We start from the raw sequence: 61,253 nt of genomic DNA, 5'->3' as shown, positions 1-61,253 counted from the left end.
TAAGATATAGATTTGATATGATATACATATTATTTGGATATAAACTTTTTGGCATTTATCTATTAAGATGAAGTGTGTGTAGAATTAAAATCTATCGTCTTCTTATACAAAGCTTGGTTTCTAAAATTAGTAACTCATGGGATCGTGACACGTGTCAAGTCTATCGATCAGATTTTGACACATGTAAAATAAAAATTATAAAAATATGTGATGATTTAATTTAAGATTTATATTATTTATATTAATTTCCTTTCCAATTGGAATTATGTAATAGAAATTGTTTTTCAAGTTCACAATTTTTTAAAAAGTGAAAGTAATAAGACTTATAGTTAGCTTAATGTCTTCATTGAGACATTTTGTAGGCGGTGGTGGTAAAGATCATACTTTCAGAGAAAAATATGATTGGGTGTAAATATACATTTTTAGTAATAACATAGATCTGATACGTTTGTAAATAGATGTAATAAGATGATTATTTAACCAATAGTTTGCGTGTAAAATATTTTTTGAAGAAGTTGTAGAACTATATTTTAAGGAGATTGCGAGACTACATTTTTGAAATTTGGAAATAAATATAATGATGAATATTTGACAAAAAGTTTTGGTGATTGATAATTTAAATTATTTGTAATAAGTGTTGCAATAAATTTAAAATATAGAAATGTAAATCACTATATAAAAAAACAAATATATAATTAACTTATTTGATGACTAAAAAATATCTATTTACTTTCTAAAGATAGTTTCTACTTATAAATTTTTTTGAATATATATTGTTTTGTTAAATTTAATTTTATATAAAAAATTAAAATCCGCACATCGTGCGGGTCTTTATCTAGTATATATATATATATATGTTTTATAAAATCATGTTATACAGTTTAATAAAGTATTGAAGTCGTTTAAAAAAAAAATCATGTTATGTTTCGTAATTTAATCATACAAGAGAATATAATTAATCACAACCAAAATATTCTACTTCTGCTTTTTTTTTCCAAATATATATTCGACGCTATACAAAAGATTAATTTTAATTACCAAAAGAATTGAATTAAAGCTGGAATATTTTTTTTGTAAAAAGAATTGAATAACTTTACTAATGCACACAGCACATTAAAAACTATTTTCGAAATATTGAAAGAAAAAATAAATTAACTTAATTTTCATTTGGATATTAAATCAATTATGAAAACGCCGAGGATTCGACGAAGGCAACAGAACCGCGTCAAGCGATGCCTCTCAAATCAATCGTGTTCTTAACGTGAGCCCATTATTTCTCAAACACGATCGAGAATAACCATCACAACAACAACAACAACAAAAAAAAAAACAGAGAGTAAAAAAAAAAACCAGACATTATGTTGTGTTCCAGATCTCAAAGAGTGTTTATACTTGTGTCTTTGTGTTTACTCTCTTCGTTTCTTTTGGTCGTCACTGGAACAACTTCGAATACTGGTAAGACCGACACATATTTTAAAAAGTTGTTTCTCCATTTTTATAAAAATTAATGATTTTTCAATTTGGGTTTTGATTGATTTCAGGGGTTGGTAACGAAGAAGTAGGAGGTGTAGAAGAATGGAGAACAAGTGTAATAGAAAGAGTAATTGCAGAGGAAAGTGGAGAAAACTCATCTCTGATTTTGGCTGCAAAGAGAACCAAAAGAAAAGATCCTAATGATAATTTCAAATTCTACACTGGTGGATGGAATATAAGCAATTCCCATTATTTGACTGTGAGTCTTTATTTCTGTGGTCCAAAAATGTTTTTTTTGTTGTGTGAAATCTCTCTCCTTCCAAGTTGGATATGCTTCATTTGACTTGGGTTCTTCTTAGATTTTCTGAATTTTGATTAAAGTTTTGATCTTTACTATTAAGAATTCAGGCTAAGTGGAGTTTGATTGTTTTAACTTTTGAGGTGTAATTGTGCTCATGATGAAATAATCAATGGAAAAGGATTCACAACTAGATTGGGGCTTGGTTTATTTGACTTGGGTTCTTCTTAGATTCCTAAATTTTGATTAAAGTTTTGATCTTTACCATCAAAAGTTTGACTAAGTGGAGTTTGACTGTTTTAACTTTTAAGGTGTAGTTATGCTCATGATGAATTAATCAATGGATTAGGATTCACAACTAGTTGTGGCTTGGTTTACTTGAATTGGGTTCTTCTTAGATTCCTAAATTTTTGTTAAAGTTTTGATCTTTACCATCAACAGTCTGACTAAGTGGAATTTGACTGTTTTAACTTTTATTGAATCAGTTTTGTGCTTATATGGATAATTTTTCATCTTTATTATGAGTCTGAAGGTTATTGTGAAATGCTATGAACTTTTGACCTAAACAATCTCTCCCATTCTTTGCTTCTGGTGCAGTCTGTTGGTTATACAGCGGTGCCTTTCATTATAATAGCAGTAGTCTGGTTTGTGTTCTTTGGGCTATCCTTGTCTCTGATTTGCCTTTGTTATTGCTGCTGTGCCCGTCAACCTTACGGCTATTCCCGGGTTGCTTATGCTCTATCCCTTATCCTCCTCATATCGTTCACAATTGCAGCAATGTAATTGCCACTCTTTCTTTTACTGTATCTTCTATTGTCATCCTTGTTTCTTGCGGGATATTTATGTGACTGCGGTATCTTGTGTTTGATATTCCAGTATAGGATGTATTTTCCTTTACACGGGTCAAGGAAAATTTCATGCTAGCACAACGGATACTTTGGAATATGTGGTGAGTCAAGCAAATCTCACGTCAGAAAACCTCAGGAATGTGTCAGATTATCTCAATGCAGCTAAGAAAGTGGATGTGCAATCCAGCATTCTGCCACAGGATGTTCTCTCGAGCATCGACAACATACAGGGAAAGATTAACTCGTCCGCCACAACTCTTTCCGTGAAAACAATGGAGAACCAAGACAAGATTCAAAATGTCTTGGACAGCATGTAAAATTTCGGTACCATATCGTTATCTTTCATCTGTTTTCACCTTCTTGCTTATTATTTTTGTCTCTAATTGTTGCAGGAGACTTGCGCTCGTCATCATCGCTGCTGTGATGCTTTTCCTTGCATTTATTGGATTTCGTAAGTCGTCTAGTTATATGCATAAGCAAATTCTTAGGGATTATCATTGATTATATCTTGCAGAACTTAACTTGCCAATTATTCTCATTGTGATTTCATACAGTTCTCTCTATCTTTGGACTGCAGTGCCTTGTATATACGTAAGTGAACTCATTCTTATGTTCTGTTTTATATTGGTTCCACTCTATGCTGAAAAGTTTGTTGTGATTATCAATTTGTAGGTTGGTGATCCTTGGTTGGATTCTCGTCACGGTTACCTTCGTCTTGTGTGGTGGATTTCTGCTTCTACACAAGTGAGTTCCGTTCTCTCGCTACTATTTGTCTAGTCAATGTATTGAAAGCTTTCTCAAAAGAATTTCTTCTACTTTGTCAGCGTTGTAGGGGATACGTGTGTTGCGATGGACCAGTGGGTCCAAAACCCAACAGCCCACACGGCTCTAGATGATATTCTACCATGTGTAGATAATGCAACCGCGAGAGAAACATTGGATCGGACTAAGCTTGTGACATACAAGTTGGTCAATCTTCTTGACAATGCCATTAGCAACATGACCAACAGGAACTTCCCGCCTCAACTCCGCCCTCTTTATTACAACCAGTCAGGTCCACTAATGCCCCTGCTCTGTAACCCCTTCAATGCTGATCTCTCTGACCACCAGTGCCAGCCTGGTGAGGTTCATCTGAACAATGCAACAGAGGTAAACTGAGGATTCAATAATAAAATTTCTGAATTCAGAATCACAACTAGAAGTTGAAATCAAAAGAATCAAGAATAAACCCAATTTGTTTTTATGCAGGTGTGGAAGAACTTCACTTGCCAAATCGTAACACCGGGAACATGCAGCACACAGGGACGGTTGACACCAAAGCTTTACAGCCAGATGGCTGCAGCAGTTAATGTAAGCTATGGACTGTACAAGTACGGTCCGTTCTTGGCAGACCTGCAAGGGTGTGACTTTGTGAGGTCTACATTCACTGATATAGAGAGGGATCATTGTCCGGGACTGAAGAGATACACACAGTGGATCTATGTGGGTCTTGTGGTAGTGTCTGCTTCTGTAATGTCATCTTTGGTGTTTTGGGTTATATATGCGCGGGAGAGGAGGCACCGAGTTTACACAAAAGACTACAATGCTATGCACTCTGAAGATCCACGAAGCAAGGGCCAGTGAGATATTATGTTCCTTTGGAGGTTTACCATGTACATTATGTTTGGGAATTTGGTTGTTTTCTGTGTAGTGAATGATGGGAAGAATCTTTGATTGTTTTTACATGTTGAGAAGTACTTTGAAATGAGATGTGTATTACTTTGTGGAACTACAAGATTCTTAATATTTTGTGGGACTTTGACATTTACTATATCGGTTTACTCACAAATTCTATTGATAATGTTTGTTATTCTCCTCTCCAACCAACGCTACACCGACGACATGATGTAACGTTGTTGGGTACAGAAGCAGATGTTGAATATAGTAGAATCAATTATTTTCCCTTGACATTTGAAAAAAAATGTAGGTCTTTAGTTATGCTATTTTTTTTTAATCACGGATTAATTCTTTATATATAAAAGTATGTCATCTAATCGATAGATAATTCTCTATTACTAGAGATTTACGAACATGTCATTTATGTAAGTGATGCAGCGTGATATTTAGAAATATTCCAAATATCTATTGTTATTATCTTTTAATTAATTGTTATTATTATTCTAGAATATTTTATAGATTTTAGGCTTTCTTTATGTTTTATTATAAATAAGCCGCTAATGCCTTCTTTTGTAGACAGTTAATTGATTAATAAAATTAAGAGCTTTTAGCTTCTAAGAGAAGAGTATTCTCTAATCCTTGTTTTCGGTAGATCTCGAGAGATCTCAACGATTATAAGAAGACGTAGGATTCGGTATTCGCGGAGAATCAACGAATTCCTCACGTTTTCTCGTTTTTGGTATTCTGAGGAATCAACAGATCCGAGAAACCCTAGTTATCCGGTATTCCGAGGAATTAACGGATCTCTAGTTTTATCCTTAAAGCTTCCGCTACTTCAGTTGGTATCAGAGCTGCGTCTCTTTGATTTCTCAATCGAAGAACGATTCTGGTGATCATGTTGAGTGGTAACTTTTATCCTTTTGTAGAAGAAAGTTTGTTTGAAGATGGTTACAGGGAAATCTACGGTGATCCTATCTATGATATCTATGAAGATGATGTCTTGGTTATTGATCATGTAGATTTTGTGTTCAACAATGGTGCGTTCGAGAAAATCTGTGCAGAATTCGTGCAAGCTGAAATCTGTGCAGGATTAAAGAATGATCAGATATGTGCACAATTCGTGCATAATCATAGATGTGCAAAATTCGTGCATAATCATAGATGTGCAAAATTCGTGCATAATCATAGCTGTGCAAAAATCGGGCGTGATAAGATCAATGCGAAAATCGTGCAGAAAGTGATTGGTGCAAATTTTGGGTATGATCTGTTTCATGAAGATTTTTGGAAAAAAAGATTTCGTGCAAATTTCGGGTCAGATCCAGTTCGTGCAAAAATCGGGCAGAATCAAAAGATGGAGATAAAGCTGAATTTTCGAAGATTTTCTATGCTGAAAACCCTGTTGAAGATTCGAGGGCGAATCTTTCTTGGCCGGGGGGAGCTGATGCAGCGCAGAAACAAGATTCGAGGACGAATCTTTTCTTGGCCGGCGAGACCTGATGCAGCGTGATATTTGGAAATATTCCAAATATCTATTGTTATTATCTTTTAATTAATTATTATTATTATTCTAGAATATTCTATAGATTTTAGGGTTTCCTTATGTTTTATTATAAAGAAGCCGCTAATGCCTCCTTTTGTAGACAGTTAATTGATTAATAAAATTAAGAGCTTTTAGCTTCTCAGAGAAGAGTATTCTCTAATCCTTGTTTTCGGTAGATCTCGAGAGATCTCAACGATTATAAGAAGACGTAGGATTCGGTATTCGCGGAGAATCAACGAATTCCTCACATTCTCTCGTTTTTGGTATTCTGAGGAATCAACAGATCCGAGAAACCCTAGTTATCCGGTATTCCGAGGAATCAACGGATCTCTAGTTTTATCCTTAAAGCTTCCGCTACTTCAGTAAACCTCCATGGCGGATCTAAACAAATATTTTAGATGGAAATATTTTTATTCTTCCAATATTATTTAGAGAATTTTACTCTGTGGGACACAATTTTCAAACTCATTTTCCCTCTAGAGCAGTTTAGGGGTAGTGGACAGTTTTTTAAGTTTTTTTACCAAAAACCCCTGAAACTGACATTAACCATAGTTACATATCTATGGTTATCTATTAAAAATATTAATTTTTACAGTCCTAGAAAACGTATCCCGTAACCATGACCTAGAAAACTCTATTCCGGCGAGTAAAAGAAACGGCGGTGAAAAATCTTCACTTCTCCACTTCCGTAAACAAACTTCAGGTCCTGTAAATTCTAAAATTCAGCTCCAGTTCGTCAAGAGTATCCGATAATTCTAAACCCAGTTCGTCGACCGTGACATAAATTGAAACTCAATTCCGTCGAGAAAAGAACGGCGGTCATCTTCTCCGTTTCTCCACTTCTCCATTTCTCAAAAGTATCAATGACAGGTAATCGATATCTTATTTTCTTTGATCTCACTTTATATTCTATAGTTTCATCAATACTTGTCAACTTATTTGCAGGTGCGGCGGAAGAAGCGGCAATTGCCTGGGATTTGAGACTCCCTCCAAGGCTTTTTGCCACTGACCGTTACCCCGACGCTCGTCTGAATATTTACTCCAAACCCGATATACTCACAGTCATATGTGATGTTCTTGAAGGTACCAAAGAAATGGAAACCATATTGGACTCGTGTTTTGGTTCTCTATTTAGTTTAAGGGTAAGTGAATGCCCAATTTCTTGCAAATTAGTTCATGCTCTGTTATGTAGACAACTGCTATCAAAACAAAAATACGAAATGTGGACGGTTTTTGGTGGACAGCCATTAAGATTCTCTTTAGTTGAGTTTGGTTCTGTAACTGGGTTGCCTTGTGGTGAATTCCCCGAGGAGTATGATCCAGATTTCTTCCCTAAACGTGTGAATGGGGTGAACGATTACTGGGATGTGTTGATTGGTAAAGATAAGAATGCTACATTAGCTGATGTATCCGTTAAGTTCCAGGCATTGAAAGGGATTGAAGACCCTTTGAAACTGCCACTAGCTGTTCTGCTTATTGTTGATGGAGTCCTTATAGCCAATAATCAGACTCATCGGCCAACATATAAGTATGTGAATATGTTGGAAAACATTGACTCCTTCCTTTCTTTCCCATGGGGGAGAGAATCTTTCTTGAAGACTATACAGGTAATGAGGCCTGGAAGAAACAAACCGTCAATGGCAGAATCGAAGAGAAAAAGGTCACGCGCAGCGTCCAAGATTCAAGATCCCATCCAACTCTTTACAAATCAGATGCAACAGCAAACTATAGCTATCTATGGCTTTCCTTTGGGCCTGCAACTTCTTGCTTATAGGAACATATCTGGTCTACTTGACAAGATTCCTGGTTCTTCAGATGATATAACCTTCTTGGAATGGCATTCAATTGGTATTCCCAAAAACAATCTTTCCCTAAATGAAGTTCATCTCCTTGAACGTGATCCTGATGTAAGTTATTTTAAACATTTATATAGTTTTTAACTTTCATGTGTTCTCATTATTGTTTTTGTCTGTTCAGTTGGTTGTTACTCCTCTGCTTTTTGTTGACCACAACGAAGAAGGATGGGGAGATTGGGATGATGAAGTGAGAGACAAGAATGTGCTGTATTTGATTGAGCAGATAAGGAAATGTCATGAATTCACCAAAAAAGAGTGGCTTGGTGGCTATGCTGATCTACAGCTCATTTCTGTCAATGAAAAGGAACCTGTTGTTGAACACAAGAAACATATAGTCAATAGGAAAAGGAAACATACACCAACTCCTTCTTCAAAGGGAACTCAATCAAAATCGAAAGTCGTTACTTCAAGGCGAGGCAGGAAGCGTAAGTTTGATTTGGTTGATGATGATGAGGCAGATGATATAAAACTGTGGGTGAATTCGTAGTTGGATGCTGTAAGACATGAATTTGCGGAGAGTGTTAAGAAGTTAAGAGCTCAGAATGTGAATCTTCTGAAAAAGATTAAGGCCCTGAGATCTCTGAAGATGCCAAAATTTCAATATCACAAATTCTCTCGCTCTAGACAGTCAACTTGTCCTCCATCCAGAAAAGTACATAAAGCAGCTAAACACCCCATTCTGTCTGAATCTCCTGTGAAGGCTGCTGTAGATTCTCAAAACATCCGAACTCCCCCTTCAAGTCCATTAACTTCAATGCATGAGGAAGACAATGCAGTGTCAGGAGAACCTGCTATGCTTGTTGATGATATGACATGGCGTCGAATAACTTCTCAACAGGTCAATTCTTGTTGATGGTGTCAGGACAACCTGCTACTCTTGTTGCTTCCAAACATCGCATTTGACTTACTTTTCCTAACGTATTACACTTATCACATTTTTATCATACAGGCAGGGAATTCCGGGAATACTAACATGGATTCAGTTACTTCCCCTCAGAACTATCTGGTAATGGGATTTTAGAATCTTTTACTCTATTGTTTCCTAAATGGATCATGTCTTCTTAGATTATTAATCTTTTCAGAAAGAATCTCCATCAAAGTATTTATCTGCTGATAGCACAGAGGCTCCACAGTCTGATCAATCCTGAGTCTAAACTTAGAGACGAGGTAAGATTTTTAGAATATTTGTCTGTACATAAAAATATTTAACTATTTTTATACCTAGCCTCTGCCTTCTCCTCAACTTGCTGCTGTTTATGATACTGCAAAGAAACCCTCTTCTATTGATGGATCTGAGGTTCTTTTCCACTAAGGGGTTTATCAATCGTTTGAGTTTCCCATAAATGTATTTTACTCATCTGGTTAATCTTTTACCACTTTCAATCTGATCCAGGAGATCAACATTGGAGACTTGGCCTTCGCGCATAACGTTGACACATTGGTTCAATCAATTTGCAAGTCTATAAGTCCTACTATTGCTGCTGCAGATGTGGATTCCCTACCATCACAAGAAGAGTTTCTTGCTGTTGATGATTCAAAGGTAACCTTTTACCATACTCCAATTTTTAAGATTTGTTTCAAACATCATTCCATAAATTCCAATACTAAACCAATTTAATGACGATTCAGATAATCCCTCAAGATGATCAACCTGATGCAAACATTTCTGATGATATTGTATCAAATTCTGATAAACTTCAAAACTCTGAGGTATTTTAAACGAGGCTGTCCACGTGAATAGTTGTATTTTTTATGGTTTGTCAATTAAGTCGATACTTAACTTTGTAACTTCCTTTGCTCCAGTTACATTAATTTATAAATTCTAAACCTTACAAAATAATTAACATCACTCTATAAAAGCAAATGTTAAACAATTTAATTACGTTGCAGATAACCCCCCAAGATGATCTACCCGATGGAATCAAGTCTGATGGTATTGAAACAAATTTTGTTTTGGTAAAACACTCGGAGGTAATTTTAATCTACGATGTCCACATGGCTAACTGTTATTTTAATTATTCCTTGTTCATCCGATCCGTATCCATGTGGATACCTGGTTTTAATAATCTTCTAACAACCTGTCACCAGATTGAAACCACCTCTATCTATCCTCCCAAAATTGACCCTCCTGTTCTCCAAGACTCTCTCAACTTCTCCATTCAAGGCCCAGTTTCTCCAGTGACCAAGGTATTTTTATCTTGTATTTTCACATAAAACTTTATGCCCATTTTGTTTATCTTACCACTTGTTTCTTCATCATGTAGATGGCCGCAGATACTCAACAAGAAAAAGATGATGATATTGAAAATGATGATGATGAGGTATAATACCCTGGTGATCGTTTGACTGTAGTTTTAATTTATGGTTTTCTCATTATATTTTCTTATAAAATCTCAGGATTCTGCTGTCAAAAGTGGAGATGTTGTTGATGTCAGTGATTCATCTCCTGCAAGAGAACGGAAGCCAACTACTTTGTCAAACAAAGAGGCCAAACTTGTTGAGTTGGTTCTAAATCTTCCCAGAAACTCACCTACAAAACAGTATGACCTGTTACCTCGTTTGGACAAAACATTTTTCAAAGTGTTCATGGACATCCTTCGAAAGGCACCACATACGTAATGACATTCCTTTTCCTTTTACTTTGGTTTCCTTTTCCACTATCTAACATTATGTTCTAATTTCAGGCAACACCTAACACGCTGTGATATTGTGATAACCAACAAATTCCTAGTCCAGCTTGCCCAGCTAACATTATGTTCTAATTTCAGGCAACCAACCATGGTAAGACATGTCCCATACTTAATTACATTTTATTTCCCCAATGTTTAATATGGTTATTCCACTTGCGCATTTCTATCATTTTGCAGCACATGGAGGTTCTAGGAACTTTCCTAGATGAAAGGCACATATTGACACTCTCTCAAGAACGCGCTGTAATTATCAAACCGTGGCTAGGCAACTACCTACAAGGGAAGTACCCTTCTTTCCTAGCTGTAAAACAAAAGTTGCGCGTTCAATGAAATCAACAGTTCAAGCGGGCTATTCCTGGATCTCCATCAGAATGGTTTGAAGAAATAGATCTTATCTTCATGCCAATGATTTGGAAAAACAAGCATTGGGTAGGACTGGCAATCAACTTAGGCACATGGTGTGTCGACATACTTGATCCAAACTACCCTCTAAACGATGATGACAAAGTCAATGAGTACATGGCACCTATTGTGATCCAACTCCCGTATATAATTAACAAATTTTGCAAGCCACGTCTGTCTCAGGTACATGGCTTGGATCCTTTCCGTTGGACAAGAATGAAAGAGATCTATGTCAACAAGAGGAGTGGGGACTGTGGACCTGTGTCAATGAAGTTCATTGAAATATATGTCAATGGTGGAGATGCAGAGAAAATGGCTCTTATAACAAATGAAATTGTTGATGATTTCAGGGGTCAATATGCTATAGATCTGTTTCAAGAACTTGTGGCACCTCTTTACAAATAGGTAGCTCAACTACTAATCTATTTAATTTGTTGTAGACATTGTTGCTTCTTATCTCCTTTCCTTTTCCTTTCAAACTTATTTCTCGGCTAGCTCTATTTGTTTGATGTAAAATGTACATTATCATCTACTATTAATCTAGCTCCCCTATCTTTTTTATGTTATATTTTCTTATATATTATTACAATATATGGCATGTGGATTTGTTTACATGGACACATTCCATTTCAGTAATATTCCACATGGGTGAACAAGAGTAAAACCACATACTGCTCAATTGATGTTAAATCACCTTATGTTTCCTAAACCCTAAATTTATCTGCAGAACTATGGACTGGGGAATTTTTGTCTTAGTTTTACACTTTGTCGTCTGATTTACTTGTGTGGATAGTACATAATGGATTAATCATTTAATATGCTGTCCACAATGAACAACTTATTAAAACGCTGCCGTTTTAAATTTGGGAAATATCCTTATAAATCTAGGGTCTCCGACTTCATCTCCTTAATCGCTTTCTGTTGGCAAATATCAGTTCTTTCAGTAAGTGCTTCAAATTAAACCCAAATCTCCAAAAATCTATATTTAAAGGATTGTTCTGTGTTTTTTTTTCTAAATGTCTTCTTACATTCTTTTACCTTTGGTTACAGACATAGTTCGTCGGATTGGTATTTCTGGTTTTCGTCATCTCGGTCCATTCATCGCGGCTGGCCCTGAATGGTCAGCCATCGTATTTTCTGCTGAAGTATTAAAGGAGGTTTGTCTTGATGAGTTTGTTTTTGTCGCCTCTTTATGCATTGAAGGCTCACCGTACCGCCCATTTTTGCTTAGATGTCTACATTCTAACAACAACACTGCCAAATACATTGAAGGGTTACGACTAGCTGCACTTGTTGGCCCTTCTGTTCAATCTCTTGATATGCTTGGTGAAGCTGCGATTCACAACATACATTCCTATTTTGCTTTTGGCATTTTCTATGCTTTATGCGGAAATCCTTGTGAAGGAAGTATGATACTCAAAAAGTATTTGGAGAAGTTTTCAACTTTCCAAGAAGCTGTTAATTGCGCTGACCAGGTGATGGCTCAGATATCAGACATGGGTCCAACAGGAAAGCATCTTTACCGAGGGTACAGGGGCTTAAACGTTATACCAGATTGTGGTTTAGTCCATTATGGGGCTTTGGATGTTTGCCCATCTTGCTTTGTTCTATTTTATGTCTTTCAAATCCATGACTTGTGTTAGCTTTTGTTCCTATGGATAATCCTTTGTTTCATGATCTATTTTATATCTTAATGTGCCTTTTAAAATGACTGTTTTTACTAGGCCTGGGCAAAAAACCCGGACCCGATACCCGAACCGATACCCGAACCGAAAAAACCGGGTTGGAACGGGTTAGGGTATTAGAAAATTACCTCATTGGGTAGAGTATTGGTTTACCCGTGGGTATCGGTTTGGGTCGGGTATTACCCGTTACCCATTTCGGGTACCCATAAACCCGAAACAATAAACATATATTTATATATATATATATATATATATATATATATATATATATATAGATAATTAGATATACTCTTATATGTATATACCCTAGATTTTAATTTTTAAGTTTCGTCGCTTGAGTTTCCTTCTCCCCTACTGCCCTAGTATCTCGGCTTCCTTGATTAAAATCTCTTCTTGAGTCACATTATCAAAATTCAAAACTGGAAACCCTCGTTGCTACACTCTCAGCGACCTTACCGTCACCGAATATTCAGATCAACTCAACACCAACAGCTCTATCGCGAAATCATTCAGAGGTTAGTTCTTGGGTTCTTGCAATTGTAATTCTGGGTCTCGAGTTTTTCTTTTGCAATTCTAGTGCCGATTTTATTTTGCAATTGATAGTTGTAGCAATAGATCTGTCGTGAAATGGTTTCGAATTTTCGATTTTAGTTCTTGTTGATTGCAGCTTTTATTCCGTATCATTCTAGTTCTTGTTGTTAAAGGCTAGATGATTCTTGTTCCGATTTAATTTAGTCAATGTCATGAAAGATAGTAAGATACAGTCAAATGTTTGTGCTTTTTGAAAGATTCATCGATGTCTTTGTGTAGATGTTTAAGTCTTGAATTTTTCTGGTGTCTTTGTCTCTTTGTTTCTCTCTTCTCAATGAAATGTCTGAACTCTGAATCTTTAGACTATGATAGCTTTTCTTATTACATGCCATAAGCTATGATAGTTTTTCTTATTGCAAGACATAAGCTTTCATGTTCTGTAAAAAAACCTATGTAAATCATATAAATTTGATATTATGCAATAAAAAATGTTTCAGAATACATGTAATTTATGAAGAATGCAGCTAGTATTTTTAATTTTTATCTGATGTGAGTCAATTTTGTTGATTTGAGTCAAGTTTTGTCAAGTTTTTGTTGTTAATTTTGTCAAGTTTGTTAATGTAGATGGCGTCAAATGAAACTCAAACTCCAGAAGATTTTGATGATGTTGATTTAAGTGAACATGATGAAGATGAGGTTCAAACTCCTACTTCTGGAAGAAAGGAGAAGCGTAAAAAGAGAGAAACTGGAGATAAAGGTGACGGAGGTAGTAGTTCTAAGAAGAAAAAGAAGACAACTAGTCGGTCCTATGTTTGGGATCACTTCACCAGACAGAAAAAGAATCAAGACAAGTGCAATTGTAATTACTGTGGGAAAGAGTTGGCTTGTCCTTCCAAGTCTGGCACCTCTACCTTGAAGAAGCATCTTGAATTGACCTGCAAAGCATTCAAGGTATGGGAAAGTACCAATAAAGAACATTCTCAAACTGTTTTAGGTCGTCGTAATGGTGCAGATGGTAGTAGTCTTACAGTGTATAAGGTCTCTGATTTAGTGATTAGAGAAGCTACTATTGAGATGTTGATTTTAGGTGAATTACCCTTATCTTTCATAGAGAGTGTGGCTTGGAGACATTTCTGTTCTAAAGCTCAACTGTGTAAACCAGTTTCTCGGAGAACAGCTGCAAGAGAAATTGTGTTGCTTTATGTTAAGAAGAAAGCAGCTATGAAGAAGATTCTTGGGAAGAACAAGCAGAGGTTGTCACTGACTACAAACATATGGGTTTCAAACAATACTGGAGAGAGTTATATGGTAATAACAGCTCATTTTATTGACTCTGATTGGCAGTTAAAGAAGATGATTATTGGATTCAAGCATGTGACTGATCATAAGGGTGCAACAATTTGCAAGGTTCTTCTGGAATATTTGGATGAGTGGGGTATAAGGAGGGTGTTCTGCATCACAGTGGATAACGCTACAGCTAATAGCTCTGCACTGACTAAATTCAAGAAAGCAATGAAGCTGATTGGAAATGATGCATTGGTACTGAATGGTGAATATATGCACTTAAGGTGTGCTGCTCACATCCTGAATTTAGTTGTAAAGGAAGGTATGCATGAAGTGAATAGTAGTGTGGTTGGTATTCGCAATGGGGTTCAGTATGTGAGGTCTTCAACAAACAGACTTAAATCATTTGATTTGCGTTGTGATGCTAAAAGGATAAAAAGAGGTAGCTTGCCTTTAGATGTGAAGACCAGATGGAACTCTACTTATCTCATGCTAGAGCAAGCTGTGCAGTTTAGGGTTGCTTTTGAGGAAATGGAGGCTGAGGATAAACCCTACAATGACTACTTTGAGGAAAAGGTGGATGGAACTAAAAGGATTGGACCACCTATGGCAGATGATTGGGATGCAGCTGCTTTTCAGGTTCAACTTATGTTACTTCTCATAAGCTCTACAGTGAGATAGTCAACATTGCTAGAAACTTAACTGCCTTAAACACAGAGAAAAAGTCTGATGAAAAGCTTAAGAAGAAAGCATTAGCAATGTTAGGAAAGGTGAAGAAATATTGGGATCCGTTTGGTGCTCAAGTTGAAATGAATAAGTTGGTGATGGTTGCTAGTGTTTTTGACCCTAGAAAGAAGATGAAATTTGCTGAGCTCTGTTTTGCTAAGATGTATGGTACAGGTAGTATAGAGGCTACTCTTCTTTCAGAATCAGTGATTCAAATCTTGAAGGATTTGTATGATGAGTATTGCAGAGCAAGTTTGTTGAATAAAAATGGAGGCAGTAATTCAATGGCATCTTCTCAGTCACAAGGAGCGTGTTCTCAGTCCCAAGAGCAAGTTGAAACAGTCGTGGGTAATGGTCTTATATTAGAGGATATAGAAAACTTATTTGATGATATTGTGAAAGAAACAGGTATTCATAAATCATCTAATGAGTTGGATTTATACTTGAATGAGGCTGTGGAGACTCCGCAAATTTTAAAAGGAATAGAGTATGATGTCTTGTCATGGTGGAAGCTCAACAGTGGGAAGTTTCCAGTTCTGTCTCTAATAGCTAAGGATATATTCGCTATGCAAGTGACTTCTGTGGCATCAGAATCTGCATTTAGCACTAGTGGTAGAGTGTTAGATCCATTCAGAAGCTGCTTAACACATTACATGATAGAAGTGTTGATGTGCACCGAGCAATGGTTAAAATCTGAGATTCATATCAATGAAAGAGGAGTGTCAACAATTAAAGAACTGCTTGCAGATCAAGTGGATGAAGATGAGCTTATGAGAGGTAATTTTTTTCCTAGAACTCTCTTTTAGTTTTTTTCTTACCAATTACAGTTTCAAAGTTTGATTATAATCTGTTTAACTTGTCAATGTGATGTAGAGTTTGAACCTGAATTCCACATCCATGGTTTTGAATGATTAAGGTAAGTAATTACATTGACTTTCATGGTTTTGACTTTTGAGTGATTAAGGTAAGTAACATTTGATTGTTTTTTCTTGTCAGGAGAGAAAGATTCAAAACAAAGTCATCACTCATCATTTATGCATCACCGGATCTTGTTCTATCTTGTTCTATGTTTTTCATTTTCGAATAATCGGATTTATGTGATTTTGGATTGGAATTTACTCTTATTTGATCATTTGAGACTTTGAGTATGTAAAGTGATTTTAAACTTCGGGTATTACCCAAACCGACCCGAACCCGACAGTACCCGAACCGGACCGGAACCGAAACCATAGGAATACCCGAATGGACCATAAATTCATTACCCATTCAACCCGAACCCGAACGGGTTTTACCCGAACCCGAACTGGTTACCCGAATGCCCACCCCTAGTTTTTACTCATACACGTCTTGCAATCCATTGTTTACTAACCACACGGCTGATATATTCCGATTTACCAGCGTCTTGTACTAAGTAAATGTTAAACAATTAATTACTACGAATGTTATTTCATTTTGTAGATTGTGGATTTGTATTCATGGACTCTTACAATGATATTCGATAAAGGCATTCGATAATCACTTGTACATTTTTATCTGCAGTTGCCTTTCAAATGAATGTTTTTATTGATACGCTGTTTTATAATCCATTGAGTACAGACCACACGGCTAACATCTTCCGATTTACCAGCTTTGGGTATTCAAAATAATGTTTGACAACTAATTACTACGAATTATATTATGTCAGTTACTGGTAGATTAGTATTCATGGACTCTTACAATGACATGAGATAATGTAACAAAATGCTTTATGGGCAAATTTGTTTTTTCTTTTTTAAGACAATATTAGAACTACTCATACTCATCTTACACCAAAACGACGTAGTTCAAATTTAGGAATAAATTCTTTTTTTTTTATTGTCAGAAAGGAATAAATTCTAAATCTAGGGATTTCATCATAACAAGAAATTGGTTTGAGAAAACTCTTTACAAGAAGCGGAAGAGCAGAATTTTCTTTTGTTCTCCTCCAACATAAAGGTCCAAACAAGAAAATGGTAGATCGATTTGGAGGTATCCCGAAACTCTGCCCCTGTGGCGAGGAAGTTGTGATGAAAACCTCAGCAACTCCAAGAAACTCTGGTCGCTTGTTTCATGCATGTCCTCTGGGATCCCCTGTAAGTAAATCAACTATCTTATATTATTTTTGCTACATTTATATCAGAAATAATTTCCGATTACACAGGAGAATAGGAACCATTTGTTCAAATGGACGGATACATGTATGGTAGAAGAGATTGAGGAGTTGATTAAGAAAGTGGATAACATTGAGGGTGCTACACTCACATTGCAAAAAGGGTTAAATATTTGTGATTCCGACATAAACACTTTGTCAGAGAGACGCGGGCCTGTGATTCTGTTCTTCAGAAAGATATTGAAGACTTGAAAACGCAACTTAGATGTATGAAAAACATTGTTGTTTTCGCTGTGTTCATTGTTTTATTTTTTTCCTTTTTAATTTTTTAGGACTTGGAAAACTATTTTCATAGTAGTTGTTGTGTGATGATATATGTAATGTTGCATTTTAATTGACAGATTCTATTCCCAATCTATAAAGGATCATCCATTATAGTTGTAGTTTCCACCGTTTCCTCGGTTAACTATAATTACTCTATTCAACCCAACTTCACTTTTTCAGTCCCATTTCTTGAAAAAAAAAAATAAAAGCTAAATAGCTTTCGTTTACGCCATCAATTCAATTAAATATATTTAAACTTTCTAATTGTCAACTCAGCCATAATTATAAAAACATTAATTTATGTACCTATAACCTATTCCTACGCTTTAGGCCACATACATCTCGTTAGCCAATACTGACACCTTTTACATTGAATTATCTGTTGTGTAATGCTTGAAGAGTGACACTCCACATCAATACCTTTTGCTACGTCTGATGCTCGTTTGTGGACGAGATACTTTTAACCTATTATTCCTATGGGCAGGCTATAATTTTTTCAACCATGCTTCCAAACCAATCAAAACGACATTTTCTCGGGGCTTTTACATATTTTATTACTATTATATGGATAATAACCCATGGCCATAAACTAGAATTCTTTGCTTAAATTTGACCAAAATATTTACAAACTTTATAAAGGTTTGACATTGCACAATAACGTTTATATGGATAACAATAGATGGACGAAAGAAAATATCTCATTCCATATTTAATTTGCCGGACATTGAACTTTAAGAAATATATGGATAACATTAAATGGACACAAACAAAGTTCCTAAATGTTATACATTCCCCTGCAACTTAAAGGTATTAGGTAACTAAAAACAACATCCCGCTTACATCTTGGATTATAACCAAATAACTTATCAAAAAACATTGCTCATACTTTCATGAACTCTACACCAACATCCCGCTTACATCCTCCATAACTTAATCGACACACCTGTTGAATCTGTGCCCAACTCTCTTGCACCTAGGGCACCTTGGCCTCCCGACCCTTCCGGGCTGAAAAGGTGGCTGCACCACGCACACATTCATGTCATCCACCATGCGTTTATCATGTGTGACATTCCAACGGCATCTCATCTGAAAGTACCCTATCGTCGACTCATAACACAGTGCTTTGTGCTTCTCTACAAACTATGCATACGGATTATTCGCAGCAAGATACTTTTGGTAGAAAGTGTAGTACTTTGAATGTGGCATTGACCACCACATGAAATGATGGTCCATATCGATGCGAACGGATGCTAAGGTTTTCTTCGACAGAACAACATCCTTCCTCTCTCTCCCAGCGAGCAACAAGTTCTTCAACGCATCAACACCATCTTCACCAACCTTACTTACAATGATCTCCATTAACGGCTGAGGAATGTGAAATTCCATCCTTGGAATCTCCTACAAAATTAAAACAGATTCTTAAACTATCATTCTTACATAAGCATCGTTCTAAAAACACATTACAACAACCTCAATGACATTTGAACCCTCGCTCTCCTCATAGCTTTGGAGTACACCTCCCATCGTTAAGCTTTCTTGTAAATCGCCCATTTTAACAAGAAATGCAAATTTCTGATATTTGGATTAGGTTGTGTTTCGGTTTATATCCTATTTATAGACTTTATTAAACCTATATGTTTAACCTTACCTCATAATGGTGGCTAATTCGCTTAATTTATTTTATTTCTATTGGATTAAAATATGAGTTCTCTTAAAATATCAATATCTTTACACATGGATTTAATATTGTGGTTACGAGTTGCTACACGGGTTGTGGCAATGGATATGGATTTACTACTTCATAAAAACCATTTCTTTGTTTACGACGTTGGTTTGAAATTTGGCTTCTAATTCTATAAATATAATTTATAAATTTAAATTGTTCCTAAAAATTTGTTTTACTTTATGAGACATGACAACGAGGTCATATTCTTTTTTAAATATTTTAAATTTGACACTTTAAAATATTTCCCAATATAATCAACAAAAATACCCCAAATGCAATCCACGTGGATATTGTTTTGGCGTGAATTTTTCCGCTCTTACCTTACTAAATCCCCGTTGATATTAAAAGGTTTGACAGAGGTGGAAATAGTTTTTCTAAATTTTATTTAAACGTTTTAAATTTTTAATTTATGATTATATGGATAATATCTAATTGATTATAATATATTACAATAACCAAATATAATATAAAAAGGAGTCAAACAAAATTCAAATAGAAAATTAACTATTAAATGGATAACATTACATGGACAGCAAAACAATGTTCTTACATCAAAATTAACAAAAACATCCCAACAATCTTAAAAGTTTTACATTCCCGTTCAACTTTAAACTAATAGGTAACCAAAAACAACATCCCGCTTATATATTGGATTATAACCAAATAACATTCCAAAAAAAAATAGATCATAATATTCATGAACTCTTCCCCATAATCCCGGCAACATCCTACAATCCTTAATCCATACACCTGTGCCCAGCTTTGTTGCACATACGGCACCTTGGCCTCCCAGTTCTTTCCCGCTTAAAAGGTGGCTGCACCACGCACTTTTTCATGTCATCCAGGTTCATCAAACCCCCGCAGCGTTTATTGCGGCAGACCTTCCAACGGCATCTCATTTGAAAATACCCTATCGTCGACTCATAAGCCACTCCTTTGTTCTTCTCTACAAACTTCGCATATGGATTATTCGCGGCAAGACACTTTTGGAAGAAAGTGTAGTACTTTGAATGTGGCATTGACCACCACATGAAATGATTGTCCATGTCGATGCGAACAGATGCTAAGGTTTTTTTCGACAGAACAACATCCTTCCCCTCTCTCCCAGCGAGCAACAAGTTCTTCAACGCATCAACACCATCTTCACCAACCTTACTCACGATTATTTCCATTAACGGCTGAGGAATGTGAAATTCCCTCATTGGAATCTCCTACAAAATTAAAACAGATTTTTAAACTATCATTCTTACATAAGCATTATTCTAAAAACACATTACAACAACCTCAATGACATTTGAACCCTCGCTCTCTTCATTGCTTTCGAGAACACCACTCATAGTTAAGCTTTCTTGTGAATCTCCAATCATAATCAGAATTACAAAACAAATTTCACTTTGGATAGGTTGTGTTATGGTTTATGTCCTATTTATAGAGTCACCCATGTTTAACCTAAACTCGTGTTGCTAGCTAATTCCCCGCTTTGATAATATATTCATTGGATTACCATATATATATATGTATATATATATATATATATATATATACATGGATATAATGTTGTGGATACGAGATGAATTGATATATATGCTGAGTATAAACGGGTTGATGACTTCATAAAAAAACAATAATTAATCGTTGCTTTAAAATCATGGTAAAAATGGTGAGTAAAATGTTTTAGAAATATTAGTGATTGATAAAAATTTGTTTTCAATTCATAGATTTGACAACGATGAAAATCTTTTTACTTTTCACTTCCTTGGTATGTGTTACCAATACATATTTTGCGTCAAATCCTTAATATCTTTTTAAGTTAACTTATATACTCAACAATAATAACTAAATTCAATCCACGTGGATATTCTATTTATCCCTCCCCTTGGTGTTTCTATTGTTTTGGCGGGAAAACTCCCTCCCGATATTCTACGGTGTAAGCTTTGTTAATTTTCCAAAATTCATTTTATTTTCATTGGATTAAAAGTCGTGGATTGACGTAAGATGGACATGCTATGACGAATAATAATTGTTTAAAGATATTTATGAAAAAATTAAATAATTATTCATATTACATTTCTACATTTATGAGACATGACAACGATGTTACCTACCCTTTGAACAGTATAGCCTGCGTCAGATTCTTAAAATCTTTGAGCTGCGCAATTCTCGAATATTAAGGAATAGAATAAACAAATAGAAATAAGTACAATCCATGTGGATATCGATTCAACCACAACCCATGGTATTTTAACTTTTTTGGCGGTAGTTTCTCCTACCCAATATATTACCATTATAGTTTTCGATTTGCTACACCCGTGCTACTCTGGAATCATTACACCTAAGCCTACATCAACTTCTCTACTGTATTTTTCAATTTAGTCTAGGGCATGCCACCATAACACTAACACTCTTAATATTTTTATTAATTATTAAATAAATTTCCTTCTAAAAAACTTTACCAAACCACAAGAAACAATGATGAAAAATACACTAACGAGAATCAAATTATAGTTAGGGTTTAGGAATATTATTTAAAGATGTATTGGTTAGGGTTTAGAGTATAGGGTTTATGTATGATTTTTGGTGGATACTTGTCGATGGATATCCTAAATTTAATTAAAATATGTGGTATAAGAATAGCTTCTTAAAATATGAGAATCATCCATAACTATTGGATGGTCAAAACACAAAATAAATTTTTACGGTAATAGCTATTCGAGAAATATTCGAGAAATATTACATAAAATTTAATCAATAATTAAATAAAAAATAAGAGTTTTTGATTTCTTCAACTTCTTCTCTCTCCCATTAATCAATCATCATTTTGATTTCTTCAACTTCTTCTATGTGTGGTTCGGGAAAATTTTTTGATATTGATCCATGACTCACAATCTTCACATTATTAGCCCTCCTATTTGGCCTCACAACCCTCCACCAACCTAGTGCAACAATCATATTGATACAACCATATTGGCGATAGTTTTCTTCAAAATCTATAGCGGTCTGCCCTAAAGCCTCGCATGTCAACACCACTTTGCTGTGTAAAAAAAAAAAAGTAGTTTATGACACTACAAGAAATATCTACATTGTTAGCATGAGAAAAAAGCTATAATACGTCATTAATGGCGTTTTCATAAACGCTGTTTTATGCCCCTGTTATGGTAGACCCCCTATATACGATAGCGTTTTTCGATATGTTATTAAATGTCGATTTATTATAGCACTAATCGAATGCTCTAATATACTTTATTGTAACACACGTTTAGTGCTGTTTTATATAGTATTATAGCATATTTGTTTCGCTATACAAATTTAATTTAATTTATATATAATTGTATATTTGAACCCTATTTTGCAAGATTTATTTAATTGAATTTATATAATTTATTTTTATTACATAAATTATTAAAAACATATATAACAAGTCTTATACAAAAATTCAACTACTACTCTTATACACAACAAGAGTACTAATATCTCAAAGTACAAAGAGTAAACAAATCACCATGAAACTAAAGAATAAACAAGATAATAAAGCAACTCAATTCCCCAGTCATAGAATTCCACTTTTCACCACCGATCTTTGAAACCTACAATCATATATAAATAGCACAGTTAGGTAAAATCTCATAAACACTAAACGTAGGAGTTAAGCATAGCAATGAGCACAGTTAAAGTCTTACATCCTTAATGAGAGAACTTAGATGCTCTCGTCTAAAAGAATGACAGAATTCATTCCTGCAAAGTGAAAGGCAACATCAGCAACATCCCTAAAGAGTAAACAACTATCAACAAAAGTAAGTGTGAAACGATGAACATTACATGAAGATAAAGAAGCCGTAAGAGGTTGTTAGGGCATGTTTAAGATAGAAGAGCTCGTCTTCGTATCCTTGGCCTTTCTAAGTCTCTTTGGCTTAGGTTCATCAGATGTCGACGTCTTCCTGAAAAACACAAAATACAATAAGGAGTTTAAAAGACAAAGAGATGAAATATAGGAAGTGCTTGCTCTAAAAGGAAGCTCTTTTCTTTTGGCTTCCTGATATTGAAATACCTAGACCAAGAAAACCGCAATTGAATAGACGGAACTGTGGCCAAAACACACATATGAATCAATGACCAAAGGAGACATGCACATAGTGAAAACAACTCATGAAGATGAAAGTAACATAGCTAATGGTCAAATTTATAAATAATGTTTCTTATTACTTAATCAAAGAGATTTATAGAGAATATTGATAGTCAGATTTTGTCTATCTCTAACATGTATCAATCCCTAATACACATGCCATTGTAGTATATTAGGTTATCAATCCAATCTCAGTGTGACTGCAAGCATTCAAGATATGAAACAGAAAGCAAATAAGTCAAGCCAATTGTGAAAGGGTTTTGTGTGTTTCTATTGATCCTAAGCAACCAATTTAACATGCAAATACCGAATTTAAAAGCAATAAAAGAGAACTAAACAGCAAGTAAACAAGAGCAAGAAGTAAACTAAAGACCAGAAACTATCATGCATAAGCTTTGGAAAAGAAACTAGCAACCTAACAATGCAGAGAAACGATCTAGGCCTAACAGGTCGAGATGGTCAACAGAGACTAACAGAAACAAGATTTAAACAATCAATAGAGATAAAGGGTCTTGAGGAATGGGGTAATCGATTATGGCAGTCTCCTTAGTCTACCTAGGTGGTTAACAAACTCAATCAAGCTATCCCTAGACAATAGATTCGAATACAAATCAATCCACTCTCGTGACAGAGATTCTCAAGCTAAATCACTTTCATACTCAATTCTCATTGAAGAAATATAATCTAGCAGGCATTAAGATTCAATCTAATAGAGTCAATAAGCATTCTAAACATCCAATCTCTTGGGCTAGAGTATGCAAATCTCTGGAATAGTTGGTTCAGACATTTCATCAAACACCTTTTGGGTGTGGAAATGTCTGAGATCAACTTCCAATTGATCAGAGAGGAAGTAGCATTAAGATCTACTAAACCAGAAGGGAAATCAAGCAATTCTACACTTAACCACCTAAATATACTAAGGATTCCACACCTAATCTATCCCATCCTCAAAAACCCTAATCCACTACTCAAGAACACTGAAGAACATCATGCATAAAAACCCAGAAAACGTTTCAAACCCAGAAATCATTAAAAAGCAAGTATGTTATAGATAAGAGGCAGATCTACAACGTTGATGAAGAAACGAAATCCAAAAACTCAAAGGATCAACAGGAAAAACGATTACAAAAACTAGGGTTTATGAGAGAAAAGAAGAATATCTGCTGGGTAAAAGGGATATCCTTTGGACAATAGCATGTACCCCTATTTATAGGAAATACTAGGTTGCCCTAATTGGCTACAGGACAAAATAGAGAGTCGGTGGAGGCCAACTCGACGTGTCGTCGAGCCTGCCACGTCGAGACCAAGTGATTCTCAAAGGTGGCGCCTTGATGTCCATCTCGACGTGACGTCGAGCCTGTCTGGTCGAGTCTGCTCCCAGGCTGCTTCTTGGTGTCCATCTCGACGTGACGTCGAGTCTGCACGTCGAGACTGCTCCCAGGCTGCTTCTTGGTGTCCATCTCGACGTGACGTCGAGTCTGCACGTCGAGACTGCTCCCAGGTGATCTTGAACGACTTCATTCTTCTCCAATTCGATCCCAAGTCTAGCTCCAAGGTCGTGTTGGTTCCTCCTTGCTCCATTAAGTCCCAAATAAGCTCCAAAGTACCTAAAACTCATCCAATATGCAACATGCTATGCCATGCAATGCAAATCGTACTAAGTGATGAAAATCTTATGAAAAAGGAATATTAATGCAGTGAAACAGAGAGGAAACTAAGCTAAATGCATAAGAAATGTGTGCTAAAAAGAGGTAAAATACAGAGATATCAACTCCCCCAAACTTAGCTCTTGCTTGCCCTCAAGCAAACAGATAGAACCAAGCTGGAGAAGAGGTTTGAAGGTGGAGACTCAGAACCAAAACATGCATATAGAGTAAGTGAATTCAATGTCCAGGTTGCTAATTCTAGAATGCAAGGTTGACTGATCCCTACTTAAAAACATTAGCCATCTCCTTCACATCTCAACCTAACCTCTGCCTTAATCAAATCAAGCATTCAAATCTGCACATTCCCTTTAACATTCATTAAGTTGGAACCATGAATCATACTATGCAATGGATATGAACACATTTGGCTAAAGGGTAAAGGTTTTAGAGACAAAGATGGTCCCTTAAAGATCAGGCTTAAATCGTAACAGGGGATCTCTCAAGAATGATTGAGCTTTAGTAGAATGCTAAAGGTGAGTATCAAGTTATGCATACAAGGATAAGACCCCATCTACCCAGAATGTAATCAATATCAACCCAAATAGAGGTCCTATTTCTAATCCCAGAATCATGAACTTAACTCTACCCTTTTGCATTCTTACTGCTCTGTCTAGCGGATCAGGTTTCTTTAACAACTAGGGTTCCCTTTTCTTTCTTCCTATAAACACAAGGCTTTTGCCCAAACTCTTTAAGCTATTTACAGAACCCCTTTTTTCCTTTACTTTATAGCACACCCAAATCCTTTACTAGACTTCTCTTACTTTAGCTACTTCTCCTTAGGACTCTTTTCCCTTTTCTTTTCTTTCAATGATGAACACAACCTTTTCTTTCTTTTAAACACAACCCAAACCCAGAATTAAGCACCCACCTAGTCCTATCTGGTCCAGATAACGTGAACCAGAACTACATGAGATACTATCCTTGTCGTTACAGACCTAACACTTTCTACCAAGCTCAATCGGAATAAGGCCTCACATTCACACACAAATGATAAATGGCTTGAAAGAAGGTTAAGGCTAAGGGTGGGGAATAACTGCTCCAAAGATGGGAGTCAGCTACTTGGACTAGCAAGAGTGATCAAAAGGTAAAAGAAAGTCCAAGTATTTTAAGGTATCCATGAGTTCATAGCACAATGCACAGCATGATAATTATAAGTCAAAATTCAAGTTCAAATAGATAGGGAATGGCATCAGATCAAAGCGAGATTCGACTAAAAACAAGAAAGTTAAGCGTTGAATTCAAAAGATGGTGCGGTCTTACTTCAAGTTCAGTCGATTATGCATTAGAGAACTAACAACCAGGGCACTGAGTTCTACTTAGTGGATAGGCATATTTACAAGGTTATAATCATCATAATCTCCAATGCAAATGCATGATGCAACAGCCCTAAGTGAAAGCATACTAAAACAATCCTAAAATGACAATGCAAGCTATATGAACACTCTGTTTTTGTGAAATCATTTTCGAAAAATTTCAAATTTTTATGGTTTTTCTATGCCTTAGATGCAATGATGCAAAATTTGAAATAAGAAAACAAAACACAATGTCAAATACTCCCTGAGCCCTCCCCCAAACTTAAATTACACAGTCCTCTGTGTAACAAGCATTTGGAAGAGAGTACTCAGGGCAAACCAACAGAGAAACAAAATGAAATGTGGTATATACAATGGTGAATTGGAGTTGTTACCTCATGGATGGGTGAAAAAGGAGGTGATTGACCTGGTACTTATGGGCTTCATGGGCTAACTCGACGTCTGGTCGAGCTAGTACGTCGAGTAGGGCTTCGGTATTGGTTTGGAGTGACACCAAGGGGCAAGCTCGACTTGTAGTCGAGTAGGGCAGGTCGAGACAAGGCCACCCATTCTGTTTTGCGCCTTGGCTTCCTTAAAACGCTTTATCCTGAGACACTTAAGCAAAAACATCAAAAATAACAAGGAAATAACTAATATTTACAAGGATAGACATGGGACTTCCTCCCAAGTGAGCTTGTTTAAAGTCTTTAGCTTGACTTTACTACTCTTTTAGGCGAGTTGAGGTTCCTGAAGATGAACCGTAGATCCTTCAGGAATGACGCTATCTGCGAGATACTTCTTAAGCCGCTGACCATTCACCTTAAACTCTGACCCGTCCTTAGTAAATAGCGATACCGCACCAAATGGTAGAACCTCTTTGATAGTGAAAGGACCTGACCACCTAGACTTGAGCTTTCCGGGAAAGAGCTTGAGTCTGGAGTTGAATAGTAACACTTGGTCTCCAGCCTTGAAGTCCTTTGGTGAAATCTTCTTGTCATGGAAAGCTTTTGTTCTTTCCTTGTACACCTTTGAACTCTCATAAGCTTCAAGCCTTATTTCCTCAAGTTCGTGCAAGTCAACAGATCTCTTCTCTTGAGCTTCTTTGATATCCAAGTTCAGCAACTTAGTAGCCCAGATTGCTTTGTACTCTACCTCAACTGGAAGATGACATGACTTCCCATACAGCATCTGAAATGGCGTCCTTCCTATCGGCGTCTTGTATGCAGTCCGGTAAGCCCAAAGTGTATCATCTAACTTGGTAGACCAGTCTCTCTTTGAAACACCGACAACTCTAGCAAGTATGGCTTTGATCTGTCGGTTGGATACTTCTACTTGCCCGCTAGTCTGAGGGTGATAAGGAGTAGCTACCTTGTGCTTCACACCGTGCTTCTTTAACAGACTCTCAAAGACCTTGTTGATGAAATGAGAACCTCCATCACTGATCACAGCCTTAGGGATACCAAATCTGGGGAATATGATGCTCTTGAACAGCTTTAAGACCACTTTATGATCATTGGTTGGAGATGCAATGGCCTCAACCCATTTGGAGACGTAGTCCACAGCAACTAGGATGTACTTATTACCATAGGAAGCAGGATTAAATGGTCCCATGAAATCAATTCCCCAAACGTCGAAGACTTCAACTTCCAGGATCGGGGTCTGTGGCATTTCGTTCCTCCTAGTTATGTTCCCCATTCTCTGGCAGGGATCACATTTAGCAATGAATCCATGTGCATCTTTAAACATGGAAGGCCACCAAAGGCCGGCCTGGAGAACCTTCTGTACTGTCTTGAAGGTAGCAAAGTGACCGCCATAAGCAGAACCATGACAGTGTTCCAGCACTCCCTGAACTTCCTCTTCAGCAATACACCTTCTAAATAGGCCATCAGTACCCTTCTTATACAAATAAGGTTCATCCCAGTAGTAGTGGTTGATGTCTCTAAAGAACTTCTTCTTCTGGTAAGCATCAAGGTATTTGGGGATTTCTCCGCAGATCAAGTAGTTCACAAAGTCAGCATACCATGGAAATTTCTCTTCTTCTACAGCCAATGCTTCATCGAATTCCTTCTTGTTGTACACCATTTTATAGCACTTGACGGCTAACAGCTGCTCTTCAGGCATTGAATCATTTATAGGGATTTCATCTTCAATCCGCATTCTGGACAAGTGATCAGCTACTCCGTTCTCTATACCCTTCTTATCAACAATCTCCATATCAAACTCTTGAAGTAACAAAATCCATCTCAGCAGTCTAGGCTTGGTGTCCTTCTTAGCATAGATGTGCCTCAAAGCTGCATGATCTGTATAGACAGTAACCTTAGATCCAACCAAATAGCTTCTAAACTTCTCAAATGCAAAGACTACAGCCAGCAACTCTTTCTCTGTTGTAGCATATCTCACTTGAGCATCATCCAAGGTTCTGCTTGCATAATAGATAACATGGAGCTTCTTATCTATCTTCTGACCCAGCACAGCCCCAACCGCGTAGTCTGAAGCATCACACATGATTTCAAAAGGATGATCCCAGTTTGGTGCTTGGACGATTGGAGCAGACACTAGAGCTTCTTTAATCAAGTTGAAAGCTCTCATACACTCTTCATCAAAGATGAATTCGGTCTCCTTACAGAGAAGTCGAGTAAGTGGTCTAGCAAACTTTGAGAAATCCTTGATGAATCTCCTGTAAAAACCGGCATGACCCAGAAAACTTCTGATATCCTTCACGCTTTTTGGAGACTGCAACTGCACCATGACGTCTATCTTGGCCTTATCAACCTCAATCCCTTTCTCTGATATCTTGTGTCCCAATACTATACCCTCTCTGACCATGAAGTGACACTTCTCCCAGTTCAGCACTAGATTGGTCTCCTCACACCTTGTTAGAACCCTGCATAGATTTAACAAACAAGAGGAGAAAGAGGAGCCATAGACAGAGAAATCGTCCATAAAGACTTCCACTGTCTCCTCAATTAAATCCGAGAATATTGAAGTCATACACCTCTGAAAAGTAGCAGGTGCATTACACAATCCGAAAGGCATTCTTCTATAAGCAAAGGTTCCATAAGGGCAAGTAAAAGTGGTTTTCTCTTGATCATTAGGGTGAATTGGTATTTGAAAGAAACCACTATATCCATCAAGAAAACAGTAGTACTGGTGATTAGCTAACCTTTCAAGCATTTGATCAATGAATGGTAAAGGAAAATGATCTTTTCTAGATGCAGCATTCAGCTTTCGATAATCAATGCACATTCTATGTCCTGTTATAGTTCTTGTAGGGATTAATTCATCTTTATCATTCTTTATAACAGTCATACCTCCTTTCTTAGGCACACAATGAACCGGAGATACCCAAGTGCTATCTGAAATAGGGTAGATTACACCCGCTTCCAATAGTTTAAGTATCTCCTTTTTAACTACTTCTTTCAGATTAGGATTCAATCTCCTTTGAGGTTCAATGCTAGAATGAGATTCATTTTCGAGATGGATTCTATGCATGCACAAACTAGGTGAGATTCCCTTTATATCAGACAATGAATAACCAATTGCTCTTCTATACTTTTTAAGTTCAGACAACAGCAAATCCACTTCATCATCATTCAATGCAGCATTAATGATCACAGGGTAAGTAGAGTTTGTTCCAAGAAATGCGTACCTTAGCCCTTGCGGAAGTGGTTTGAGGTCTACCTTAGGTGCATTGAGCTCAGACCAGTCATCTGAGGTAGGAGAAGGCCATCTCGACGTGTCGTCGAGCTTGCAGGTCGAGTCTGCTTCCTTGACTTCTTCAGGAATTGGGCTGGGAAGGCCTACTCGACGTGTGGTCGAGCAGGTAGGTCGAGACTGTTCTGAAATGTCTTCTTCCACTGTACTGACTTCTGCTACTGGCACCTCTAACTTCTCAAAGTATTCTGATGATTCCTCTTCCTTATGGGAGTCTAGCAGCTTCTTATACCCCAATGTCTCTAAGTGTAAGAACCCCTCTTCCCCGTCTTTGGTAAGAGCACTCTGTAGGTAGTCTTCTTCAGTAAGCTCTTCAAGTAGTTCGTCAGCTAAACGATCCATTTCTTCTATGTAGAACACTTGTCCATCAATAGTAGGTTTCTTCATCGTCTTAGTGATGTCGAATGTCATCTTGAAATCTTCACCGAGGTTCAAGTCGATCTTACCTCTTCTGACATCAATGAGAGCTCCAGCAGTAGCTAAGAAAGGTCTCCCTAGTATGAGAGGGTCCTTTGGCTCTTCATCCATTTCTAAAACAACGAAGTCTGTAGGAATCTCTACCTTTCCTATTCTGACTGGTAGATCCTCTAACATACCATGAGGGACTCGTACGGATCTGTCGGCTAAGATTAGTTGGATTTGGCAAGACTTGTACTTGATGAACCCGAGTCTTCTTGCTACTGAGAGTGGCATCAAACTGACTGATGCACCTAGATCACATAGGCATTTGTTGAAGAACAAAGGGCCTAGTGAACAAGGTAGAGTAAATGAGCCGGGATCCCCAAGCTTCTTCGGTATAATCTTCTTCTGTATGATAGCACTGCATTCATGGCTCAACACTACCATTCCTTGTACTTCCTGAATTCTCTCCATTATCATGTCCTTCAAGTATTTGTGAGAATCCGGAATCAGCATGAAAGCATCAATGAGAGGCATCCTCAATTCAATCTCCTTGATGTGTTTAGCAAACATGGCTCTGTACTTCTCAATGATATCCCTCTTGAATCTTCCTGGGAATGGTATTTTGGGCTTGTAGGGTGGTGGAACGAAAGCTTTCTTCTTACTCTTATCAACAACAGTTTCTTTGATCTGGGGGCTCTTAACTTGATCCCTAGGTACAGCATCTTGGTCAAGCTTAGTGGTGTCTTCTACTTGAGTCTCATTCTGAAGAGAATCCTCCCCATCTTGAATCTCACTGTCCTCAGTGACAGGAGCTTGGTTAGGTCGAGCACGCAGCTCTCGACCACTGCGGAGTTGAATAGCATGAGCATACTCTTTCGGATTCTGAATAGCTTTCCCTGGTAGTTGTCCGGGGTGTGTAGGTGCAGAAGTAGAAGCAGCTTGGCTTTCCATGTACTTCACCTTGGAGTTTAGAGCCTCAATCTTGATTTGAAGCTCAGCCAGCTTCTTATCACCAGCTACTTGGCCGTGTAGAAGCTGCTGAAGCATTTGCTTCATGTCTTGATCTTGGGCGGGTGGAGCTGGCTGGGGTTGCGGTGCAAAACCGGGTGGTGGATTATATTGTTGATAACCGCCACTAAACTGCTGCTTTGGGACAAAGCCTTGATTGTACGGTATGAATGGCTTGGACTGGTTCTGTTGTGGCTGAGGGTAAACCTGATCTTGAGGGTTTGCAACATTCGTGCTCCGGTAAGAGAGATTAGGATGAGCAGGCTTATAGGGGTTGTAGCCCTTGTTGTAGCCACCTTGGTTCTGAACATAACTGACTTCTGCAGCCTGAGTGTTCTCCCCCTCTTGGATTTGATAGTACTCTTCTTCAGTGATATAGTGTACTGGTTTCTGGTTAGTAAGCAGAAATTGATCCAGCTTGTCATTGAGAGCCTTTACCATCTCTTTAGTATGCTTTGCATCCGGATCTCCAATGCTTCTGTTGGAGCGATCAAAATCCTCGTTATAGTTACCATCAGATAGAGCTAAGTTCTCTATCAATTCCCAGCCTTCCTCAACATCCTTATTCAAGAAATTCCCATTAGAGGCAGTGTCTAGCAACATTCTGATCTTGGGCAAAACTCCCCTGTAGAGTGTGCTGAGTAGTGAAGCCTTCTTGAAACCATGGTGTGGACACTGTATAGTGTAGCCTTTGAATCTCTCCCATGCTTCACAAATGGATTCAGACTGCTTCTGTGTAAAACTGGAGATTTCATTTCGTAGACGTGCAGTCCGGGAATTGGAGAAGAACTTTGTTAAGAATGCCTTCTTGCAATCATCCCAAGATGTGATGGAGCCAGCAGGTAGTGTCTTCTCCCAGTGGTGTGCTTTGTCGCCCAGCGAGAAGGGAAACAGACGTAGCTTGAAGCTGTCTTCACTAACACCATTGATCTTGGTGAGGCTGCAGAGCCTATCAAAGTTATCCAAGTGATCCAAGGGGTCTTCCAGAGGCAACCCATGAAACTTGTTACCTTGAATCATTGAGATCAATCCACTCTTGATCTCGAAATTGTTGTTCTGGACAGGAGGTGGAACGATGCCCTGTCTCTGTTGATGGTTGCGTGGTGCATCACCATCACCAATGTTCCGTGGTATACCAACTCCTTGATTATCATGATCTTGTGGTTCCATGGCGACTGGATTGTGCGGTTCACAGTAGTCTCGGGCTCTACCTTCTCTTAACTCACGAGCTAACTGGTTGATGTTGTCTTTGTAGCTGATGAGGTTGTTGGACCCTTTAGATCGAGTTTGCATGCAGAGTGATCAGACTCGATGTGGCAGTCTCGACGTGAGGTCGAGATGGTCCCTAACAATGCAGAGTGGCAGTCTCGATGTGGCAGTCTCGACGTGTCGTCGAGATGGTACCTGGAGCACAAAAACAAGCAGATGAAATGAAGAGTTAGTAACCAAGGTAAAGAAAGAACTTGATCTTAAACGTTTCTGAAATCTTAAATGGAACAATGCAACACAAGACTGGCAACGGCGCCAAATTGATAGTCAGATTTTGTCTATCTCTAACATGTATCAATCCCTAATACACATGCCATTGTAGTATATTAGGTTATCAATCCAATCTCAGTGTGACTGCAAGCATTCAAGATATGAAACAGAAAGCAAATAAGTCAAGCCAATTGTGAAAGGGTTTTGTGTGTTTCTATTGATCCTAAGCAACCAATTTAACATGCAAATACCGAATTTAAAAGCAATAAAAGAGAACTAAACAGCAAGTAAACAAGAGCAAGAAGTAAACTAAAGACCAGAAACTATCATGCATAAGCTTTGGAAAAGAAACTAGCAACCTAACAATGCAGAGAAACGATCTAGGCCTAACAGGTCGAGATGGTCAACAGAGACTAACAGAAACAAGATTTAAACAATCAATAGAGATAAAGGGTCTTGAGGAATGGGGTAATCGATTATGGCAGTCTCCTTAGTCTACCTAGGTGGTTAACAAACTCAATCAAGCTATCCCTAGACAATAGATTCGAATACAAATCAATCCACTCTCGTGACAGAGATTCTCAAGCTAAATCACTTTCATACTCAATTCTCATTGAAGAAATATAATCTAGCAGGCATTAAGATTCAATCTAATAGAGTCAATAAGCATTCTAAACATCCAATCTCTTGGGCTAGAGTATGCAAATCTCTGGAATAGTTGGTTCAGACATTTCATCAAACACCTTTTGGGTGTGGAAATATCTGAGATCAACTTCCAATTGATCAGAGAGGAAGTAGCATTAAGATCTACTAAACCAGAAGGGAAATCAAGCAATTCTACACTTAACCACCTAAATATACTAAGGATTCCACACCTAATCTATCCCATCCTCAAAAACCCTAATCCACTACTCAAGAACACTGAAGAACATCATGCATAAAAACCCAGAAAACGTTTCAAACCCAGAAATCATTAAAAAGCAAGTATGTTATAGATAAGAGGCAGATCTACAACGTTGATGAAGAAACGAAATCCAAAAACTCAAAGGATCAACAGGAAAAACGATTACAAAAACTAGGGTTTATGAGAGAAAAGAAGAATATCTGCTGGGTAAAAGGGATATCCTTTGGACAATAGCATGTACCCCTATTTATAGGAAATACTAGGTTGCCCTAATTGGCTACAGGACAAAATAGAGAGTCGGTGGAGGCCAACTCGACGTGTCGTCGAGCCTGACACGTCGAGACCAAGTGATTCTCAAAGGTGGCGCCTTGATGTCCATCTCGACGTGACGTCGAGCCTGTCTGGTCGAGTCTGCTCCCAGGCTGCTTCTTGGTGTCCATCTCGACGTGACGTCGAGTCTGCACGTCGAGACTGCTCCCAGGCTGCTTCTTGGTGTCCATCTCGACGTGACGTCGAGTCTGCACGTCGAGACTGCTCCCAGGTGATCTTGAACGACTTCATTCTTCTCCAATTCGATCCCAAGTCTAGCTCCAAGGTCGTGTTGGTTCCTCCTTGCTCCATTAAGTCCCAAATAAGCTCCAAAGTACCTAAAACTCATCCAATATGCAACATGCTATGCCATGCAATGCAAATCGTACTAAGTGATGAAAATCTTATGAAAAAGGAATATTAATGCAGTGAAACAGAGAGGAAACTAAGCTAAATGCATAAGAAATGTGTGCTAAAAAGAGGTAAAATACAGAGATATCAAATATATAGAGGTATACAACAAGTTATAGTTCCACAAAGAAGGAAACAACTAGGAAACGGAAGTGGTGGAGGCAAGAGCAACAAACTCAACACAAAATTCAAACAATCCATAGATTAGATTAGCCAAACTGCGATTAGAACAGCAATCAAAAAGACAAAACTTTTACCAAAACACACATATAAATAATTGACACAAGGAGACACATAACAACAAAAAGCTCATGTCTAAAGATGAGATTTTGGAAGAATTTAACAAAGCTAATGGGTCAATTAACACATTAAGAGATTAAGAATTGAGTGTTTAGTTTATCAATCAAGAGCAATGATAACAACACCAGTACAAAGAGGCAAAATACTATTACTAAAAATCTTAATAGCAATAGCCCTACCAATAACTTCATCATCTGCCCTGAAATATTCAAAAAAACATATAAATCAAGGATGAGACATCAATGGCTAGATAACTAATCCCGTGTGAATGATGGATATCCATCAAAACTAGAAAGAAAATAATATTCATCTACACAACATGATTGGGGGTTTGGTAAGAAAAATATATAAGGCATCGAGCTTACTTGTTGAAAGTCAATTCGGAAGCTGAAGACTACAATAGATAGAAATGAAAATTAATGTCAGACAACAACATATGCGATTAGTTCGTGGGACGATGATATATTCTCAAATCTAAAACGGCGATATCGAAAGTGGTAGAAAAGATCCCATAAATTAAAAAGAGGATTTTGGCGTTACCTGAGATTGAGAGAGGAGATCGGGACTCGAAACAAGGAAGAACCCTACATAGATGGCGATTTCCTCTACAAATTTTCCAAGCTGCCTACGTTATCAATTTCGTTAGAGACGAAATCATAAACTCAAAATTCAACTAAAATTAGATAAACCCTAGATACCCTTTCAAAACCACCGGAGACGGTGCATAGGTCGAGAACACATGGGAATAGAGGAGAAAAGAGCACGGGCGTCAAGCTGGGAAATGGCCGGAGGCAGTCGATCCGAGTGAAGCCATCACCGGAAAATGCAAGCTGCATCTCTTGAAATTGATCTCGATTTGTCAGGTACACAGACGGAGGAGGTGGCTGGTCCCGCCGGAAGAAATCGCCGAGATAAGTGACAAGGTGGATCAGAGATATGAGAGAACTTTCTTAGAGAAGAAGAGACCAGTTAACACTTCCACGAGTTAATTTTTTTAATTTTTTTCCGACGAATTAAGGGTTATGACTTGAGTTTTTTTTTTCTTTTAACTTGTGGGCATTAAGTCTAAAATTTTGGGTAAATATTGGCCGCCACAAGTGATTTTAGCTTTTCACTATGCTTAGCGTTTCTAAAACGCTATGATAGACCAACCTAACTTTCGGTACTATCTTTAATAGCAGTTATGGAAAATGAGCTATCGTCATGTGCTATCAATGTTCATTTTTCTTGTAGTGTGACAAAGACATGAATTCCTGTACAGATGGATAGTAAAATGTTTTTTAACTTACGAGCGATCCATGATCTTGAAATTTATGGTGTAACCATTAACGTCTTCCATGTTGGCAGATGTATTTCTCAACCTTCCTACCTCTATTATTGCCCCAACAATTTCTGCATCATTACATTAAACTTAGTTATAGGAATAACAAACAAATATGTATAAATAAGGACCCTAAAGAAACATATAAATATGATTATTCATGTATTCTTTACTTACCAAAATATTAGTTGGGACTGAATTCTCAACTATGTAGTCAAAGGGAGTGAGGTTTTCAAACAAGATGGTTTCCTTAGGTTCGGTTCTTGTTACAACAGTGTGATCCATAAACCATATACCATATGGATTGGTTGTTGGACAGATTTTTTCAGAGATCTTTCGGACAATGAAAGTCGTTATAGTCTTCCACTGTTTTTCCTTCATAGACTCTAGATAAACAGCAGCGAAACGACGATCTATTCTTGCATCCATTTGGCCACCCTATAAAATTACGATATAAATGAGATAGTTACATTCAACCATTCAATACATGGAAAAAACAAACAAAGGGATCCTGGGTTTTTGAAACTTACCGATTCATCTACAAGAATGCAGCAGATATCATAGGAGTTAGGATTCACAAATTTCTTGTAAACCCTAAGAAGACAGACACATATCATCCATCCTGTAATTACAGGTGACAACTCGTGAAGCAAATGGTAGTTAACCATGATCTACTCTAAACAACTTAAACTTTGTGGTGAGGGAAGGGTTAAGATTGTTCACGCTATGAAAGAAACAGATAGATGGATGATGGCATGATACCGATATATATAAAGTTTTTTACAGAGGCCATAGGAATTTGAAACACCTTTTCACCGAATCGACGTTTCAATTAGGGAAAAATTCTAATTAAATGAATCAGTAATATTAACTGTATCGAAGGTAATGTTTCCGAGAAAATAGGACCTATTAGATGCCTAGTAATTATTCTATTTAATGTAGATTATTTTTAAAAAATTTAAAAAAGTATCCCTTCACATTATATCTATTTCGCATCCACATAAACCTGTCCACTATAGAATATACAATTTAGAGAAAAGGATTTATGGTTTATGGTTACTGGTTAATGGTTATTCTACTATATGGGTGATAAATTTTTGGGTCTTGGTTAATGGTTTATAGGTTAATGTCGAATATAATGAAAATAATTTTTAAGATCATTTTAGAAAAAATTCAAATCTTGATATGAATTTAGTTAAAAATTCAAATTAAAAAAATAGACAATAGGTTTATACTACAACATACATTATCCATAAATGAGACAGTTTTCATACCAAAACAAAAAAATAACCTGGTCATCGTTCTATCCATATATCCGACAATAGTTAGATACGATTTAAAAACATATTCAGATTGGATTAGTACAGCTTGTCCGGTTGTGGCCAGTCTTTTTGCATCTGCCACACCTGTTAATTTTCACCTTCACAGTCTTTGATTTCTGCAATTTCACAAAAGAGCAGAAATCAGTTTGAATTAAATATTATAATTAATATTTCAATAAAATATTTTTGGTAGATACCAACCGGAAATTCCCCAATGGATTTGATTCTCAGCTGTTTAGGTCTTCCAGATGGCCTTCTAGTCCGCGGCGGGTAGATATCCCCACTCTTAATTCCATTTGGAATAACAACGTCTTCTAGATTGAGTTCAGGATTAATTACACCCTCGTAGGTTGCTCTCCAAGTCGCTGTCTTGTAAAAATGTGCTACCAAGGATCCATAAGATTGACCAACGCTGGTTGCTGCCAACATAGCATGTCCACATGGAATTTTTAGCTTATTGTACTCCTTGCAAGTACATTGTTTACGATCAAGATAGACTTGATGCTTTCCATTGAACAGCCCCACAATTTCATAACTCCAGGTAGACACATTTCCAACTTTGCTTCCTCTGACCTTTGCAAGATTTTTCGTCCATACTTTATCTACTTCTGGAGTAACTACCCCTATATGCTTTCCAGACTTCTTTCTTCTTGCACTGAACCATCTTGTTAACATCGCCCGTATGAACTTCAACAATTCCATAATAGGGGACCCTCGGCCTTTTCTTAATGCATTGTTCAGAGTTTCTGCAATGTTGCTTGTCATTAGATTATATCGGTCACCTTGGAAATAGACCCTTGTCCAATGCCCTGTTTTCATCCTCTCAAGATAATTAGCACACTCACTGTTCTTCATGCTTATCTGAGCATAAATCACATTGAACTGTTTGACAGTATAAGCATAGCCAGCGTTCTTAACCAGATTAGCAAGACCTTTGTTATGGAATTTAGCATTCACATTACGTGCTAAGTGAACTATACATGCCCCATGGTAAGCGCAAGGAAATACCTTCTTCTTAGCTACGTAGATTGATTGGTTACGGTCTGAAATTATAGTAATGGTACTGCTGTCGGCAATAATACGCTCAAGCTTCTCAAAAAACCATGTCCAAGATTCATCATTCTCACTGTCAACCACTGCAAATGCAAGGGGGAAAACCTGGAAGTTAGCATCTTGTCCACTAGCTGTCAGTAACACTCCCTTGTATTTACCAGTCAAATGAGTCCCATCCACTACAACAACCCTACGAAGATGTCGAAATCCCTCAATAGATGCCCCAAATGCCAAAAACATATACAAGAACCTTTGACATCCATTTTCTTCAGCCTTTGTTTTGATCTCTGTAACAGTACCTGGATTTTCAAGTTTCAATACATACAGATAATCTTCTAAAGCCTTATATGAATCATCATCAGTACCAAACACCTCTTCCACAGCTTTCTCACGTGCTCTCCAACAAGTACTATATGACGCTGTCACCCTCAAATCCTTAAGTACCATCTGTTGAAGATCCATAGGCACTGGCCCCTGAGCTATCTTACTGTACTTTGCTTTATACACCGATGCAATAACTCTAGAAGTTGCCTTCTTCATGTACTGTCCCCTTGTTTCTATATTGCATGTGTGCTCTAAATCAGCCTTCCTTATCTGGTAGTAACCACACGTCTTCATCTCAAGAGCCATTATTCTCCACTGACAGCGTTCATCAGCACAAGTAAGAACAAAAGAATGACGCTTTGTACGAGTTTGCTTAAAGTAAAATTGTTCCTTGATTGCATGGATAGCTAAGCTTATTTGGCAATCTTGTTTACTTTCATATACCATTCCCTTAAAGATCCCTTTCTCATCATCTTCAATATCAAGATCAGGGATTTCGTCCCTTTCATATTCACAATCATCAAACAAAGGAGGTATATCAAACTCCTCGTCATCAACTTCATCAAGTTTCCTTGCCTCATTTTCTCTCTGTCCTCCAATTGGCAAGGCTGCTGAGCCATCACTTCTTATACCATCTTGCAAACCTTTTTCTACTAGAGAACTAATTTCCCTCGGACTACACATTATCTCAGGGGCATTAGAACCAGCTAGCTCATCATCCAAAAAATTACCCCAAAACTCTGTATCATATCGGGATGGAGAAACTTCAACTTCACCTTCCCCTAATTCAAGCTCTTCCTCACTATCCTCTAATATATCTTCATAGTCTCCACTACTGCCACTAGTTCTACTTTTCCCCTCACAACCACTCCTAAGTACTTGTTCATCGCCTCTCGTAAACATAGCCTCCAGTACTTCAACCTCAGCTAAAACAACCTCATCATCTTGTGTGGTTAGAATCTTTGAAGTTTTTGAGCCTGCAGCTGGAGCCTCCCATCCAATGTCATCATCACTTCTTTCAATTCCTTCACTTGATGATGAAAGCACTCTTTTCTTGCTCCTTATAACAGATAACCCAGCAACACAATCTTCCCTTCCATTTTCTCCATGAGGACTCCCTTTCCCCATCATTCTATCCATTACTTCAACCTCAGCCAAAACATCCACATCATCTTATGTGGTTGGAATCTGTGGAGTTTTTGAACCTGCAGTTGGAGCCTCCCATCCAATATCATCATCACTTCTTACAATTCTTTCACTAGATGATGAAAACACGCTTTTTTTGCTCCTCATCACATATATCCCAGCTACACATTCTTCCCTCACATTTGCTCCATGAGGAATCACATTCCCCATCATTTCACCAAAATTTACGAATAAATTCAATCCTCTATTTCTCAGGAACATATAAATGAAAAATTTCAAACCAACCTCACTAGTAACCAATATCGGAGGCGTCGTCTTCCCAGTCGTGTAATCCATTATATTCGGCGGCAAATAACTAAACCTGGGTGTCCCCAAAATTGAAACTTCATTCTGGAATTCTTTTAACACAACCTCTTCCAACTCGCATAGCTTCATCCTGTGGGTAATTGGAACAATTCTAGACAGAAGAAATTTGTTGATAACGAAATCCCATTGTTGAAGTTCGGAATATTGCCATTCGCCGCAGATTACCATACAATAACCCTGAAAAAATTGATCACATTTCTACAACCATCAACACTAATCCACAATTTATCGAAAAAGATTGAATATCCATATGTAAGTGTTACTTTTACCTCATCGGCCATGTTGCGAAATGGGGAGCGAAACCTAAAATCTTGTTGTCGGTATTATCATCAACACACCTAACTCTCACCTGAAACTTGTCTTCAATCGTAGGATCGATTCTCTCTCCAATATATCCAACGGCTGTAATTTAAGAAGTTAACCACAGTTGGGTTAAAAAATCCACATGTGGTAAGGGTAAATTCGTATTGATTTTTTTGGAACAGTGAAAAATCATCAAAAAAGTGCCTACTCCTTCTCATGTGCCTAAATTGCTCATAAAATCTCTGTAAGTGCCCCAACATGCCACGTTCCCTATTATTTAAAATACTTAATATTTGTACATTATTTAACTATTTTATGCATATGAAAAATGATTGTTTAATTAAGTAAAGGCAAAAATAATAAATATAGAAATTTATAATTGACAGTTAAAATGTTAAATAAAGAAGACCTACATAAAAAGCAATTTTATATGAAAATTTACCTAATTTAGTAGACTATTTATTTGGAGAATTAGTAGAGAATGAAAAGGAAAAAAAGTTAAGTTTCCAATACTTAGGTATCGCAAGGAAAATATCAGACGATGTTGAGGAGTGGTCTGTGGCTCAAAGAGGTGACGCGAATACAGAGATAAATGGTGGCACACCGGAGGCTATTAGAAGTGTTAGTGTATCTAAATTTGCCTAGTGCTAGTCATTTGGGGACATAAGGTATTTGAAAACATCCTCCAAACAGATGGCTTAAGTGCAGTGGCGGTGCCAGAATAATTTGTTATAGGAGTTATATATATTATTATAATGGGAAAAATGTCATTAAAATCCCCAACTTATTCAAAACGTTGATTTAAATCCTCAACTCACGACGAAACGAAATAAATATCAAACTTATGTTGACTTTCCAAATAAATATTAACCCACTTAACGTCGTATCTAATATGGCCAGATCAACGAAAGTTTGATATTTATTTGAAAAGTCAACATAAATTTGATATTTATTTGGAAAGTCAACATAAGTTTGATATTTATTTGGAAAGTCAACATAAGTTTGATATTTATTTCGTTTCATCATAAGTTGAAGATTTAAATCAACGTTTTGAATAAGTTGGGGATTTTACCGACATTTTTCCTTTATTATAATTGTATAATAATATTAAATTCATTTATTTTTAAAATAATGCTACTAAAACCAAATTTCAGCATTTTAAGTACTATGTTTTTTAAATCAAATATAACTAAACATAATATCATTATACAAACCCTATAACTTGTAGTTTTTTTCAATTAAAATAGATACACAGCTCTAGAAATACTTAACTATTTGTTGAGGTATAAGTGTAGTCTCATATTATTTATCATTTTCCAACTTTATTTTTCTGTAAATATTGGTATAAGAAATATGGTATATATGAATTATAATAATTTTGTCTCAAAATATATAAGAATGAAAAGAATAACCAAGATTAATATGTAAAAATGATGAGAGTGTGTTTTAAAAGACTAAAGACACAACAAAATTAAAAAAATTAGCAAGAGAAGGGTCAAAGGGAGAAGATTATCCTCAGACATAGAGGTCAAATAAGAAAATTTACACCAAATCATTTATCATGTAGTGACCAAATAAGCATGCAAAACAAAATTCACAAATGTTATGGGAGTCAACTAACCCCCCTCCCAATGAGTTAGCTTTGCTCCTGCTTAAGTGTAACATTGAAGCTGAGTGATCAAAAAGGAATTTGGTAGCAGGTGTTGCATGGGTTTTAAGAGATAAAAGAGGAGAAGTGCTTTTAACAAAAAAAAAAAAAAGAGAAGAAGTGCTATGCTATTACATATTTGATGTGCATTATTTTTTTGATGAAATGTGAAATTAATTGATGAAAATAGAGTTATTTACAACAAATGAAATAATAGAGCAATAAGAAACAGAGCATAAGCATTGGAAAGTAGAACATAGTAGCAAAAACAGCTAGTGAGTTTGCCTTGAGCTAAACCACCGTTGGATCAACCCTCGTAGCTTCTTATTCTCATAGAATCGTAGAGACACGATTCTTGAATGTATAACTCTCTCAATCGTACGGACTAGTTGGGAGTGCGTACGATGTAGGCTGTTGTGCCTTCTCTCATTTCTTTCCCGCCATAGATAATATATGGTTGCTTGGAAACACAAGCGGAGGAGAATGTAGTCATACCTCGCATATGGATGAGTGATGAGCATATAGTTGATGTGCATTTTTCACATGTATTATATGAACCATTGAATGTATGATCAATCATAAATGTGATAACATCATTTTTACATATGAAAATACAACAATGTTGGGATATGTTAAGACCTCAAGCTTTACCCTCTTTTAAAGGGAAATCTACTAAAGTGTTGAGGTTACTTCAATCTTTCATTGGATGGAGGGAAAAATCATCAGCAGATAGAGGAGCTCGTCTCATTGCCCAAATTGTTATTAATGAGGGTCGTTTAAACTCTTATGCAGCTTCTTCTCATCTTCATTGGCTTAATAGATTATTTGAAAGTGGGAGTTTCATTCTCTATCTAATTGTTTTTGATTATTTGAAAGTGGGAGTTTCATTCTCTATCTAATTGTTTTTTTTTGTTTGTCTCAATATGGCTCTAATATGAAAGCATATTCTTTTGTATAGGCCATGTTTTTATAAAAGGTGTAGATTATGGTATGAAAGTGTTGGGAGTTTTTGTCTGCCTTCTCTTGGTTTCTACTTTGCAAAGTCTGTAATCCTATCAAAATTTCAATATATAAAAAACAGATGATCAAAAAAAAAAAGTAAAAGAAAAAAAAAACAGATTATACAGTAGCTTTGTCTGAACCTAATCTTTTGAAAGTTTCCATGAACATGACATTCTTGGAACTTCCTTGGTAAATAATATCATTTTATTCAAGCAATTAGCAACCGTCAAAAAGATTTATAATGTATTATATGATATTAAGTAAAGACTCCTCCAGTTTCTATCAGACGTGAAACTTATTTTGCACAATGTTGTAACTTCTTGTTTAGTTCCATCTCTACATTCCCTATTTCTGCCAATTATAATGCTCATTTTTTCCTAAACACTTTTCCTATGAATTTAGCATATTACCGCTCCAGCTAAAAGCTAAAAAAATTGTACAGCTTTGTGTTACCAATCAGACCAAATAATTTAGGTAAAACTACATAAATCTTATATATTCTTTTTATCCATTATTTGATTTTTTATTTTATTTTAGAAAGTTTAATCCATGTATAACACATTAATACCTATTTATATTTCAATTTGTTATTCCTTTAAATAGTTGAAGACACAAGCTAATATATCTAATTTCACCAATTAAATTTCTTTTAATACCTATTTATCTATTTTCCGCAGTTAAATTATAATAGCTCCAAAATCCATTTGCATAATGATTGACACTATACGTATTTTAAAAAGTTTAATCCATGTATAACACGGTATAGCTATTTATATTTCAACTTGTTATTCCTTAAATAGTTGAAGACATAAGCTAATATATCTAATTTCACCAATTTTTTAATACCTATTTATCTATTTTTGGCAATTAAATTATTATAGCTCCAGAATCCATTTGCACAAAAAACAATTATTGATAAAAAATAAAATCATATATATATATATATATATATATATATATGAAAGATTATATATATATATATAAGATTATGGTAATGAAACAATAAAGAATTAACTAAAAATTAAGTTTTTTGGTTTTTTATTGACAATAATTTTGGTTTCAAATTTTAATATATAATATAGATTCTTACAATAATTAAAATTTGTATTAAACTATAATGATATTATATATATATATATATAATATCTTATTTAAAATTTGTAGATAAATTTTAATTTCGTGCAAAAAAATGCCTAAATTTTATATATATATATATATATATATATATATATATATATAATATCATTATAGTTTAATAAAAATTTTAATTATTGTAAGAATCTATACTATTAATTGGGAAGCATTTTGTGAACTACAACATTGTGAGGGTAGTTTAAGACTAACTAAATGAATTTTTACATGGGTAATTTAGTAAATAAACAACTACTACAACTAAATAAATATATTTGATTCGGATCCTTCATTAATTTTTTGTAAAAATAAATAACGAGATTAAATGATCCAATATATTCTGAGATTTGTTTCGTCAATATTTTTGGTATGATTTGTCTACAGAAAACAAAAAAGGAAACAACATTAAATATTAAATAATAACTGAATATTCAGCATCAATATATTTATTTTGAATATAAATCAAAATATTTTGTATTTTTCAATTTGTTAGAAATAAAAAAAAATCAGCATAAATCGAATGTCATTAATTGAAAAATAGAAAAATATTTTAACAATAAAATCTAAACCAAATTATTAGCAACTAAACTAAATTAATAATAGAAATAATATGTTTTAAAATAAAATTAAATATTTGCGGGTTGGTAAATACTAAAATTATAAATATTTATCAACGATATTATCAATTTTGCAACGAGAAGTAGTTATCAACGATGTTACCAATCTATAAAAGTTTATGATATTAATAGTGTAGATTTATACTATTAATTGGGAAGCATTAGATAAAATATAACCTTATAAAAGATAAATAATTACAAAGAATGTCATTGATATTTTTAAATTTGAAGAAGGAAAATTAATAAACCGAAACGGGTAATTGTGTATATTTAATTCAAAATTGCATATATGTAAACTAAATTATTTTTGTAAGATATTATTAGATATTTTCAAAAATGGCAATCTAATCTAATAACAAATTATCATTTCGTTTACATTTTTAAAAATTTCCTTAACAATACTATGCTAATTAATTCTGATTGGTACACATGGAAAAAAGATTTTTCAATTTTGATTTTCCAAATATGAAAAAACATTTATTATATTTGTCGTATATAATCTTAACAAAATACTTCTATCCTTTAAAATACAGCTTATTCAAAAACTAATTTTTTGGATTCTAAATTTGTAAATATCTAAAAAATATTTGAAAGATAGATTAAAATATTTAACATTTAATTAGAGTTTAAATGATATAAAATTTTAGAATATATATTTTTTTTAAATGGGTAGTTTTCATTATTTTAAATTTATATAACTAACCTAAATCTATCTGACCATTAACTCGATTCATTTAGATCTCGGTCCGACTGTTTGATCGTTACGAATTTTAAAATACTACTAAAATCATTTTTATTTCAAATATTTCAACCAACTAATATGAGTTTTGGTTATAGATACTATAACTATATAAATAATTTTTTTAACATCAATCTAACTTTTTTTATTATAGCATATCATATAAAAATATACTATGAATTATATTTGTGTTTGTCCCAAACAGGATATCGAGAATTTTTGTTTCCGTCACGTCCTGTTTCTAATCGGGAATACAAAATTTGTCTTATATTAGAAATGCGTTCTCTTATGAGACATAAATTGGAGAACGGGTAAGATATAATGGAACATGATAAAACTGAATGGGAATTACGCCTATCTCTAAATATTTCTATTTCTCGCAAACGTATTTAATCATTTTAACGGTTTTATATACGTTTGATAGTTTACAAGTGTAATGTTCACAAGTTTAATAAAAATCTACGTGACCATTAATTCGATTCATTTTGATCTTGGTCCGACCGTTTGATTGTTACGAATTTTAAAATACTATTAAAATCATTATTATTTCAAATATTTCAACCAACTGATATGCGTTTAGGTTATAAATACTATAACTATATAATATTTTTTTTACATCAATCTAACTTATATTATATTTTAATCTAAGATTTTTTTCTAATCTACTCTTCAGTTTCAAACTCCAAAAAATGCCTTATGGTTGCTATTGTGTCATAAGCAAACATAAATAACATTTTATACTAGGTCCGAACCCGCACATACATTATAAAATCATGTGAGGAGTGAAGACTCAACAAGAAAAAGAGGTAGGAAAAGAAAGCAGCTCAATAATTGGTAGAGAGGGCAAAGAGGAACCAGAGACACCAATTGAATCTATACTATTAATTGGGAAGGATTACCTGAAAAATAACCTTACAATCTGTAAATAATTACAAGAGAATGCCATTACAATTAAAATTTTAAAGACAAAATAAAAATTTGCGTGGTGGGGTAAAATTGTAAAATTCCCGTTGTTGGGACGCGGATCCCGGATCCTACACTTGGATCCTGTCAAAGCAAAATATCTATTGGGCTTACAATATATTTAGGTCCATCATGAATCTCTTTTTGATTTTTTTGGAATCTGCTGTAGATAATACCAAATAAAAACATTACCGAGACATTGACTATTTTTCCGGATCAATTATACTATTCTGTATATTGCCTTAACAAACAAATCTCATAAATTACACTTCCTAAAATAAAACGTATTTATTTCTATTCCATATAATAACAAATCAAGCATATTCTTTACTTATTCTAAATCGGAAATAAGTTAGCAATTAATTGTTTTAATAATTACACTCAAATCTCGCAAAAATCTTACCATATAAACGCAAACTATTAATGCCAATTTAAAAATATCCTTTTACACGGCAAATTAAATGCAAAACTAATTAATTAATAACTATTTCCCTATATTGAAAGATACAGTATTCTAACAAATTAATTTTTTGAATAATTACACTCAAATCTCGCAAAAATCTTACCATATAAACGCAAACTATTAATGCCAATTTAAAAATATCCCTTTACACGGCAAATTAAATGCAAAACTAATTAATTCCTATTTCCCTATATTGAAAGATACAGTATTCTAACTTATTAATTTTTTTAATAATTACACTCAAATCTCGCAAAAATCTTACCATATAAACGCAAACTATTAATTCATTTTAAAAAATATCCCTTTACACGGCAAATTAAATGCAAAACTAATTAATTCCTATTTCCCTATATTGAAAGATACAATATTCTAACTTATTAATTTTTTTAATAATTACACTCAAATCTCGCAAAAATCTTACCATATAAACGCAAACTATTAATTCATTCTAAAAAATATCCCTTTACACGGCAAATTAAATTCAAAACTAATTAATTCCTGTTTCCCTATATTGAAAGATACAGTATTCTAACTTATTAGATTTCCCTTATTAGTTGGTATAATAATCTACACATAATCTCTTCAATATCTATATTCAGTTCGATATTGATATACCAAATATTTAAATCGAAAATTATATGCAACGAAATCTAACTAAATCAAGCATATACCTTAAAGATCCTAATCCCAAATGATCTTATACGGCCTATATTCTCTAAAACCTAATAAAACTAAAGGCTCCATAAGATTACTATAAATATAGTTACCTGCATTCTAAATAACTCACCTTTCAAGGCTTTACCACTACCACTTCACTATTTCTCTAAGAAAATGGCAGCTGTGCAAGCATTCACCCCTCTTGCTGAAATTAAGCCCTTCAAAACACATTGGAAAATTCAGGTTAAGATTGTGCATTCGTGGACACAATACACTCAATTCACAGGAAAAACAGTTGAAATGGTTCTTGCTGATACATCTGTAAGTAAAAGAACTATCATTTTCAAATCAAATAAACGTTTATCAATTATCAATGTCAATGGATGATTAACATGAGTTCTTTTTATCTGTTGCCAGGGTACTTTGATTCATGCTACTGTTAAGAAGCCACAAGTGAGCAAACTCCAAAGGTTCATAGTTTCTGGAGAATGGCGTATTATCGAGCATTTTACACTAACCAAATCAACAGGAAAGTATCGAGCCACGAAACATGGTTTCAAGATGTCCATGATGAAAAAAACTGTGATAAGTCGCACTCCTGCTGTTTCTGATGACATTTATGTGGATCTGGCAAACTTTCCAGATATTTTGAATGAAGCAGTATTGAGTGAAAACATCTTCATTGGTACTATATCTATCTTACTTTCCATTGTATATTTTCTTTTTCTATTATAATAGGAACTTCTTCATGAAAATATAATTTATTACTCTCTTATTTTGCAGATGTACTTGGACAGGTTGTTAGTTTCAATGAAATGAAAATTCATGATGTTAACAACAAGATCACAAAGAAACTTGAGTGTGAACTCAGAGACACAAAGTAAGTTTAGTCAATATCTACCTTATTTTATATAATCTTACATAAATCTAAACTCAAAAGTTTCTCACAATTTTTGTTATATTGTAGTGATGAAAGGCTGAAATGCACTCTTTGGGGGAGATTTGCTGAGGCAATGTATAATGCATGTCAAAATGCAGGGACTGAGAGAGTGATTTGCTTGCTTCGGCTTGCAAAGATCAACTTATTTAAAGGTATAGAATGTTGTTAAAGTATTCTAAATGCATGATTTGATAAATCGAAATGAAACCAGAACATATGTGAAAATACTAATATCATGCTGTTTTTAGGTGAAAGAGTTGTTTTAAATTCATTTGATATGTCTCTATTGGAAATCAATCCTAACTACCCTGCTGTTCTTGAGTTTGTGGCCAAGTGAGATGTTAAAAATTCACATTTCTTTTGCTAATATAAAACTGTGAATCCTATTTATATTATCTAAAGTTGATTTCTTTTTCTTTTATTTGTTAAAAATAGTTTACCACCTGATGTTATGCCACTTACTATCGAAGACTCAAAGGCAAAACAAGTGAATGCAGAACAGAGAAAGAAGGATTACTATGATCGTTTTCCAAGGAAAACCATCTCTGGACTCTTTTGTTTTTCTGAGGTATTAGTATTTGATAATATTATTTTTTTCTAGAATTTCCCTGTCTATATTACTAATTATCTATTATTTTGTTTAGACTGGAAAGTGCAACATAATTTATACCATAATGAATATCGACACAGACTATTCTTGGTATTTCTTTAGTTGTCTCAAGTATAGCAAAACTGCCTATAAGATTCCAAAGGTTGAAAATGAGATTGTCAAGAAAGGTAAGAAAGAACTGTTTTGGTGTCCAACATGTAAGGAATACACTCCTAAGGTGATACCAAGGTAGGACTTTGAGATTTGCTAATATATATCTACATTTTTCAGATAATAACTATGTATCTAATCTACTTTCTTGTTCCTTTGATATGTAGGTATCTTTTAAACGTTGGAGTAATGGATAGCACTGGAGACACTAAATGTCTTATCTTTGATAAAAGTGCACAAGAGATAATCGGTGTGTCTGCAGAGGATTTGCTTGAAGGGAAGTGGGATGAGGTAAACAAATTTGTTGTTAATATGTATATAGACCATAATATTCAAATCTCTTATATACTTTTTCAATCTATCATAACAGATTCAGGATCCTACAAACTTGCCTCAGCCAATCAGAGATTTGGTTGGAAAGACTTTCCAGTTTCTGGTGACTGTTGGAAAGGAAAACATCAATGAAATTGATGAACCTACAAGGTTTCAACCGTTTGGCTGGGTAATGAATCTGACAATCTAGATACTATTGAAGATTCTGACCAGCAGACTGACCAACGTAATGACCTCTCTATTGATCAGGTAATGTTAGTAGGTGCAACCAAAATCAATCTATCAAAAAGTTATTCAAGTTTATCACTAAAGGGCTGGATCATGTTTCAATTAAATAGTGAGTACCATCAGTTATACTCAAGTCAGGGAATAAATTATGGATACTTATAACTATATAATTTAATGACTTTGTTATATGAAAGAATTATCTATTATATATTGACTATCCTAATTTTCTTACTGTAACAGGAAGGACTTGCTCTGACCAATAGTAGTGAAACCACTGACCCTTTAGGTCCTACATCATCCACTCCTTCATCTAAGCGTAGTATGGATGCAGTTTCTGAGGACATTGAAGGTCAGGGTTCTACTACTAAAAAGGCATGTGTCTCTTCCATTCTTGGTGACATTGAGAAGGAAGAGATTGAAGGTGGCAAGAATTAAGTTGTGCCGGCTGGGAATAATGTAGGGAGCTTGGCTGTAGCAATTAGTTTTCTATTTTTTTCTTTTGTTCAAGTTTCAAAACTTATTTAGTTATTTCCTTTAGCTATGTGCGTGTTTAATTTTCAGTTATTTTGAATTCAGGCAATAAAGTCTAAGCTTCTCCTTATACTAAACTCTTTGCAAAATATAAACTAACTTATGCTTAAACTAAAGATCACAAAACAGAAAGAGAAAATATACTAACCTGTGATTTGTACTGATGAATCTTCATATATAAGCCCCATTTTAGTAGCTAACACTGCAGATAAAAGAAAACACATGTTAGTAACAAACATTGAGAGACTGAGATGAATCTATACTAATCTGACGATATCTATACTATAAATGGCTAACTTAATTAATATGTGAGATATATAAGTACATATATTTTAAAGGGCATATGTGCAAGTATTTTAAAGATCTTAAGCTATTAAAATCTATCTCCTCTTCTGGATCGTTAACAAATTGGACTTGAGTATAGCAGTATAGATAAATCAGTTTTAAAAGATTTCATTGTTGTAGTATAACAACTGCTTTCACGACCAAACTGGCATATTTAACCTATTAATATACAAGATTCTAAAAATAAAAATAAAAATCAATCATGTAGATTTTATTATGAATATGGAAAAGAAAATATATTTTGTAATCTTTTCAGTTTAATGCTATCACACTAAATCAGGCTGAGACGATTTCTTTATAATCATTACATAACCATTTAACACCTTCAATCCTAATCTACAGCTACTCGCCTCATTAGCAAAGAAACATCTATAAGGTCAGTCTTTTAATCTCTTTCAACATTGAACATGTTCATTGACAAATGACATAATTGGAATTATTTTTCCTCAAAAATCTATTTTGTTTTTCAGAATGAAGAGAAGAAAAAATGAAACAGTAAAAGAAAATAACAATGTAATGCAGACACCTAACACAAAGCGTTCTAGGTCTCAGCTACATGATCAAAACATAAATCCAAATCTACATAACCAACAAGATAGGAGTGATGTTCAAGTAAAAGGGATTTTTAATCGATTGAGATCTGGAATAGGTAACATACCAGCCCAGCAGTGTGATTCTGAAGCCTTACAGACAGTAACTGGTCCTTCTTCTTCTGCAGCCATACAAAAGGAAACAAAAGGTATGTAAACATTTATATTCCAACAATATAGCATCTACATATGATGCAAACTAATAAATAACCATACTGGTTTATGATTTGCATCTACAGTTACTTATAATACGAGTGTAAGATCAGCCAAAAAAACAGCAAGGACACAGAGAAGACCTTTTCAAGATGTGTAGAACATTATTAATACATCACAGCTTCACAGCGAGGTTCACCAAACTCCACTTAATCCACATAAGCCACCAGAAAAAAAGGGGAAAAAGTGGAGTCCTCCATCTGTTAATAACAAACAAGGTATACATGCCTCTCAATAATATGAAACTATTACATAAAAAGTATTAATAGATCAACACTGATGGAGTAATGTTTATTTCATGAAGCTGCTAAGGGTATTATACTTATCAATTCAAGAAACACTATGAGGTTCCCAAAGTCTTTGGCAAAGGAGAAAAAAACATCTCACAAGAGTTATGATACAACAATCGAAGAAGACTCTGATGATATCCTGAATTCAAAGGAAGAAACATATATTAATATGAGTAAGTAAAAATCATTAATTATGATATATTTTCTAAACTTAATAAAGCATCCACTAATCAGGGGAAAAAAATATGATAGGTGATTTGGAGGAAACACGTGAACAGGTTTACGAGTGTAGTAGTCCAGATGAAAATGATTCAAAAACATCTGAAGATTATGAAAACATAGACGATATCCCAATCGAAGTCAAACAAAGATATAAGTTTTTATCAATGTTAGATGAAAGTTTGACCAAAGCTTTTGGAGAAAGAAAAACTCCTAATGTTTCTAGCAGAAAGAACAAAAACACAGGTACTACATCATTGGTTTATTTCTAATTATTTTCTTACACAAACTTTACTTATGCTAAACTGTCTTTCTGTTATTATAGAGTATCTAGATCATGGAGATCCTGTCTACTCATGTTCCTACTGCGGTGCTATTATGTGGTATGGAGAACGCATCAACAGACATAAGAAAGTTCAAACCAATTTTTACTCAATGTTGTTTGCAAGGATCTGTGAAACTGCCTTTCCTCCATAATCAACCAGAACTGTTATTTGCTTTGCTAACCAATGATGATGACATGAGTAGACACTTTAGAGAGAACATCAGAGCATATAACATGATTTTTTCATTTACTTCTCTTGGGGGTAAGTGTGATAATTCTGTTACAGCGGGAAGGGGTCCTAATATGTTTCAGATACAAGGAGAGAATTACCACCAGATGGGAAGTTTGAAACCTGGAGAAGGTGAATTTTCTAAGTTTAGTCAGCTATATATAGTTGACACCGAGAATGAAGTTGAAAACAGAGCATGAATTTTAAGGTACATTTTCTAACTCAAAACAAGCAATTACAGTATCCAGACTTTGTGTTTTTTTCTGTAAGTATTAGTGTCGTTGCTAACTAAATTTATATTTCAGCAAAGGAAAATCTGCTGGGAAATATAAGAAGAAGCCAGAGCTGAGAAAATAAATAATTGAGGCGATAATAAAGCTGCTAAATGAAGTTAATCCATACGTTGGTCATTTTAGACAAGCTCGTGATAGGTTTAATACCAATCCTGAACAGAGCTTTCACATGAAAATAGTGAGTGACCGTGTCAAAGATGGAAGAACATATGCAGTGCCAACAGCTTCAGAGGTCGCAGCGCTGATTCCAGGTGATTTTCACATTGGTATGCCAAGTCGTGACATTATTATTGAAGAAAAATCTGGGTATTTACAAAGAATCAGTGAAATAGAACCATGTTATCTTGCTCTACAATACCCTTTGTTGTTTCCAAAGGGTGAAGATGGTTATAGGACAGGCATTAAGAAAGGGAATAACCATGGTAAAAAGAAAAACAAGCCCGAAGAAACTGAGGAGAATGATTGCATAAGTTTGCGTCAATGGTATGCGTATCGTATACAAGAGAGAAAGAATGAACAAAGTATCCTGCTAAGATCAAAACGGTTGTACCAGTAGTTCTTGGTTGATGCTTATACCACCATAGAAGCTAATAGGCTCAAATATATTAAACTGAATCAATCAAGTTTACGAGCTTCTAACTATGATTCAGTTAAAGAGGCGGCAACAGAAGGAAAGACAGATATGAATGAAGAAGGAAAAGCATTTTATCTACCAACTACTTTTGTTGGTGGGCCAAGATACATGAAGAACATGTACATGGATGCAATGTCTACATGTAATCATTATGGATTTCCTGACCTATTCATTACGTTCACATGCAATCCAAAATGGCCTGAGCTGGTAAGATTCTGTACTGAGAGAAATTGTAATTCCGATGATAGGCCAGAGATCATAAGCAGAATGTTCAAAATGAAGCTGAATTCTCTAATGGATGATTTAACGAAGAAACATATATTGGGGAAGACTGTTTCATGTAAGTGATTTATTTTAATAGTTGCGTTAACAGTCTACAATTTAAGTATCTGTTTCTGCTATTTTTTTAAATGTCGTTTAACTAATATTATTATCTCATGTTGTTCTCGAAGCAATGTATACAATTGAGTTCCAGAAAAGAGGTCTTCCTCATGCACATATATTGATATAGATGCATCCAAGTTCCAAGTTTCCAAAACCAGAAGACATTGATAAAATCATTTCTGCGGAAATTCCTGACAAGAATAAAGAACCAGAACTTTATGAGGTCGTTAAAGACATGATGATTCATGGACCATGTGGCGTCGTCAACCAGAATACACCATGTATGCTTGAAGGCAAATGTTCTAAGTTTTTCCCAAAAAAACTTAGAGAACATACTAAGGTTGATAAAGAAGGTTTTCGTTTGTACAGAAGAAGAAAGACAAAGCTGTTTGTGGAGAAGTATGGATTTAAGTGTGACAACGGATATGTTATACCCTATAACAAGAAGTTGCTACTTCGCTACAGAGCTCATATTAATGTTGAGTGGTGTAACCAAACTGGCTCTATCAAGTACTTATTCAAGTATATCACTAAAGGGATGGATAGAGTTTCAGTAGTTGTTGAGCCTAATGAAAAGTCTTCAAAGACTACAACTACTACAGAGAAGTCTGATAGTTCAAACAGTGGAGGCACAAGTAAAAATGAAATACAAGACTTCTTTAATTGCAGGTATAAAATCGTTTAAAATTTTGGTAAATAGTTTAGATGCTTAACTCATTTCTAACTAATACATGTTTTATGACATTGTATCAGATATGTATCAGCATGTGAAGCTGGATGGAGAATCTTGAAAAATCCTATACATTATAGGTCAACGTCTGTTCAAAGATTATCCTTCCATCTACCAGGCAAACAACTATTATATTTTAAAGGTGATGATGAGGTGAAATCAGTTTTGAAAAAATCAGAATTACAGAATTCGATGTTTCTTGCTTGGTTTGAATTGAACAAGCGGTGTCCTAAAGCCAAAGGTCTCACATATACTCAGATTCCGGAATATTATACTTGGGATGGTAAAACAAGAACTTTCAATATGAGGAAGCGACCAAGGAAAACAATCCGAAGGATTAATTATGTCCCACTAATTTATGAGGAAAGTTATTATTTAAGTGTCCTTCTAAATCATCAAACTGGACCAGAAAGTTTCGAAGACATCAAAACAGTGAATGGCGTGGTGTACAAATCGTTCAAGGAGGCATGTTATGCTCTGGGTTTGCTAGACGATGACCAGGAGTATATTGATACAATAAAGACAACCAGTTTTTGGTCTACTGGTAACTTCTTGCGTTGTATGTTTGTTGTAATGCTCCAGTCTACCAGCTTATCTCAACCAGAAGTTGTTTGGGAAAAAACATGGGAACTTCTATCAGAAGACATTGAAAGAAAAAGGAGAGAGTACTTTAAAAGACCAGGTAACTTTTGATCAAATAATTCAGTTTCTTTAGTTGGTTTAAAGAGTTGTTATTTTGCAATTTTAAGTAGACAATTTCATGATTATTCTGTCTTACAAATAACACTGTTTTTTTAAATATTTTCCGGGACACAGAACTAACACTTATGGACGAGCAAAAACAGATGTTGGCTTTAATTTAAAAGAAATCAACAGCATCTTACGAAGCAATGGAACATCTCTAACTGCTTCCAGAACAATGCCACAGTTACCTGATGAGGAAATTGATGATAGTAATGTCTTGATACTTGACGAAAAAAACTACGATCGCAATGAACAGAAGGAAAAACTTGAAGAATCGTTGCAGAAAATAACAGATGAGCAGAAGAGTGTTTATTTCGAGATCATCGATGCTGTTGATAATGACAAGGGAGGTGTCTTCTTTGTCTATGGCTTTGGTGGAACTGGTAAAACTTTTATATATACGACACTCTCAGCTTCTGTAAGATCTAGAGGTTCTATTGTGCTAAATGTTGCTTCCAGCGGCATTGCTTCTCTATTGTTACCTGGTGGGAGAACAGCGCACTCTCGGTTTGGTATTCCAATAAATCCAGACGACTTCACTGTATGTAATATTGAGAAAGGTTCAAATCAGGCAAAATTAATAGAAGAAGCATCTTTGATAATTTGGGATGAAGCTCCAATGATGAGTAAGCATTGTTTTGAATCTATGGATAGGAGTTTCAAAGACATTATTAAAGGTGGTGGAAACAAACCGTTTGGTGGCAAAGTAGTTGTTTTTGGTGGAGATTTCAGACAGGTACTACCTGTGATACATGGTGCTGCAAGAGCAGAAATTTGTATGGCTGCACTTAATGCTTCTTATCTTTGGAATCATTGCAAAGTTCTGAAGCTCACAAAAAATATGAGGCTACTTTCAAAGGATTTGAGTCCAATTGAGGCTAAGGATATAAAAGAATTTTCAGAGTTGATTCTAGCAGTTGGTGATGGTAAGATAGCACAACCTAATGATGGAGAAGTGATGATAGAAATTCCAAAAGAGTTTTTGATCACAAACGCTGATAATCCAATTGAGGCAATAAGCAGGGAAGTTTTCGGAGATCCTAAGTTATTGAAGGATGAAACCGATCCTGTATTTTTCCAACAAAGGGCTATTTTATGTCCTACCAATGAAGATGTGGGTATTGTCAACGATTATATGCTTGATCAACTCGAAGGTTAGTCTCCACTACTCATAATGTTTTATGCTTTTTAAAGATATATGATGTATTATAAAGACATTTTAAATTATTTGTAGGTGATGAACAACTATACCTAAGTTCAGATTCTGTTGATCCTTCTGATATTGGAGGTACAAATAATCTCGTGTTGACATCAGAGTTTTTGAACGGTCTAAAGATATCTGGATTGCCAAATCATGGTATAAGGTTGAAAGTTGGTTGTCCTGTGATGTTACTACGAAATTTAGATCCAAGAGGAGGGCTAATGAATGGCACTAGACTGCAAATAACACAAATGGGTGATAAAGTCATTGAGGCTGTCATTATTACAGGTGATAGAGTCGGAGATAAAGTCCTCCTTCCCAGGATATTGATATCTCCATCTGATACTAAACTTCCGTTTAAAATGCGTCGAAGACAACTTCCAATAGCAGTTGCTTTTGCTATGACCATTAATAAAAGTCAAGGACAATCTTTGAATAAGGTTGGCATCTATTTACCAAGGCCATGCTTTTCTCATGGCCAACTCTATGTAGCTATCTCAAGGGTAACTTCTAAAAAAGGACTGAAGATACTCATAGTGGACAAAGAAGGAAAGCCGCAGAACGAAACGTTGAATGTGGTGTTTAAGGAAGTCTTTCAGAACCTATAAGGCTAAACATTGCAAGAGACAATTGGTTTAAGAGGTAACAACCAATAAAAACTGATTATTATCGTGACATGTTACACTTTACTAATTTCTTATTGGTTGTCTGAACAGGTAGAAGCTGGTATGGAAATGGAAATTTGGTAGTAATCTCTTCAATCTACGACTTCCATTGAAGAGATTATTTTACCAAACTTGGTCTGTTATTCTCTCAATTCTCTTTTAACTCAAATTCATAAATTTCTATTATTAATATCAGCATAACTTTGTTTTAAAAAAGTTTTCATTTACATTTACATCATATTAAGTACAAATAGGTAAACAATTAAAAGTTTACTAATTCAAAAATCATATACAGAATCTAAATATTCTGTTAATTCATATAAACAAGTAGTATTACTTTAATATCTTATCAACCAATTGCAGAATTTAACATACATGTCAACATAGAATATAGTAAAATCATTTTAGAAAAACAATTGACAAATCACGATAAGTGCATATTTAATTGTGGATCTAAATACATGTTGAATCATTTAGACCTCACTAACCTTTATCAGTGCTTTCAGAATCTGGACTGGCTTTATCAGTGCTTTCAAATTTGCCTTCTTTAAAGATGTTGCCTGGTCTGTAAACATAGAATTATCTATCATCAGTACCATATATAATTGTAACTAACAAATAGCAAAAACTAGATCTTGTTAAAAAAATTATTATATTATTTAAGTACATATTTACTTATATATATTTATTTATATATTCTATTATATAAAAAATCAATCATGAATAACAAAAACTAAAGAAACTTCCATATTTGACAGTTTATACAATCTAGACAAATCTAAATCGTTGCGTGTATCTTGAAAAATGTATACTGTATACTTTTGTAACAATTAGCAATGATTCGCATCAGGCTTTTCAAATTTTTATATTTTATATATTCTATTAACGATTCAGTTTCCTTTTCATTTTATTTTAATCCTTTGCGTCTCTTAACCAATATATCTATATATATGCGTTGAGAGATTTTAGATTTATAGAGATATCTTCCCAGTTGAAAGCAAAACAAAATCTTTAAGAAACTATGGAGAAAATGCACATTCTCTCTGATTTGCGAAGACATTCTACAAAGTGGAGGGTTTATGTTAAGATAATGAGTATCTGGCATCATAATCCTCCTTTCAATGGTGATCTAACTACAATGATTCTCGCAGATGAGAAGGTTTGTTTCTAATTCTATTGTTCTGTTTTACACCTTTTTAAAATCATGTTCTAGGGTTGAAAAACTACTTATCTAATTTGTTTGTTTCCTTTGTATAGGGGAATTTTATGGACGCAACAATTCCACAAGGTTACTACCTTTGGAACTTTCAGCCAGGACTCAAACAAGACGTTTGGTACTACATGACTGACTTTCAAGTCATCATACCTCCAAACCAAGTCAGATATTCAACTCTGCCACTTCAGGTTAGGTTTATGAGAGAAACTACCATGTGGCCTGTTAGATCTAAGTCCTGGAACAATTACTGGAACTTTGTTTGGTCTGATACTGTCAGAAATGCTCATGAAGATGATAAAAACTCTGTCTCTGGTAATAATTTGTGAAATTAAATGTTTTATACCAAGATTTATTCTATATGAAGACTTATATGACCATTTTTCTGTTATTTTTACTTAGATGCTATGGGAGTTATCTCTGCTGTTTCCACCATCGGAAGGTTTCCATATGCGTGTCAGAGAGGGAAAACAGACTATGAATCTCGCTATGTCTGCTTCATAATTAAAAATAATGTGTAAGTTTAGTTTACCCTCTGTAAAAGAATTTCAATGGCTGTTCTTAACTTATTTTAAGAAATTGGATTGACTATTCTTTTTGTTTGGAAATTAAACTTTTAATCTAGGGGGGAGACAATAAAATGCGTTGCTGTGGGAAAGTGGTGTGAGTTCTTTGTGAACACTTGGTCTCAGAAAATTAGCGGAATAAACTACAACTATGATAAGATTGTTGCAGTCTTGCGTTTCTGGAGAATATCTTCTTACTGTGGTAGGTTCTTATTATAGTTTTATAAACTGACTTTACAATTTTATTAGTTACATTGACTGAATCTTTTTTTTTCTATAGGAAACAATGTTTTAATGAGTGAATATGGTTGTTCATGTCTATACATTGATCCAATCTTTTATGAACTTGACATTCCAAGTTATCTGTAAGTTAAAAATTCTCTTATAATTGTCATATATTTTGGTTGAGATTCATAGCCTAGGTAAACATAAAGCATATGTTTTTTTGCAGGTGATCATTCAACGATGGATCAAGTGACGAAGAGGATGTGATGATGGAGATGGTTGCTGAGAACTAACATGTTAAGGAAGGAGGGATTGGATGTGCAAGGATTATCAGTTTCTCTTAGTTTATGTTGTTTTTTTAAAAAAATTTCAGAGGGGATGAACTCTGTTCTACAGAGATTAACTCTGTTCTACAGAGATTAACTCTGTCTTTTCAAAAATTTCCTTTTGGTATGAAAAACTCCTTTTGTAATAGACTTGAACTAATGTCTACTCTATTTGTTTCTTTTGCATTTAATCTCTATTTTACTCTATTTCCATATGAAATTTTATTAGCAGCCAACCTAAATTTAAGAGTTGTTTTCTAACAACTATATTGTAATCATAAATGTTAAGCTAAGCTATATATCTAACTATTATATATTGTATATAATTAGCTAGCATTGACATTGATATAAATTTTCATAGCATAATGTTTCGAGAATATACCTTATGTAATTGGTTTAAGATCCTATATCATCAGTCAATCTTGATTGCATGATTTCTTTCCTTAATCTGCGCATATAGTAACAATAGTTAGCTTTTAAATATATGATTCTCATCATATTATTACTTATGAAATATAATCTTTCTAATCTATGTCATCATTACACATATCTTGATCCTATGCAATAGTAATAATCGTATGAACAACTTATCTTTCTAAATCATCTTCTTTTGGCAACATCATCATCTATGTTGATAAGATATTAACATGGCTCTAAAGATTTATGTAGATAGATTTAATTACTTTGTTAAATTTCAAAAATACAATACATCAATTTGGGATTTGTGTATAAAAATTATTGAAATCAAATTTATTGGGTTTGAAACTTACTCAGAAGCTTGGGTTCTTCACAGTCATCTCCCAATGAATCTATTCAAACAGAGAATTGCACAAACTGGAAATCAAATCGACGAATTGTAAAAAATAAAAAGTTCTCTAAAATTGAATCAATCAAAAGCTTACATGTTTCTATAATTCGAAATCTGTGGTAGAAACTTGATAAACAGCAACGATAAAGCTCGATCTAAGCAGTATTACGTTTTCTATTTTCAGATCAAAGATTAGCATGAGATTTTTCTGGGTTTGTTGTTTCATCTCTTTTCATCTCACCGACAATGATTGTTGGGTTGAAAATTATCTGTCCAAGAAAAAAAAAAAAAAAAAAAAACAGTGATATATCAAATGGATCAGCGAAATATTTAGGCCCAATTGACATGTCTATAGCTTTTTATTGGATCACAGATTTATTAACGGAATCGAAAATGGGCCAATAGATTTTTATGTGGCCCAAACATAAAACTTAATTATATATATATCAAATTACAAACACAAATTACATAAAATATTTATACATAAATTCAAAATTTAAAACCAATTTAACACAAAAGAAATTGCTTTAGGAAATTTATTTAAAACATTGGAAAATTGAAAAAACATTTATATTTCAAAAATTACTCTATCTA

At 35.0% G+C, this 61,253-nt stretch overlaps 3 protein-coding genes and 2 long non-coding RNA genes across 5 annotated transcripts; 2 read left to right on the top strand and 3 right to left on the bottom strand.

The window, feature by feature from the left end:
* Positions 1 to 1,203: 1,203 nt before the first annotated feature.
* LOC9321918 lies at positions 1,204 to 4,429 on the top strand. The gene is made up of 9 exons (XM_002885806.2): positions 1,204 to 1,455; positions 1,542 to 1,732; positions 2,369 to 2,550; positions 2,648 to 2,932; positions 3,012 to 3,070; positions 3,174 to 3,210; positions 3,292 to 3,363; positions 3,444 to 3,768; positions 3,868 to 4,429. The coding sequence occupies exons 1-9, from the start codon at positions 1,359 to 1,361 to the stop codon at positions 4,240 to 4,242; spliced, it is 1,623 nt and encodes a 540-aa protein (XP_002885852.1). The 5' UTR covers positions 1,204 to 1,358; the 3' UTR covers positions 4,243 to 4,429.
* A 7,005-nt stretch (positions 4,430 to 11,434) lies between these two features.
* On the top strand, positions 11,435 to 12,468 carry LOC9319844. The gene has a single exon (XM_002885804.2). The coding sequence runs from the start codon at positions 11,780 to 11,782 to the stop codon at positions 12,404 to 12,406; it is 627 nt and encodes a 208-aa protein (XP_002885850.1). The 5' UTR covers positions 11,435 to 11,779; the 3' UTR covers positions 12,407 to 12,468.
* A 7,239-nt stretch (positions 12,469 to 19,707) lies between these two features.
* On the bottom strand, positions 19,708 to 20,643 carry LOC110229796. Its single transcript, XM_021030686.1, has 3 exons — positions 20,445 to 20,643; positions 20,253 to 20,375; positions 19,708 to 20,048 (listed from the first exon to the last, which is right to left on the bottom strand). Exons 1-3 carry the CDS (start codon positions 20,532 to 20,534, stop codon positions 19,905 to 19,907), a joined length of 357 nt encoding a protein of 118 aa, XP_020886345.1. The 5' UTR covers positions 20,535 to 20,643; the 3' UTR covers positions 19,708 to 19,904.
* Positions 20,644 to 22,544: 1,901 nt separating this feature from the next.
* LOC9319842 lies at positions 22,545 to 35,434 on the bottom strand. Its single transcript, XR_002333187.1, has 5 exons — positions 35,353 to 35,434; positions 35,178 to 35,206; positions 22,984 to 23,102; positions 22,845 to 22,899; positions 22,545 to 22,751 (listed from the first exon to the last, which is right to left on the bottom strand). It is a non-coding gene; the product is annotated as an uncharacterized LOC9319842 (long non-coding RNA).
* Positions 35,435 to 52,134: 16,700 nt separating this feature from the next.
* Positions 52,135 to 60,923, bottom strand: LOC110229797. The gene is made up of 4 exons (XR_002333186.1): positions 60,622 to 60,923; positions 60,234 to 60,299; positions 58,010 to 58,086; positions 52,135 to 52,236 (listed from the first exon to the last, which is right to left on the bottom strand). It is a non-coding gene; the product is annotated as an uncharacterized LOC110229797 (long non-coding RNA).
* Positions 60,924 to 61,253: the final 330 nt, after the last annotated feature.

This window comes from Arabidopsis lyrata, assembly GCF_000004255.2.
Source record: "Arabidopsis lyrata subsp. lyrata unplaced genomic scaffold ARALYscaffold_3, whole genome shotgun sequence".
In the NCBI taxonomy this organism is placed as follows: Eukaryota; Viridiplantae; Streptophyta; class Magnoliopsida; order Brassicales; family Brassicaceae; genus Arabidopsis; species Arabidopsis lyrata.
Note: the sequence above shows the minus strand (reverse complement) of the source record. Positions and strands in the feature narration are given on the sequence as shown.

Excerpts from the sequence above, each read along its gene's own strand:
- LOC9321918 (XM_002885806.2), top strand. The coding sequence starts at position 1,359 with ATGTTGTGTTCCAGATCTCAAAGAGTGTTTATACTTGTGTCTTTGTGT. Across the intron at positions 1,456-1,541 it reads TGGAACAACTTCGAATACTG|GGGTTGGTAACGAAGAAGTA; the intron begins GTAAGACCGACA and ends GATTGATTTCAG. Across the intron at positions 3,769-3,867 it reads ATCTGAACAATGCAACAGAG|GTGTGGAAGAACTTCACTTG; the intron begins GTAAACTGAGGA and ends GTTTTTATGCAG.
- LOC9319844 (XM_002885804.2), top strand. The coding sequence starts at position 11,780 with ATGTCTTCTTACATTCTTTTACCTTTGGTTACAGACATAGTTCGTCGG.
- LOC110229796 (XM_021030686.1), bottom strand. The coding sequence starts at position 20,534 with ATGATTGGAGATTCACAAGAAAGCTTAACTATGAGTGGTGTTCTCGAA. Across the intron at positions 20,376-20,444 it reads CAAATGTCATTGAGGTTGTT|ATTCCAATGAGGGAATTTCA; the intron begins GTAATGTGTTTT and ends ATTTTGTAGGAG. Across the intron at positions 20,049-20,252 it reads GGAGAGAGGGGAAGGATGTT|GTCTGCCGCAATAAACGCTG; the intron begins GTTCTGTCGAAA and ends TGCCGTTGGAAG.